Genomic DNA, 64,168 nt, shown 5'->3' with positions numbered 1-64,168 from the left:
TGATATGGTTCCCAATCAGAGGCAGCTGTTTATCGTTGTCTCTGATTGGGGATCATATTTAGGTAGCCATTTTCCCTTTGGTGTTTGTGGGTTCTTGTCTATGTGTAGGTGCCTGTCAGCACTTGTTTTGTATAGCTTCACGTTTTGTTATTTTGTTAGTTTGTTCAGTGTTCATTCAGTTAATTAAGTTAATTGGCTGAGTCATGTTGGAGACCTGAGCCAACTCCTCGTGCTTACCGTGGGGAGCGTGTGACTGGTCAGACACCGTGTTACGCAGTGATGCGCACGGTGTCTCCAGTTCGCATTCATAGCACGGTGCGCTCTATTCCAGCTCCTCGCATTTGCCGGGCTAGAATGGGCATCCTGCCAGGATGGATGGTGCCGGCTCAGCGCTCCTGGTCTCCAGTACACCTCCTTGGACCAGGATATCCTGCGCCAGCTCTGTGTACTGTGTCTCCGGTGCGTCTGCAAAGCCCAGTGCATCTTGTGCTAGCGCCCCGCACTTGCCGTGCACAAGTGAGCATCCAGCCAGGACGCATTGTGCCAGCTCTACGCTCCAGATCTCCAGTGCGCATCCACAGTCCAGTACGTCCTGTGCCTCCTCTCCGCACTCGCCCTGAGATGCATGTCATCAGCCCGGTACCACCAGTTCCGGCACCACGCATCAGGCCTCCAGTGCGCTTCCACAGTCCAGTACGGCCTGTGCCTGTGCCTCTTCCCCGCACTCGCCCTGAGGTGCGTGTCCTCAGCCCAGTACCACCAGTTCCGGCACCACGCATCAGGCTTCCAGTGCGCTTCCACAGTCCAGAGCTTCCGGCGACAGTTCCCAGTCCAGAGCTTGCGGCGCCAGTTCCCAGTCCAGAGCTTCCGGCGCCAGTTCCCAGTCCAGAGCTTCCGGTGCCAGTTCCCAGTCCAGAGCTTCCGGCGACGTTTCACAGTCCGGAACCTCCAACGACGGGCCACGGTCCGGAACCTCCAACGACAGGCCACGGTCCGGAGCCTCCGGCGACGGGCAGGGGTCTCCGGCGACGGGCAGGGGTCTCCGGCGACGGTCCCCGGTCCGGAGTCTCCGGCGACGGTCCCTGGTCCGGAGCTTCCTGCGATGAACCCTCCAGAGCCTCCGGCGATGATCCATGGTCCGCTTCTACAAAGGCGGAGGGATCAGTGTTTAAGAGGGGGAGGCTGCGTCCAGAACCGGCGACGCCACCAAGGGTAGATGCCCACTCGAACCCTCCCCTATAGGTTCAGGTTTGCGGCCGGGAGTCCGCACCTTTGGGGGGGGGGGGGCGGTACTGTCACACCCTGACCTGAGATATGGGGGTACCACATGGTTCAATTCTCAGGCCGATTCTTTTCTCTGTATATATCAATGATGTCGCTCTTGCTGCGGGCAATTCCCTTATCCACCTCTACGCAGACGACACCATTCTGTATACTTCTGGCCCTTCTTTGGACACTGTGCTAACTAACCTCCAAACGAGCTTCAATGCCAAACAACACTCCTTCCGTGGCCTCCAACTGCTCTTTGTAAGAACTGCTAGGAGTACTGGGTGGAGGAGTCAAGCGCAGAGAGCAGGGTTTCAAGAAAGTGGATTTATTTTCCAGTTGACAGGGAAAACGATCATGCCCCAAACACACGGGCGCATGAAAAAGCGAGTCCAAAAACACCGGACTAAACTGTCCAGAAAAAATAATAAATCCACATAACAAATCCAACACCAAATAACAGATAAACAAGCCCGCACAACAGCCAGCGGGCTACCTGCCCTTAAATAGCCTACCCACCAAACTAAACTCAAAACAGGTGCACCCAATCAGCCTAAACTAACAGAAACAAAAAGAAAAGAATCGATGGCAGCTAGTAGGCTGGTGACGACGACCGCCGAGCGCCGCCCGAACAGGAAGAGGCACCATCTTCGGCGGGATTCGTGACAGTACCCCCCCTCTGACGCGCGGCTCCCGCAGCGCGCCGACCCCGGCCTTGAGGACGACCCGGAGGGCGAGGCGCAGGACAATCCGGGTGGCGACGGTGGAAATCAACCAAGAGGGAAGGATCTAAAATGTCTCTCCCCGGTACCCAGCACCTCTCCTCCGGACCGTACCCCTCCCAATCAACGAGGTACTGCAGGCCCCTCACCCGGCGTCTCGAGTCCAGAATAGCTCGTACTGTGTACGCCGGGGACCCCTCGATATCCAGAGGGGGCGGAGGGACCTCCGCTACCTCACCTTCCTGAAGGGGACCAGCTACCACCGGCCTGAGGAGAGACACATGAAACGAGGGGTTAATGCGATAGTAAGAAGGGAGTTGCAATCTATAACACACCTCGTTTATCCTCCTCAGGACTTTAAATGGCCCCACACACTGCGGCCCCAGCTTCCGGCAGGGCAGGCGGAGGGGCAGGTTTCCGGTCGAGAGCCAGACCCTGTCCCCTGGTGCGAACACAGGGGCCTCACTGCGGTGGCGGTCAGCGCTCCTCTTCTGCCGTTCACTGGCCTGCCTGAGAGAGTCCTGGACTGCCCGCCAGGTCTCCCTAGAGCGCTGTACCCACTCCTCCACCGCAGGAGCTTCGGTCTGGCTCTGATGCCACGGAGCCAGGACCGGCTGGTACCCCAGTACGCATTCAAATGGCGACATGTTAGTTGAGGAGTGGCGGAGTGAGTTCTGGGCCAACTCTGCCCACGGGACGTACCTCACCCATTCTCCTGGCCGGTCCTGGCAATACGACCTCAGAAACCTACCCACTTCCTGGTTCACTCTTTCCACCTGTCCATTACTTTCGGGGTGATACCCAGAGGTAAGGCTGACCGAGACCCCCAGACGCTCCATAAACGCCCTCCACACCCGGGACGTGAACTGGGGACCTCGATCAGATACGATGTCCTCCGGCACCCCGTAGTGTCGGAAGACGTGGGTAAATAGAGCCTCCGCAGTCTGTAGGGCCGTAGGGAGACCAGGCAATGGAAGGAGACGACAGGACTTAGAAAACCGATCCACAACGACCAGAACGGTAGTGTTCCCCTGAGACGGGGGGAAGATCAGTCAGGAAATCTCCCGATAGATGAGACCATGGCCGTTGTGGAACCGGGAGGGGTTGTAACTTCCCTCTCGGCAGGTGCCTAGGAGCCTTACTCTGTGCGCATACCGAGCAGGAGGAGACATAGAGTCTCACGTCCTTAGCCAAGGTGGGCCACCAGTATTTCCCCCTAAGACCCCGCACTGTCCTCTCAATCCCCGGATGACCCGAAGTAGGTAGTGTATGAGCCCACCGAATCAATCGATCACGAACACCAAGCGGTACGTACCTAAGGCCAGTCGGACACTGGGACGGCACAGGTTCTACCCTCAACGCCCGCTCGATGTCCGCGTCCACCTCCCATACCACCGGGGCCACCAGACAAGAGGCTGGAAGGATGGGAGTCGGATCGATGGGCCGGTCATCCGTGTCATAGAGACGAGACAGCGCGTCGGCCTTAGTGTTGAGGGAACCTGGTCGGTAAGAGATCGTAAATCTAAAACGAGTAAAGAACATGGCCCACCTTGCTTGACGCGGATTCAGTCTCTTCGCCTCTCGGATATACTCCAGATTGCGGTGGTCAGTCCAGATGAGAAAAGGGTATTTAGCCCCCTCAAGCCAGTGTCTCCACACCTTCAGGGCTTTTACCATAGCTAGTAACTCCCGGTCCCCCACATCATAGTTCCGCTCCGCCGGACCCAGCTTCTTAGAAAAGAAAGCACAGGGACGGAGCTTCGGTGGCGTGCCCGAGCGCTGTGATAGCACGGCTCCAACACCAGCCTCGGACGCATCCACCTCCACTATGAACGCTAACGAAGGGTCCGGATGCGCCAACACGGGAGCCTCAGTAAACCTTGCCTTCAACTGGTTGAAGGCTCCATCTGCCTCGGCCAACCACCGTAGACGCACCGGCCCCCCCTTCAGCAGTGAGGTAATGGGCGCCGCCACTTGGCCAAAACCCCGGATAAACCTCCGGTAGTAATTGGCAAACCCTAAAAACCGCTGCACCTCCTTTACCGTGGTCGGAGTCGGCCAATTACGCACGGCGTTAACGCGGTCACACTCCATCACCACCCCCGAGGTGGAAATGCGATAACCCAGGAAGGAAACGGCTGGTTTGGAGATCACACATTTCTCAGCCTTGACGTATAGGTCATGCTCCAGCAGTCGCCCAAGCACCCTGCGCACCAGGGAGACTTGCGCGGCGCGTGTGGCAGAATAGATCAAGATGTCATCAATATATACTACCACACCCTGCCCCTGCAAGTCCCTGAGAATCTCATCTACAAAGGATTGGAAGACGGCTGGAGCATTCTTCAACCCATACGGCATGACGAGGTACTCATAGTGGCCTGATGTGGTACTAAACGCTGTTTTCCACTCGTCTCCCTCCCGAATACGCACCAGATTATACGCGCTCCTGAGGTCCAGTTTTGTGAAAAAACGCGCTCCGTGGAATGATTCCATCGCCGTAGCGATGAGAGGTAGTGGATAACTAAATCCCACTGTGATTGAATTTAGACCTCGATAATCAATGCACGGACGCAGTCCTCCCTCCTTTTTTCTCACAAAAAAGAAACTCGAGGAGGCGGGTGACATGGAGGGCCGAATGAACCCTTGTCCCAGAGCTTCCGTGACATATGTCTCCATAGCCAACGTCTCCTCCTGTGACAATGGGTACACGTGACTCCTGGGAAGTGCAGCGTTCTCCTGGAGGTTTATCACGCAATCCCACAGTCGATGAGGTGGTAATTTGGTCGCTTCTTTCTTACTAAAAGCGATAGCCAAATCGGCATATTCTGGGGGAATGCGCACAGTGGAAACCTGGTCTGGACTCTCCACCGACGTGGCACCGATGGAAACTCCCACACACCTACCTGAACACTCATCTGACCACCCCTGAAGAGCTCCCTGTCTCCAGGAAATGAGGGGATTGTGAATGGCTAGCCAGGGAACCCCCAACACCACTGGAAACCCAGGTGAATCAATAAGGTAAAAACTGATCTGCTCCCTATGATCCCCCTGGGTTACCATGTCCAGCGGAATCGTGGCCTCCCTGACCAGCCCTGACCCTAACGGTCGGCTATCTAGGGAGTGCACGGGAAAAGGTGGGTCTATCTGCACCAGCGGAATACCCAACTTACGGGCAAGTCTGCGATCCATAAAACTCCCAGCTGCGCCTGAGTGGACTAGCGCCTTATGCTGAAGAGAGGGGAAAAACGCAGGGAAAAAAATAACCAAAAACATGTGACCAACAGGGAGCTCTGGGTGAGTCTTGTGCCTACTCACCTGGGGTGGCCGAGGAGTATTCCGCCTGCCATCCCGACTCCCAGATGGACTCCTCCAGCACCGGTCCGAAGTGTGTCCTCTCCGGCCACAGTAGGTGCAAGAGGTGCCACCTCCTCCGGTCCCCCTAGATGCAGCTCCTCCCAACTCCATCGGAGTTGGAGCGGGAGGGCTGGGAGGTGGAATGGACAGGACCCCCTCTGAACGCCCGCGGGCAGCCAGCAGGTTATCTAGTCGGATCGACATGTCTATCAGTTCATCGAGGGAGAGTGTGGTGTCCCGACAAGCTCGCTCCCGGCGGACGTCCTCCCGGAGGCTGCAACGGTAATGGTCTATTAAGGCCCTGTCATTCCACCCCGCACCAGCAGCCAAGGTCCGGAACTCTAAAGCGAAATCCTGGGCGCTCCTCGTCTCCTGTCTGAGGTGGAACAGACGCTCACCCGCCGCTCGGCCTTCCGGTGGGTGGTCGAACACCGCTCGAAACCGGCGGGTGAACTCCGAGTAGTGGTCCCGAGCCGAGTCTGGGCTGTTCCAGACTGCGTTGGCCCAGTCCAGGGCCCTACCCGACAAACAGGAGACAAGGAGGCTTACACTCTCCTCACCCGAGGGAGTCGGACGCACGGTAGCAAGGTAGAGCTCAAGCTGGAGCAGAAATCCCTGGCAACCAGCCGCTGCTCCATCGTACTCCCTCGGGGGGGTGAGACGCAATGTGCTGGTCCCAGCCGATGACACTGTAGGAGTGGGTTGTGTCGTCTGCAGGGGAGCTGAAGGGGGCGTCGGGAGACCACTCCTCTCCCATCGTTCCATCCTCTCCATCATCTGGTCCATCGCTGACCCGATACGATGAAGGACAGCTGTATGATGATGGACGCGCTCCTCCATAGTTGGGAGAGGGGTGGTCGCTGCTTCTGCTGACTCCATATGTGGTGCGGGCTTCTGTCAGAACTGCTAGGAGTACTGGGTGGAGGAGTCAAGCGCAGAGAGCAGGGTTTCAAGAAAGTGGATTTATTTTCCAGTTGACAGGGAAAACGATCATGCCCCAAACACACGGGCGCATGAAAAGACGAGTCCAAAAACACCGGACTAAACTGTCCAGAAAAAATAATAAATCCACATAACAAATCCAACACCAAATAACAGATAAACAAGCCCGCACAACAGCCAGCGGGCTACCTGCCCTTAAATAGCCTACCCACCAAACTAAACTCAAAACAGGTGCACCCAATCAGCCCACACTAACAGGAACAAAAAGATAAGAATCGATGGCAGCTAGTAGGCCGGTGACGACGACCGCCGAGCGCCGCCCGAACAGGAAGAGGCACCATCTTCGGCGGGATTCGTGACACTCTTAAACGCTAGTAAAATCAAATGCATGCTTTTCAACCATTTGCTGCCCGCACCCGCCCGACTAGCATCACCACCCTAGACGGTTCCGACCTAGAATATATGGACAACTATAAATACCTATGTGTCTGGCTAGACTGTAAAATCTCCTTCCAGACTCATATTAAACATCTCCAATCCAAAATCAAATCTAGAATCGGCTTTCTATTTCCCAACAAAGTATCCTTCACTCACACCGCCAAACTTACCCTAGTTAAACTGATTATCCTACCGATCCTCGACTTTGGCGATGTCATCTACAAAATAGCTTCCAATACTCTTCTCAGCAAACTGGATGCAGTCTCTCACAGTGCCATCCGTTTTGTTACCAAATCACCTTATACCACCCACCACTGCGACCTGTATGCTCTAGTCGGCTGGCCCTCACTACATATTCGTCGCCAGACCCACTGGCTCCAGGTCATCTATAAGTCTATGCTAGGTAAAGCTCCGCCTTATCTCAGTTCACTGGTCACGATAACAACACCCACCCGTAGCACACGTTCCAGCAGGTATATCTCACTGATCATCCCTAAAGCCAACACCTCATTTGGCCGCCTTTCCTTCCAGTTCTCTGCTGCCAGTGACTGGAACGAATTGCAAAAATCGCTGAAGTTGGAGACTTTTATTTCCCTCACCAACTTTAAACATCAGCTAACCGATCGCTGCAGCTGTACATAGTCTATCTGTAAATAGCCCACCCAATCTATCGACCTGATCCCCATACTGTTTTTATTTTATTTTCTGTTCTTTTGCACACCAGTATCTCTACTTCTGCATCTGTGGTGGAAGGTGGCCGAGCTACAACGGTTTTTGTAAGACCATGAAACATCCTGAAAATTGGTCTTGTCACGAAAACGACTGTAGCATTTGGACGGTTTTGCTTGTATGACCACTTTATGGAAAGATAGAGCAAAACAGAGAACACTATGACCCCCACAAGTGTCAGGAGACTCATCTGAAGGTAACCAGTACCATTTTAAAAGATGAATAGAAGTGATTGGTTTCACATAAGAATAAGGAGACCATTGAAAAGACTCTAAGCAGTGAACTGACTCAAGTCAGTAAGTGGTTATCCGACAACAAACTGCCTCTGCATTTAGGCAAGACAGAATGTATCCTGTTTGGTTCCAAACACAAAGTTAGAAACTTCCAACTTCTCAAGTGTAATGGTCTAGCGGTGAAGGAGAAATGCTGCGTTACATACTTGGGATGTAATCTGGACCAACACATGACAGGTGACATGACATGGTTCTGAAGGTCATTGTTCTGAAGGTTCACTACAGGACAAAGTTCCCGGCAAGAGTCACCAAGTTCCTGGATACAGAGACTATGAGGACCCTGACAACATCTCTGATCCAGTGCCACTTGTCGTGGAAAATTACATAATTAGTCATGCTATCCCGTTTTTTTACTGCCTAAATAATAGTCTCATGTTATATGCTAGTGTTTTTTCTAAACTGATACAAACTTGTCTTTCTGTTACTTAGTCATAAGACTGGGCTTACCCCTAAGAACTGTTTGGGTGCGACCACAGCATGTGACATCCCATGGTTTTATTATCTACAAGAAGTCACATGTATGTACATTTGCAGAAAAGAGCACATTATAGTGTTTGCTGTTGTGAATGCAGTTAGACGGTTGAGCCCTCGGGCTATCAACGTCATGCTAGCTTAAATCTGCACAGACAACTAATTGCCTTTTACACACTATGACTATTCTTGTATCTCATGGTTCAGTGGCATAACAACTAATCTGAATGACAAATTAAAAAGGGCCCGAAACAAACTAATTGAAGAGAGTTGGGGAGTAACGGATTCTCCTTGCTTCAATGTTACATAATAATTTTAATGCAATCTGTTATATGTAACGGATTACAAAAAAACAAACTGTAATCTGTTATGTTACCAGCTAAAATATTGTAATCAGATTAGAGATACTTTTGAAAAACTAGATTATTACTTCTAGGATTACTTTTAAATTCAGAAAGGATGTTTGCAAAAACAAATTATATTTGACACCTTTCTGTTTTCTCAATGACATTCAAATCATCATTGAAAAAGGCACAAGTTTAAGTTTGTTCTGCCTCAAGGAAGTCTGACCACAAGTCAGCAGAAGCTGTGGACACCAGTTACATGACTTGACTTGGACTCAAATCTGACTCGTAACAAATTTGATGACTTGATACTCGACTTGATAGATTCAGGCTCCCGATTTGGGCTCCCGAGTGGCACAGCGGTCTAAGGCACTGCATCTCAGTGCTAGAGGCGTCACTACAGACCCTGGTTTGATTCCAGGCTGTATCACAACCGGCCATGATTGGGAATCCCATTGGGCGCCGCACAATTGGCCCAACGTTGTTATGGTTTGGCCGGGGTAGGCCATCATTGTGAATAACAATTGTTCTTAACTGACTTGCCTAGTTAAATAAATAAAACATGTAATAACTTGAGACATGACCTTGACTTTGATTTAAGACTGATGACTTTAAATGATCTGTCCATGTTTTGAAAAGGTTTTGTCACTTATTTTGTGGCACAGAATCCGTGTATTACTCCACACGCAGCCAGAGACAGTAGCCGCAACATCGCCCTTGCAATAAAAAGTGCAACAGATTGGCTAGTGAAACGCACACTCGGCCCTCTGATTGGACCAGCAAACTGCGTATCAACACAGGTCAGGTGAGCTAGCGAACACGTTGCTGATTTTCTGTACAACTATAGGATTGGGTGCAGTGCAAACATCAAATTGTAGGGAGAGAGAATTGCCATAATAAATAAATATGCAACTCCAAAAATGTGGCCATCAACAATATTAAACTTGGGGGGTTGTGGTATATGGCCAATAAACCACAGCTAAGGGCTGTGTCCAGGCACTCCGCGTTGCGTTGTGCTTAAGAACAGCTCGTGGCCGTGGTATATTGGCCATATACCACACTCCCTCGGGCCTTATTGCTTAATGATATGGTGCTTTCATCATTGGATCACCAAGACCAGTAAATAAATCTACACTCTGAGCAAGTCAACCTGCCTTTCCATCTGCTGATTTCATGCCCTTATGTATTCTTACTGTTATGCGTAACTGTACTCTATCGGTAATGTACAGGTGACTTTTCACTGCGATAGGTCTCGTGTTTGACATGCATAACTGTTTTTTTGTTTGTTGTGCAGGTGAGCAAAGATGAGCTGGACTGGAGCACCAATGAGCTGAGGAACTGTCAGAGCCATAGGCTGTCTGGTAGCCTATGCTCAATAAATAGACAAAGATTTTTAGTTGAACAAGTCATTGCATGTATAGATTTTTTTTTTAGGCTACTTGACTTGAGATTTGACTTGACTTGTTCTTAGAATGCATGTACTTGACTGGAGACATGACCCCTTCTAGTACTACTTGGGACTCGACTTGAGACTCAGACCTTATGACTTGAGACTTGCTTGTGGCTCAAATAATAGTGACTGGGGTCACCTCTGCAAGACAGAGACCACTATGATGACACACCAAATGCATTTGATGGTCAATTCGAAATCTGCAGTGACCGTACAGAATTTACTGTGATATAGCCTCAGCAGAAGTCAAGGCACTCATGCTTCTTGCGCTTTGCAGAGTAGAGCAGAAGGAAGTTGTCAAGGAAGTGAGTTTGTGTTTATACATGCTTCAGTAGGCGCCGCAATTGGGTTACACCCTCCATACAGAGCCTAATAGGCTGACCACACCACTCGCGTCGCGTGTGCGAGCGTTGCAAAATAAATTTAGAATTCTATGTTATTCAATTATTCCACCCACACGAGCGTCTGCGTTGCCAAGGGCTAAAATAGAAGTCATTCCTATTCCTGTCGCATATCGCGCTGCAAGTCCTGCCTCTCCCATCTCCTCATTTGGTTTATAGAAGAAGGTACCCACGTGCCATCTCCTCATTGGTTATACCCACGTGGGTGATTGAAAGATGAAATGTTTTGCCGGTTGTCATGGTAATACTATGAAAGTGTAGATGCCAATCACCATATAAATTCAAAGATGAAAAAGCCGGGAAGGAGGAGAGATGACTAGAAACGATTTGGTTGGCCGTTTTATGTGTGGATTAATTGTCAGATTAGAGGACCTTGTGCATTTCAGGTAAATAACAAATCAATGTTTATATCCCAGGACAAATTAGCTAGCAGCAGCAAGCTAGCTAAATAGTAGTCGAGTTTCGCTTCGCTCCACAGGTAGTATTACATTTCATTTCATTTCATTACAATACAACGGTTTGATTTGTTTGATTTGTTTGATCTTAGCAATTTTTTCTTAGCTAGCTACATAGCCGTCTTTGTATCAAAGATAATTGTGTAGTTTAGAGTAATTATCGAGGTTAGCTAGCCAGCTATTTTCGTCCTTCTAACGTAGTCAACACTGCTAGCTAGCCAACTTCTACCGAATAACAGCACTGTTACATTACAACGGAACGACTTGATTAGTGTAGTGTTAGCTAGCTACATAGTTGTCTTTGCTGTCTTTGTATCTAAGATAATTGTGTAGATTAGAGTAATTATCGAGGTTAGCTAGCCAGCTATTTTCGTCCGCCGCGCCGCCGTTCTCCTACCTAGTCAACACTGCTAGCTAGCCAGCTAGCCAACTTCTACCGAATAGCAGCACTGTAGAAACTATTACATTACAACGGAACGACTTGATTAGTGTAGTGTTAGCTAGCTACATAGTTGTCTTTGCTGTCTTTGTATCCAAGATAATTGTGTAGTTTAGAGTAATTATCGAGGTTGTCGAGGTTACCTAGCCAGTTATTGAGGTTACCTAGCCAGCTACACTTTCAAACAAAGTCAACAACGCAGCCACTGCTAGCTAGCCTACTTCACCAGCCAGCAGTACTGTATCATTTTAGTCAATAAGATTTTTTGCAACGTAAGCTTAACTTTCTGAACATTCGAGACGTGTAGTCCACTTGTCATTCCAATCTCCTTTGCATTAGCGTAGCCTCTTCTGTAGCCTGTCAACTATGTGTCTGTCTATCCCTCTTCTCTCCTCTCTGCACAGACCATACAAACGTGTCACACCGCGTGGCCGCTGCCACTCTAACCTGGTGGTCCCAGCGCGCACGACCCACGTGGAGTTCCAGGTCTCCGGCAGCCTCTGGAACTGCCGATCTGCGGCCAACAAGGCAGAGTTCATCTCAGCCTATGCTTCCCTCCAGTCCCTCGACTTCTTGGCACTGACGGAAACATGGATTACTACAGATAACACTGCTACTCCTACTGCTCTCTCCTCGTCTGCCCACGTGTTCTCGCACACCCCGAGAGCTTCTGGTCAGCGGGGTGGTGGCACTGGGATCCTCATCTCTCCCAAGTGGACATTCTCTCTTTCTCCCCTGACCCATCTGTCTATCGCCTCCTTTGAATTCCATGCTGTCACAGTTACCAGCCCTTTCAAGCTTAACATCCTTATCATTTATCGCCCTCCAGGTTCCCTTGGAGAGTTCATCAATGAGCTTGACGCCTTGATAAGTTCCTTTCCTGAGGATGGCTCACCTCTCACAGTTCTGGGTGACTTTAACCTCCCCACGTCTACCTTTGACTCATTCCTCTCTGCCTCCTTCTTTCCACTCCTCTCCTCTTTTGACCTCACCCTCTCACCTTCCCCCCCACTCACAAGGCAGGCAATACGCTTGACCTCATCTTTACTAGATGCTGTTCTTCCACTAATCTCATTGCAACTCCCCTCCAAGTCTCCGACCACTACCTTGTATCCTTTTCCCTCTCGCTCTCATCCAACACTTCCCACACTGCCCCTACTCTGATGGTATCGCGCCGTCCCAACCTTCACTCTCTCTCCCCCGCTACTCTCTCCTCTTCCATCCTATCATCTCTTCCCTCTGCTCAAACCTTCTCCAACCTATCTCCTGATTCTGCCTCCTCAACCCTCCTCTCCTCCCTTTCTGCATCCTTTGACTCTCTATGTCCCCTATCCTCCAGGCCGGCTCGGTCCTCCCCTCCTGCTCCGTGGCTCGACGACTCATTGCGAGCTCACAGAACAGGGCTCCGGGCAGCCGAGCGGAAATGGAGGAAAACTCGCCTCCCTGCGGACCTGGCATCCTTTCACTCCCTCCTCTCTACATTCTCCTCTTCTGTCTCTGCTGCTAAAGCCACTTTCTACCACTCTAAATTCCAAGCATCTGCCTCTAACCCTAGGAAGCTCTTTGCCACCTTCTCCTCCCTCCTGAATCCTCCTCCCCCTCCCCCCCCCCCCCCCTCCTCCCTCTCTGCGGATGACTTCGTCAACCATTTTGAAAAGAAGGTCGACGACATCCGATCCTCGTTTGCTAAGTCAAACGACACCGCTGGTTCTGCTCACACTGCCCTACCCTGTGCTTTGACCTCTTTCTCCCCTCTCTCTCCAGATGAAATCTCGCGTCTTGTGACGGCCGGCCGCCCAACAACCTGCCCGCTTGACCCTATCCCCTCCTCTCTTCTCCAGACCATTTCCGGAGACCTTCTCCCTTACCTCACCTCGCTCATCAAGTCATCCTTGACCGCTGGCTACGTCCCTTCCGTCTTCAAGAGAGCGAGAGTTGCACCCCTTCTGAAAAAACCTACACTCGATCCCTCCGATGTCAACAACTACAGACCAGTATCCCTTCTTTCTTTTCTCTCCAAAACTCTTGAACGTGCCGTCCTTGGCCAGCTCTCCTGCTATCTCTCTCAGAATGACCTTCTTGATCCAAATCAGTCAGGTTTCAAGACTAGTCATTCAACTGAGACTGCTCTTCTCTGTGTCACGGAGGCGCTCCGCACTGCTAAAGCTAACTCTCTCTCCTCTGCTCTCATCCTTCTAGACCTATCGGCTGCCTTTGATACTGTGAACCATCAGATCCTCCTCTCCACCCTCTCCGAGTTGGGCATCTCCGGCGCGGCCCACGCTTGGATCGCGTCCTACCTGACAGGTCGCTCCTACCAGGTGGCGTGGCGAGAATCTGTCTCCGCACCACGTGCTCTCACCACTGGTGTCCCCCAGGGCTCTGTTCTATGCCCTCTCCTATTCTCGCTATACACCAAGTCACTTGGCTCTGTCATATCCTCACATGGTCTCTCCTATCATTGCTATGCAGACGACAATTAATCTTCTCCTTTCCCCCTTCTGATAACCAGGTGGCGAATCGCATCTCTGCATGTCTGGCAGACATATCAGTGTGGATGACGGATCACCACCTCAAGCTGAACCTCGGCAAGACGGAGCTGCTCTTCCTCCCGGGGAAGGACTGCCCGTTCCATGATCTCGCCATCACGGTTGACAACTCCATTGTGTCCTCCTCCCAGAGTGCTAAGAACCTTGGCGTGATCCTGGACAACACCCTGTCGTTCTCAACTAACATCAAGGCGGTGACCCGTTCCTGTAGGTTCATGCTCTACAACATTCGCAGAGTACGACCCTGCCTCACACAGGAAGCGGCGCAGGTCCTAATCCAGGCACTTGTCATCTCCCGTCTGGATTACTGCAACTCGCTGTTGGCTGGGCTCCCTGCCTGTGCCATTAAACCCCTACAACTCATCCAGAACGCCGCAGCCCGTCTGGTGTTCAACCTTCCCAAGTTCTCTCACGTCACCCCGCTCCTCCGCTCTCTCCACTGGCTTCCAGTTGAAGCTCGCATCCGCTACAAGACCATGGTGCTTGCCTACGGAGCTGTGAGGGGAACGGCACCTCCGTACCTTCAGGCTCTGATCAGGCCCTACACCCAAACAAGGGCACTGCGTTCATCCACCTCTGGCCTGCTCGCCTCCCTACCTCTGAGGAAGTACAGTTCCCGCTCAGCCCAGTCAAAACTGTTCGCTGCTCTGGCACCCCAATGGTGGAACAAACTCCCTCACGACGCCAGGTCAGCGGAGTCAATCACCACCTTCCGGAGACACCTGAAACCCCACCTCTTTAAGGAATACCTAGGATAGGATAAAGTAATCCTTCTAACCCCCCCCCCCCCCCTTAAAAGAGTTAGATGCACTATTGTAAAGTGGTTGTTCCACTGGATATCATAAGGTGAATGCACCAATTTGTAAGTCGCTCTGGATAAGAGCGTCTGCTAAATGACTTAAATGTCAAATGTAAATGTAGGACAAATTAGCTAGCAAGTGCAAGCTAACTAGCTAAATTGCCATACATGTTTAATGCTTTTCGACCTGTCCCCAAATTAATGTCATTGGTTCAGAGTCTGTTTTGATATTTTAACCTGCTTGTCGTGATCGCGTTTGGTGTATGGGGACAAAATACATTTATGCACGATAGTGCACGATGGCGCATTGCGCGCGTGCGTCACTGCCAAAAAAGTCACTGCCAAATCTAACGGTAGAGCTTGAAAATTCGAGCCCCTTGGGTGCTGTCATAAGTGCCCATCCAAGAAGGCTCAAGGTCATTTGCCACAGATAAAATGATGCCAAATCACGTTATATGTACAGTAGCTTTGATTGGACTGATCATGTCAATATCATACTTTCAAAATTTTAGCTAGCAGTCATCATCATGAATCAAGTCGACAATCTACTGGCAAATCCTTTTTATTCGTTGTCATATGAAGAGAAATAATGAAGAGAAATTATAGATAAAACGTATCGGTGCTCATCGGCCATTGGACATAAGCATTACAAAAATTGAACATCGCAAATTCAACAATGAGTGGTTTGGAAAGAATCAGTGGCTAACTGCAAGCAATGCAAAGCAATCCCTAGCCTGCTATTCAGTGGAGTGTGTGTGGTCAATTCTCTGTTTAAGGGTCTCTTTTCCAAGCTTAAAATGATTAACATTCAACATTGTGTCACGTTCCTGACCTGATTTCCTTTATTTTGTCTTTGTTTAGTATGGTCAGGGCGTGAGTTGGGGTGGGAATTCTATGTTATGTGTTTCTATGTTTAGGTTCATTGTTAATTAGCCTGATATGGTTCTCAATCAGGGGCAGGTGTTTTACATTTCCTCTGATTGAGAACCATATTAAGGTAGGCTGTTCACACCATTTGTTTGTGGGTGATTGTTCCTGTGTTAGTGTTTATGCCACACGGGACTGTTTCGTTTGTGAGTTTGTTCCTGTTCGTGCGTTCTTCGTTGTCTGTAAGTTCTCATGTTCAGGTCTGTTTACGTCGTTTATTGTTTTGTAATTCATCAAGAGTTTTTTCGTGTTCGTCTTTCTTTAAATAAATCATTATGTCTTCATACCTCGCTGCATATTGGTCCGATCCTTGCTCCTCCTCAGACGAGGAGGAGAACGAACGTTACACATGGGCCATGCTGTCAATCCAGCACGATTTCTGCCGAGCTCAAAACAACTGTTCACTCAGAACTGGGAAATCTGACTGAAGTGAGTTCAAGACAACTGGTAACTCAGGAATAAACGAGCTCTGACTGGGAAAATACGTTTTGAACGGTCATCCAACTCGGAATTGTAAGTTGGGAACTCTAGAGCTATGACCTGAAGATCACTGACTTCATCATGATTCTACCTTGTTTTTTTCAGAGTTCCCAGTTGTCTTGAAAGCACCATAAATCCAAAGAATGCCAGACTTTGACAAAATTTGCCCACAAAGGACCTCCACGCCACCTTCCTGTACAAGTGAGCACAGTACAACAAGGTGGGTCCAAAAATGTCTTGTATGCTGCTGCATAAATTATGTAATATGCCAGGGATATACAGTACCAGTCAAAAGGTGAACTACTCATTCAAGGGTTTTTCCATTTAAAAAAAAATATTTTCTACATTGTAGAATAATAGTGAAGATATCAAAACTATGAAATAACACATATGGAATCATGTAGTAAAAAAGTGTTAAACAAATCAAAATATATTTGAGATTGCTCAAAATAGCCACCCTTTGCCTTGATGACAGCTTTGGAAACTCTTGGCATTCTCTCAACCAGCTTCGAGAGTCACCTGGAATGCATTTGATTTACAGTTTTTTACAATCGCTTACACACTAAAAGTGGTACTTGAGGCACACTCAGTGAAACAATTAATTACACAGTTCTCTACATTAGACACATCATTCAAAACTAACAGGTCTTGTGTTTTGTTTGGAAAACACTGCCATTCCAAATGCCACACTCATTTACCGATTACCTACACCCAGTGCTAACGTGTGAAAATACGTATAGCTAATTTCTTCACTTAGAAATCAGAGCTTGAGCACTATAAATGGGCTTCAGGTTGGCTTTCTTGGTTTGGACAACAATGGAGGCCAATTCTGGAGAGAGTTAGAGGAACAGGAGTGAGAGTAAGAGGGGGACGAGGAAGAGGACAAGGAGGAGGATGAGAAGGACAAGCCTATTTGTTTTGTCTGTTACTGTTCATCCCGAAATCTGGATGAAAATTACACATTTTGAGAAAGAAATACATTTTATTTTCCCCCCCTTGCATTTCTGTTGATAGTGTAAATATATAGCTGCTATCCGTGTGACTATTGGCTTACGTCGATCCCGGAGCAAACATCAATTATTCCGGAGCTAGCCAGCTGAAGAGTTCCATCAGCCACTCCTGGGCTACAATCACCTATCCGGACCCGTTTTACTGCCGATGCGGAGCCCCACCGGGCCTTCACGACTGGACTACCGACGTTATCTTCCCGAGGGAGTTATCCAACTGGCCCCTCCGTCGCGACGTTACCTGAACGCCCATCTGCGGCCCGCTAATCGTTAGCTGTCTTATCGTCTGCTATCTGAATAGGTCTATCGTACAATTTTTCTTGGGTCACTATATCTATTTTGCCAATTGGATTGATCCCCTCTACCACACGGAACCCCACTAATCTACCGTCGGAAACGCACGAGGTGGCCTAAAACAGACCTCCATCCTATGCTAGCTTGCTACCGATGGCCCGGCTAGCTGTCTGAATCGCCGTTACCCCAGCCAACCTCACTACTCACTGGACCCGTATGATCACTGGACTAAGCATGCCTCTCCTTAATGTCAATATGCCTTGTCCATTGCTGTTCTGGTTAGTGTTTATTGGCTTATTTCACTGTAGAGCCTCTAGCCCTGCTCATTATACCTTATCCAACCTTTCAGTTCCACCACCCATACATGCAATGACATCACCTGGTTTCAATTATGTTTCTAGACACAATATCTCTCTCCTCATCACTCAATACCTAGGTTTACCTCCACTGTATTCACATCTTACCATACCTTTGTCTGGACATTATACCTTGAAGCTATTTTTTCGCCCCCAGAAACCTCCTTTTACTCTCTGTTCCGGACGTTCTAGACAACCAATTCTCATAGCTTTTAGCCGTACCCTTATCCTACTCTGTTCCTCTGGTGATGTAGAGGTGAATCCAGGACCTGCAGTGCCTAGCTCCACTCCTATTCCCCAGGCGCTCTCTTTTGATGACTTCTGTAACCGTAATAGCCTTGGTTTCATGCATGTTAATATCAGAAGCCTCCTCCCTAAGTTTGTTTTATTCACTGCTTTAGCACACTCTGCCAACCCGGATGTTCTAGCCGTGTCTGAATCCTGGCTTAGGAAGACCACCAAAAATTCTCAAATCTCCATTCCTAACTACAACATTTTCAGACAAGATAGAACGGCCAAAGGGGGCGGTGTTGCAAAGATAGCCTGCAGAGTTCTGTCCTACTATCCAGGTCTGTACCCAAGTAATTTGAACTTCTATTTTTAAAAATCCACCTCTCTAAAAACAAGTCTCTCACCGTTGCCGATAGCAGATAGACCACCCTCTGCCCCCAGCTGTGCTCTGGATACCAGATGTGAACTGATTGCCCCCCATCTATCTTTAGAGCTTGTGCTGCTAGGCAACCTAAACTGGAACATGCTTAACACCCCAGCCATCCTACAATCTAAGCTTGATGCCCTCAATCTCACACAAATTATCAATGAACCTACCAGGTACCACCCCAAAGCTGTAAACACGGGCACTCTCATAAATATCATCTTAACCAATTTGCCCTCTAAATACACCTCTGCTGTTTTCAACCAAGATCTCAGCGATCACTGCCTCATTGCCTGCATCCGTAATGGGTCAGCGGTCAAACGACCTCCACTCATCACTGTCAAACGCTCCCTGAAACACTTCAGCGAGCAGGCCTTTCTAATCGACCTGGCTGGGGTATCCTGGAAGGATATTGATCTCATCCCGTCAGTAGAGGATGTCTGGAATTTCTTTCCTCCTTAATGCGTTTGAGCCAATCAGTTGTGTTGTGACAAGGTAGGAGTGGTATACAGAAGATAGCCCTATTTGGTAAAAGACCAAGTCCATATTATGGCAAGAACAGATCAAACAAGCAAAGAGAAATGACAGACCATCAGTACTTTAAGACATGAAGGTCAGTCAATCTGGAACATTTCAAGCACTTTGAAAGTTTCTTCAAGTGCAGTCGCAAAACCATCAAGCGCTATGATGAAACTGGCTCTCATGAGGACCGCCACAGGAAAGGAAGACCCAGAGTTACTTCTGCTGCACAGGTTAAGTTCATTAGAGTTACCAGCCTCAGAAATTGCAGCTCAAATAAATGCTTCACAGAGTTCAAGTAACAGACACATTTCAACATCAACTTTTCAGAGGAGACTGCGTGAATCAGGGCTTCATGGTCTAATTGGTGCAAAGAAACAACTACTAAAGGACACCAATAAGAAGAGACTTGCTTGGGCCAAGAAACATGAGCAATGAACATTAGACCGGTGGAAATCTGTCCTTTGGTCCGATTTTTTTCAAATTAAAGACCGCCGTGTCTTTGTGAGACGCAGACTTGGTGAACAGATCTCCACATGTGTGGTTCCCACCGTGAAACATGGAGGAGGAGGTGTGATTCGTGGGGGTGCTTTGCTGGTGACACTGTCTGTGATTTATTTAGAATTCAAGGCATGCTTAACCAGCATGGCTGTGCCTTCACATCTGCCACGCCGATCCTCCTACCACAGCATTCTGCAGCGATACGCCATCCCATCTGGTTTGCGCTTAGTGGGACTATCATTTGTTTTCAACAGGCCTAAATGATTACCGCCCCGTAGCACTCACATCGGTAGCTGTGAAGTGCTTTGAAAGGCTGGTCATGGCTCACATCAACAGCATCCTCCCTGATACCCTAGAACCACTCCAATTCGCATACCGCCCAAACAGATCCACAGATGACGCAATCTCAATCGCACTCCACACTGTCCTTTCCCACCTGGACAAAAGGAAAAGCTATGTGAGAATGCTGTTAATTGACTACAGCTCAGCGTTCAACACCATAGTGCCCACGAAGCTCATTACTAAGCTAAGGACCCTGGGACTAAACACCTCCCTCTGCAACTGGATCCTGGACATCCTGACGGGCCGCCCCCAGGTGGTAAAGGTAGGCAACAACACATCGTCCACGCTGATCCTCAACACGGGGGCCCCTCAGGGGTGTGTACTTAGTCCCCTCCTGTATTCCCTGTTCACCCACGACTGCGTGGCCAAACACAACTCCAACATTATCATTAAGTTTGCTGACGACACAACAGTGGTAGGCCTGATCACCGACAACAATGAGACAGCCTATAGGGAGGAGGTCAGAAAACTGGCAGTGTGGTGTCAGGACAACAACATCTCCCTCAATGTGAGCAAGTCAAAGGAGCTAATCGTGGACTACAGGAAAAGGTGGGCCGAACAGGCTCCCATTAACATCGACGGGGCTGTAGTGGAATGGGTTGAGAGTTTCAAGTTCCTTGGTGTCCACATCACCAACGAACTATCATGGTCCAACCACATCAAGGCAGTCGTGAAGATGACACTACAAAACATTTTCCCCCTCAGGAGACTGAAAAGATTTGGCATGGGTCCCCAGATCCTCCAAAAGTTCTACAGCTGCACCATCGAGAGCATCCTGACTGGTTGCATCACCACCTGGTATGGCAACTGCTCGGCATCTGACCGTAAGGCGCTACAGAGGGTAGTGGGTACGGCCCAGTCCATCACTGGGGCCAAGCTTCCTGCCATCCAGAACCTATATAATAGGCGGTGTCAGAGGAAAGCCCATAAAATTGTCAGAGACTCCTGTCGCCCAAGTCATAGACTGTTTTCTCTGCTGCCGCATGGCAAGCGGTACCGGAGCGCAAAGTCTAGGACCAAAAGGCTTCTTAACAGCTACCAACAAGCCATAAGACTGCTGAACAATTAATCAAATGGCCACCAGACTATTTACATTGACCCCCCCCCCCCCCCCCCCATTGGTTTTGTACACTGCTACTACTCGATGTTTGTCAATGCATAGTCCCTTCACCCCTACCTACATGTACAAATTACCTCAACCAATCTGCGTGTGCATGTGACCAATCTGCGGCTCATGTGACAAATACAGTTTGATTTGACAATGACCCAAAACACACCTCCAGGCTGTGTAAGGGCTATTTGACCAAGAAGGAGAGTGATGGAGTGCTGCATCAGATGACCTGTCCTCCACAATCCCCCGACCTCAACCAAATTGAGATGGTTTGGGATGAGTCGGACGGCAGAATGAAGGAAAAGCAGCCAACAAGTTATCAGCATGTGTGGGAAATCCTTCAAGAGTGTTGGAAAAGCATTCCAGTTGAAGCTGGTTGAGAGAATGCCAAGAGTGTGAAAAGCTGTCATCAAGGCAAAGTGTGGCTATATGAAGAATCTCAAATATAAAATACATTTTGATTTGTTTAACACTTTTTTGGTTACTACATGATTCCATATGCGTTATTTCATAGTTTTGATGTCTTCCCTATTATTCTATAATGTAGAAAATAGTAAGACATAATGAAAAACCCTTGAATGAGTAGGTGTTCTAAAACTTTTGACCAGTAGTGTCCATGTTTGTATTATTCTAATGGCTCTTAAGGGGAAAGTAATGAGATTACGTTACTGAGTTTGGGTAATCCAAAAGTTACGTTGCTGATTACAATTTAGGACAGGTAACTAGTAACTAACTGATTACATTTAGAAAGTAACCTACCCAAACCTGCAGATGAATTATACTTAATCTCAGCCCTAGGATAACATTGGTCCTAATCATTTCAGGGAACTGAACGGGGTTCCAGTTGATTTCCGGGAGGTGCAGATTAAACTGTTTATGTTTTTTAAAGTTATTCATGGCCTTGCCCCCAGTTACCTGTGGTTATCTTAATTTCATTGGAGACTCTGTCATCACACCAGAGCCATTGTTGCCAAAAAAAAGTTATTTCCTTAACACTTGTGCAGAGGAACTGAATGGTGTACCAAACTACACTACCGTTCAACAGTTTGGGGTCACTTAGAAATGTCCTTGTTTTTGATAGAAAAGCAATATTTTTGTCCATTAAAATAACATCAAATTGATCTGAAATACAGTGTCGACATTGTTAAATCTGTAAATGACTATTGTAGCTGGAAACTGGTCATTTTTTTATGGAATATCGACATAGGCGTACAGAGGCCCATTATCAGCAGCCATCACTCCTTTGTTCCAATGGCACGTTGTGTTAGCTAATCCAAGTTTATCATTTTAAAAGGCTAATTGATCATTAGAAAACCCGTTTGCAATTATGTTAGCACAGCTGAAAACTGTTGTTCTGATTAAAGAAGCAATAAAACTGGCCTTCTTTAGTCTAGTTGAGTATCTGGAGCATCAGCATTTGTGAGTTAGATTACAGGCTCAAAATGGCCAGAAACAAATAACTTTCTTCCGAAACTCGTCAGTCTATTCTTATTCTGAGAAATGGATGCTATTCCATGTGAGAAGTTGCCAAGAAACTGAAGATCTCGTACAACGAAAACAAGGACATTTCTAAGCGGCCCCAAACTTTTGAACGGTAGTGTATATAAAATCCATCCTACGCTAGTTTTAAGATAAACCTTAAGTTTATGGGCAACATGCTTTAAAACTGCACATGCTAAAAGAAAGTATAATTGTATCAATGAATGCTACTTGATCATCTATTTTATTCCTTTTACTGTTTCCTCCTTACTGATGAGATGTATTTTATATATGCTATAATCTTGTGTATATTTTGTTTTCGTGTATTTCCAAGAGAACCACAGTGGTTAAATTGTTGAAAATTGTCAAATAAAATCAACAAAAAATCAATGCCAATAAGAATGTAATTTACAGTCAGAGTCATTTTATGCAAATCAATGAATATCAGTACTTCATAGTTTGTGTTGATTTATTTTACCCATCCACCCTCACTAGGCACCACCCTTTCCTTGTTCAAAGGATAACTTCATGTGATACAGAAATACAACTAAATTGACAGACACTCATTTGACAAGGAGACAAGACACTGAACACATAAATATTGACAAACAAATAGACAGCAGATGTACTTTTCTGAGGAGAATTAGCTCCACAAAAATACATCCAAGGACTAATGGGAAGAGTGAATGTTGTGGGGTAATATATACACTGAGTGTACAAAACATTAGGGACACATTCCTAATACTGAGTTCCCCCCTTTTTCCTTCAGAACACCGTCAATTCATCGGGGCATGGACTCTACAAGGCGTCGAAAGCATTCCACAGAGATGCTAGCCCATGTTGACTCCAATGCTTCCAACAGTTGTGTGGCTGAATGTCGTTTGGGGCGGTGGACCATTCTTGATACACAAGGGACATTTTTTTGCATAGCAGCGTTGAAGTTCTTGATACAAACAGCTGTTCTTAATGTTTTGTACACTCAGTGTATATATTACCCCACAACATTCACTCTTCCCATTAGTCCTTGGATGTATTTTTGTGTAGATAATTCTCCTCAGAAAAGTACATCTACCCTTACCTCTTTGGCTACACCTATACCACTCACCAGAATATTAAAGAGGCCAACAAATGACAGATGAGTGAGAAAATAAATAGATACTCAACATATTTACATGTAAATCTAGATTGTATAAGGATATATCCTACTGTACAGTATTTACAAAACCCTAAGAGGGTACCAATGCCATATTTAGGCTACAGTGGCCTAGTTCACACTGAGGTGATACAACTGTTCTTTACACAACTATTGCCAATTTGTTTGTGTGGAGACAAACCCATTAAAAGGATCTTTAAATTGTATCACAGCTGGTGTGTGAGATGCGTTGTACAACAGGAGTGTGAACTAGGCCAATGTTTTAATGACCAAGCCACCCAACAGATGGGTAGCTAATGAATATTTTAAAGGCTGTCTTCATCTTTTCTTTCTCTCCAGATGCAGAAGCTGGGATTTCTTGAGGTGATCTGTAAAGACACCCAGATGACAGTGTTTGCACCATATGTTTGCTCAAATATTTGAAGAAGTGAGTGATTGTCCCCAAAGCTGTTAGTGCGAGTACTACAAATGTGCAGACACGTGATGTACAGTATAAATCCCTTTAGCTCTGACATTTTTGACATAGGAGGACCAGTGACATACCCAGTCCATTTCCACATTGTGCTCGTCCTCCTGGCAACAGGTCACTCCCACTTCCTGATCAGCCTGTTTAGACAGACAAGACAACAACGGCTTGTCACATAGTTTCCATAACCACACCCTTTGGCGCGCGTGTGTGTGTGGCATGTGTACACTAATGAAGAATAATCAGCCACGTACCCAGTCCATCTTTTCATCTCCATACATGTTCAGATGGTGGAAGTTTTTGATGAGATCTGTAAAATCCTGGAAGATGAGAAAATATCCAAAATCTGAAAATCTTCATAAAATATTATGTTTGGTGGATTGGAGTACACCCTATCTGCTTCACTTGAACGTGGTATTACTTTTAATATGACAGATTTATCTGGTCCGACATAGCCTACTCAAAGGTAAAGAATATTACTGTTCATTTTGAACTAGTGTTGAGTGTAGTTCTTGTTGGCTTTAAACTGTAAATGTTCAGATGGAGAAAGCATCCTGACGTGGACAGAGCCATGGTGAAAATATGTGTATGACATATTATTGTATACAACTTACTCCATCCACATTGTCCTTTGCTGCAGGGGAAACACCATCTGTCACTTCATAATTCTGGGGAAATTATTCATAATAGTTAGTAATTGACTTTAGCCCTCAAATTTTTCCATACATAACTTATATAAAGGAAACATTTGATGTCTTATCAATTAAATTAAATTGTAGAATGTTACTTGATTTTACAAATACAAGGTAATAGCCTACTTTATGAATAGATATACAATTTCTTGCAATAAGTGCACAAAACGTATGTAATTTATATGAGAAGACGGAAGAGAAGAGAAAGCTGACTGTTCTGGACATGGGCCGCGTCACTGAACCCACGACTGGTATACTGGTGTTGACTGTAATTGCACCATGGGCCTCGTCACTGACCCACGGATTAGGTTGGTTTTGGTTTGTATGTTAAGGCAGCATACAGCCTGTTCGCTCCCTTTCGGCCAGAGGTGAGTGAGAGACACTCAAAAAGGAGAGGAGAAGAGTCATATAAACATTAAAGTGTAACTCAATACATCATCAACTATATCATTTTCACTTGAAGAGTTGTTGTTTTTTACATTAGTTTAAGCACATTCAGAAAATCGAAATAACTCCCTGAAAATTCATGAATATTGAATTGATCTTTCTCCAACGGTGAACTGCCACAGATTACCATCGTGATTTAGCTGCAAATGGTGTTATTTTCTTCAAGGTGTTGTAGGAGCTTCTTGATGTTGTCCACTGAAGCTGCAATGTAGAGAAAATGCCATTCTCATCGAGGCCTAACCTAGTGTATTATTTTGTTATCCCCTTGTTTTCAAACAACTCAACGACGCAGACATTAAAGTAACTGGCCAGTGAAAATCTCACTTTTAAAAGTTAATATTCTGTTAAATTATACCCAAATAATGTTGTTGACTCATCCTATCCTCCTATTTGTGGCCAAAGCATAAATTGGAGAGGAAAAAAAGCACTTCAAAAACCCCACCTCAAACTTACGCCTCAAACAGACGTTTTAAAAAGTATTGCTTTCATCATAGAGGATGATGTCATCCTCCTGAGGAGAATGAGCTGGCCAATCAGTGGTCTACTGCTTTTCAATATATATATATTTTTTTTTGTTAATTGGAAGGAAGAATGTTTCACTCATATTGTAATTAATATAGGTCATATTTCATAGAAGCCTGGATTTGAATGGTCATGGCTGCGGTGCCATCATGGCGCCACTCCCTTTCTGGTTACACAGTAATGTTGTCTGTGTCAGTTGTCTAACCAAATACATATTTTGTTTGTGTATATCCTCCTTTCTAACACCACTCTGTAGAGCATATAACATTTTACATTTAAAATGTTAGTCATTTAGCAGACTCTCTTATCCAGACACTCTTTGAAGTTATAAACAATTTTATTGAGCCATATCCGTTTAATTGTCTAGAATCCATAAGCAATGTAAGCAACTGTAAGCAACATAACTTTACAGATCACATTTGTATAATTTGGCATAATGCAAGAAACAAGCTAAGCCAGTAAAAAATGTTACTTACCAGTGACAATAAGGAGATCACCTGCTCAAACTTGTAGTGCACAGGTATTTATGCTCCAGCCAGCACAGGCTTTACACAAGCCAGCCACGTCATATGAGGGAAATACTGCCTACTTACAAGAACTAAAAGTGAAACTTAATTCCCATGGTTATGTACAAATAATCATATTAAATGCAGACCCTCCTCTCTTCGAAGGGGACAAGAAGACAAAGCTTCCAAAGCCGTGTTTTTCCTTTGAAATGTTATACAATCAGAACACATTTTTCTAGCGCTTGGGTTGAGGAGAGTGCCTTGCTCGTCACATCAGCAGGCCCCAGAGAAACAGGCACAAGGCAGGGCAGACTTTTTCATTACAGCAATCATGAGGATAATGCATTTTCAGTGGTGTGTACTCATGATTACCAAGAAAAAAACATTCTAACAAAAAATATACAAAATTCACCTAAAAATACACACACATATATATATATATATATATATATATATATATATATATATATATATATATATACACTGCTCAAAAAAATAAAGGGAACACTTAAACAACACAATGTAACTCCAAGTCAATCACACTTCTGTGAAATCAAACTGTCCACTTAGGAAGCAACACTGATTGACAATAAATTTCACATGCTGTTGTGCAAATGGAATAGACAAAAGGTGGAAATTATAGGCAATTAGCAAGACACCCCCAATAAAGGAGTGGTTCTGCAGGTGGTGACCACAGACCACTTCTCAGTTCCTATGCTTCCTGGCTGATGTTTTGGTCACTTTTGAATGCTGGCGGTGCTTTCACTCTAGTGGTAGCATGAGACGGAGTCTACAACCCACACAAGTGGCTCAGGTAGTGCAGCTCATCCAGGATGGCACATCAATGCGAGCTGTGGCAAGAAGGTTTGCTGTGTCTGTCAGCGTAGTGTCCAGAGCATGGAGGCGCTACCAGGAGACAGGCCAGTACATCAGGAGATGTGGAGGAGGCCGTAGGAGGGCAACAACCCAGCAGCAGGACCGCTACCTCCGCCTTTGTGCAAGGAGGAGCACTGCCAGAGCCCTGCAAAATGACCTCCAGCAGGCCACAAATGTGCATGTGTCAGCATATGGTCTCACAAGGGGTCTGAGGATCTCATCTTGGTACCTAATGGCAGTCAGGCTACCTTTGGCGAGCACATGGAGGGCTGTGCGGCCCCACAAAGAAATGCCACCCCACACCATGACTGACCCACCGCCAAACCGGTCATGCTGGAGGATGTTGCAGGCAGCAGAACGTTCTCCACGGCGTCTCCAGACTCTGTCACGTCTGTCACATGTGCTCATGTGCTCAGTGTGAACCTGCTTTCATCTGTGAAGAGCACAGGGCGCCAGTGGCGAATTTGCCAATCTTGGTGTTCTCTGGCAAATGCCAAACGTCCTGCACGGTGTTGGGCTGTAAGCACAACCCCCACCTGTGGACGTCGGGCCCTCATACCACCCTCATGGAGTCTGTTTCTGACCGTTTGAGCAGACACATGCACATTTGTGGCCTGCTGGAGGTCATTTTGCAGGGCTCTGGCAGTGCTCCTCCTTGCACAAAGGCGGAGGTAGCGGTCCTTCTGCTGGGTTGTTGCCCTCCTACGGCCTCCTCCACGTCTCCTGATGTACTGGCCTGTCTCCTGGTAGCGCCTCCATGCTCTGGACACTACGCTGACAGACACAGCAAACCTTCTTGCCACAGCTCGCATTGATGTGCCATCCTGGATGAGCTGCACTACCTGAGCCACTTGTGTGGGTTGTAGACTCCGTCTCATGCTACCACTAGAGTGAAAGCACCGCCAGCATTCAAAAGTGACCAAAACATCAGCCAGGAAGCATAGGAACTGAGAAGTGGTCTGTGGTCACCACCTGCAGAACCACTCCTTTATTGGGGGTGTCTTGCTAATTGCCTATAATTTCCACCTTTTGTCTATTCCATTTGCACAACAGCATGTGAAATTTATTGTCAATCAGTGTTGCTTCCTAAGTGGACAGTTTGATTTCACAGAAGTGTGATTGACTTGGAGTTACATTGTGTTGTTTAAGTGTTCCCTTTATTTTTTTGAGCAGTGTATATTACCAGTCATTCCAGTATCAGTCATTCCAGGGTTTTTCTTTATTTTTACTATTTTCTACATTGTAGAATATATGGAATCATGTAGTAAGCAAAAAAAAGTTGCCAACCTTTGCCTTGATGACAGCTTTGCACACTCTTGGCATTCTCTCAACCAGCTTTACAAGGTAGTCACCTGGAAGGTATGCCTGTTAACAGGTGTTCCTGTTAATTTGTGGAATTTCTTTCCTTCTTAATGCGTTTGAGCAAATCAGTTGTGTTGTGACAAGGTAGGGGTGGTATACAGAAGATAGCCCTATTTGGTTAAAGGCCAAGTTCATATTATGTCAAGAACAGTCCATCATTACTTTAAGACATGAAGGTCAGTCAGTCTCTCTGTATTGCATAATTTTCCTTCAATTCACAAGGGGCTGAATGTATCTCACAGGAGAAAGCAGAAAGAGTTTAACATTGTTGCCGCCCGTATCATTTAATGCTAGGGACCCAGAAAGCATTGTGTCCCTTGATAAAAAAACAAATAAAATAATAACCAATCAGCGCTGAGCTAAACTCAGTGAGCTCAACGGTGATTGGTCCTGGCGCACCAAAAAAAGTGTTAAAGGAAGCTAGTTTGGATTTGGCTTCACACCAATCACATCAAAAGCAGAACATAATTTACAGGGGAAAAAAATTGAATTGTTGCATCTTGTTGTGTCGTTGTCCTCCGGTGACTAGATGGCTAAAATCCTCCCTTTACTAAATTAGCCATGGATGGTGATGAGGATTTGGACTTGAGGTTTACTCAATTATCCATACTGGCCAATGATTCTAATGGTAAGTCTGATCCAACCATAAATTCATACATTGTGCCCCTGACCCAAGTGGATTGATGTTCAATATGTGGCTAGATGTAGTAGGCTAATGTTAACTGGCCTGGCGCAGGCCTGGCGCATAGTTGCCCATGAAAGGAAGTTAGGCTAGCGAGCAAGTGTTGAAGCCAGGTAGACTAAGACAACAAAAACTAAAAGCTTGTAGTGTATGACATAGTCAAGAGAGGAGGATGTCATTGGCATTTCTCTACACACACACACACGCACACACCAGTACCATGGACAGCCACAAACTATTTTCTACAATGTAGAAAATAGTAAAAAATAAAGAAAAACCCTGGAATGAGTAGGTGTGTCCAAACGTTTGACTGGTACTGTATATATTTACACAAAATATATACTGAACAAAAATATGGCTGCGCCCCTGCCCAGTCGTGAAATCCATAGATTATGGCCTAATGAATGTATTTCAATTTACTGATTTCATTCTATTAACTTTAACTCAGTAAAATCTTTGAAATGGTTGCATTTATATGAGTTCAGTATATATGGGGGATTGGAAATGATGCAGACAAATGTGTCATCATCATACCCAGTCCATTTCCTCATTGTGTTCCTCTTCCTGGCAGCAGGTCACTCCCATTTCTTGATCAATCTGTTATAACAGAAAAAGCCATTTCATGTCCTGTCCATTCCACCCTGTGTGTGTGTGTACACTTCTGGTGACTGACCATACCCAGTCCATCTCCTCTCCCTCACCACAGGTGTAGATGTTGGAATTGTGAGATGAGATCGATAAGGTTCAGCATGATAAAGATAGTCAAGACCAAGACCTTTTATACTAGCTGATTTACAAATATGTCTGTACTGTCTCTTTCATGTTGTATCGAATGCTAGGGTGTCAACCAGGGACCATGCTATTTTGAATGACTAGTCTGGGTGATTTTAATATAGGCCCTAGTTGTTGAATAGGCTAGGGCCAGTTAATATGGTGACGAGGTGTATCATGACCTAGTCTAACTTACCCTGTTCCTTTTCTCCAATGTCCCTGGGAAAGTGTTGGCTCTCTTTTCATAATCCTGGGGACATGGTTTCTCAAATTAATTGGTTGTAGACTTCTGGCCCAAATGCTTTGATGCATGAAGTTATATCCTGTCATTAACATTAAATTACTGATTATGACTGTCTGACAAATGCTCAAAATATGCTATCTTCTTTGTGTGAAAATTAAAGAAAGTATACTTGACAGAAGATTACATCTGACAGTGGCACTCGAGCCGGTCGTATGTGGCATTTCAGCCGGTCATCCGTGGCTTTTCAGCCGATAGTGTCATTTCAATCCCCATCGCGTAAATTCAGTGTTACGTCAAATTTAAAAGCATTGTTCCCGCGTTGGCGTAGACTGCATTCATGGTAAATGCTGCAGATGTCGTCACAATAGGAAATTACTCTATTTGTAACACTTTAGCGATACAGATTGAATAGCGCCTTCAGTATCAATCACATAACACTTCCTGTACTTAAGTTTTGAACCGTTCATTTTACAACTGCTAGCCGTCTCAGATTACCATAGCACGCTTTACTCTAGGTCTAGTCAATTGGAGATTCTTGGTGTTTCTGTAATGAAGCTGGCTGCAATAGAGGAGAAAAATGACATTTTTTTCTATCAAAAAAGCTGTCATTTTTTTTCTATCAGTTTAAGGATTAAATGCAGCTGTCCCTTTATGGTCCTGCATGTCATGCCACTCCTGGTGGTTAGGAACCAGGAAAGCACCACCTTTAGGTAGACTGAGCCCAAAATATCTCCCTGTTTGCAAATGTATCATCCTATTTAGCACCTCACCATAGTTAAATACAAACCACTTTTGACATTTATGGAGCCAAAATCAACTTTGAGTTTCTGAAGTCAAAAGCAGATTGAAGCAATGTTTAAAATTGACAGATTTTCTTGCCATCACGAACTTCACATAAATGTACAGTTCTATATGCCAAAATGTATGGTTACGTCATAGTTTGTTCCTTTAAATTACAAAATGTCAGAAAAAGCAACAAATAGCTAACTAAATCTAATTTACCAACAAGCAACGTGTCTTGAAAGAACTCTGGTTATAATGCCAGATAATCTCTTCCTAAATGGAACTGATTTCCTGAAACCCTCCCGTCTTTTATGCCCTAGCCACCCACTTCATATCAGGGAAATGGTACACGTTAACCATAATCAAACTGAAACTTGTTTCATAGTTACATGCTGACCACACCGCATTGCAAAATAAATTGAAAAGTCAGGAAATTGACCGTTGCTTTTTATTTTCACTTTATTAACAAAAATCCTGATTTGCCACAGTTACTTTGATTGGAAAATAATTGGAAAGGCAACAGGCTTTTGAACCTTGAGGGAGAAGTCTACCACGGGGCAGCCCTGGGTTATGCAGCCCAGAGAGATGATGTCCACATGGGGGGAGAGATACTGGGGCAGGGAGTCTGGGGTCACCCCTCCACTGGCCTCGATTAGCACAGAAGGGAACTCCTCCTTCAGAAGCTGGGCTGCCGCATGGAGTTCCTGAGAGAGGAAGGGACAGAGGAGGAATAGAGGCCGGAAGAGACGGTGTAGGAAAGAAGAGATTGAACAAAATGCACAGCACTGACATACAGGAGGAAGAAGAATATTACATTGATAGTCCAATGTACATGAATGTCCAACGGAAATTTGTCATCTGCTTTATCACAAGCCCTCCAGTACGTCTACCTCTTCTACATTACTTCCCTGATGCCTTTGGGAAGTCCTTCGTCAGTCTCACCTGTGGCTTAAAGTTGTCCAGCATGACGATGTCGGCTCCTGCCGTGGCCGCCTCACTGCCCTCCTCCCGGCTGCCGCACTCCACCTCAATCTTACTGCTGAAGCCACACACCGAGCGGGCGTCCCTCACCGCCTGGAAGACCCACAGGTAGGTATTACATCAAATCAGTTCTCGATCAGAATGCAAAATGTATTTATATTCAAAATGCACAGAGGGAAAACTTCAGCTCTCATATTAGAAAAAGGCCAGATCTAATGGTACATCTTGGAATATGAAAGACTTACATGTATTCTTGCACTCTGATTTTCATGCACTTGTGAAAGCATTTCAGAGGAATCGACAACCACAACATAGTATAGGTTGCTGTCAAATGTTGTACAGTTTGAGACATCCACCCTTGCCTACCTGTGTGATACTCCCTGATGCCCATATATGATTGTCTTTCAGCATCACCATCCCACTCAGGTCCTGTCTGTGCATGGACACGCCGCCCACCAGCATGGCATACTTCTCCACCAGCCGGAACCCAGGGGTGGTTTTACGCGTGCCAGCCACATGGCCATGCCAGCCTGCCTCCCTGACGATGCTCTGTAGCTGGGAGCAGCGGGTGGCTATCCCCGAGGCCCGGGCCAGGCAGTTGAGGGCCGGTCTCTCCCCGAGGAGGATACATCTTGCTGGGCCTCTGACCACAGCAGTCTGGGCCACCGCATCTGGACCTGGTGGAGGTGAGGTCAAAGTAGAGTTTACCTAAAAATTACAAACATCATGTGAGTGAACTGTATCTAATGGTTAGATTGTAATCAGTTGGAATTTTGTGAATGCCAAACTCAAAGCTCGTTTCCACCATACCTTCTCCAAATGAATTTGGCAGTGTGATCAGAGTTGGTGTATTGTTGTCACATTTGTGAGGCATCTGTGTACTCAAACCTCTAGCATGCTTTTGACCAGGTTCATAGTTGGTCTCTTACCCAGCTGTGCTCCCTCTTTGTGTGCCCATTCCACAGTGCAGCTGAGCTCAGTGAAGACAGCAGTGAAGAAAGGCCTGCCTGCCAGCATGCTGCACGGCGTTTTACACAACAACCTGGCCTCGACCTCATGTGACCCCACACACAGCCCTGCAGGGTCAAAGTTCGGTGTGTCCTCTGCCAGCCACTCCCGTGCCAGCCGGGACAGCGTGTGGGGAGGGAGGGTGTGTGACAAGTCATAATGTAGAGTCGTCATCTTGAGAGGGGAGGTAAAACGTGACGCCGGAAAGTTGTTCTGTTAAGAATGGAGAAAGGGGTTAGTTCCAGTGCTTTAAAATCTGGCTATCCACTGATGATAGTTAAGTTTGTAGTTTAAACTGTACCCTACAAAATGTCCTGAGTTCTGGTATGAATGAATCCCTGCTCTCAATGTGCTTTTCGACCTGTTGCTTTGTAACAGTGTCCGTCTTCAGGTTAAGATTCACCACAAACAAAGAACGCTGGTGTGGTGGCCTCAAGGGGGCCGATGTGTTAGAAATACCACAGCCGATTTCTGATCCCAGTCTGCTCCTGCGGGTGTGGTAATATAACTGGAGTACAGGTAACGAGTGCAGATTGCAAAGAGCGCTCTGTAAGCCACACCCTAGTGGGCGGAGCTAGGCATGTTGTTCGTGCACTTAGACACATTGTAGTAAGGAGATAGAATCTCATTTTGCAATGGGTCTGCGGTGGTTCTGTGTAGTTAAGCTAATATATGAGTCAAGTACATTGCAGTCAATTTGATCTATGACCTAATAAGTAAGATCTTAGGGATGCGCTCACTAACCCCTCTTTTCTATTTCTCTGCATCTCCCAGGACAACGGCTGAGGGCACCCTGGCTGACACATGGACGTGCCTGCCGTCCCCCCCCCCCCCCCCCTCTATCTGCCTGTTGCTGCCTCCACTGCTTCAGTTTCCCCCTCAAGTCACTGACCCCCCCCCCCACACACAAATGTGGATTTCTTTACTTATCATGGCATCTTTATGAAAAGCCATCTGACCATAGGGTCTTGAAGTGTTTGTACCCTCTATAGCCTAGCTATGGGTACCGTCTGAGCCTGCTGGTCACATATGATCGTGATTTAATACTGGATGGAAAACAGGCTGTTGCGATTCCTTATTGAAATGCATGGTGTATAATGAGGTCAATGTGTCAAGTGTATGAAATGCAAATGACAACGAATTAACAACAGCGGTCTTGATTGTATGTTTTGTACAGTCCGATTTGGCAATTCTGCTCATTGACAAGACAGCCCTGGTTTAAAAAATATATATAATTAACCAGGTAGGCTAGTTGAGAACAAGTTCTCATTTACAACTGCAACCTAGCCAAGATAAAGCAAAGCAGTTCGACACAAACAACAGAGTTACACATGGAGTAAACAAACATACAGTCAATAATACAGTAGGGGGGGAAAGGCTATATACAGTGTGTGCAAATGAGGTAAGATAAGAGTTAAGGCAATAAATAGGCCAAGGTGGCGAAGTAATTACAATATAGCAATTAAACACTGGAATGGTAGATGTGCAGAAGATGAATGTGCAAGTAGAGATACTGGGGTGCAAAGGAGCAAGATAAATAAATAAATACAGTATGGTTGTCTTCATTGTTGTCAATAAGACCATTGTGAACCTTGTCCTGTCTCTGTACATTACATACACAATCATCCAAGTTAGGATCAATAAATTATTACTACTAGGGTTGAGGTCAAATCCATGGGAAAGCAATGCAGAATCATTGAACCTTGCCTATCATAACCCAAGAGCTAAATCTGTATTAGACCATCTATAAATCTGTTTCATGAATTTGAATGGTTATATTTTTCCAGCCTATCCCCCAGTTTACAAAAACGTGACAGGGCCAGGCTGTTGCAATAGCGGAATAAACATCCTTTATTCTGTTGGTGTGTGTACCTTTGTGCGCTTGTGTGATGGGTCAATGTTTATAATAAATTGCTAATAATTAAATGACAATTCAGCCCAGTGGATCTTTATATTCTACAGATTCTGAACAGTCATGTAACAATTGGAAGTGTTTTTGTTGCCATGTAGGCCTAGTATTTAGCCTTTGTTGGGGTTAACCAAAGGGACTGTAATTCCTTAGGTGCTGGTAGCTGAAGATGTGTTAGCTCCCAGGTGATTAGGCAGTGAGTGAGAGACTCTGGACACACATGTACACTGTGTTCAACACAACTTGTCAATAAAATAAATACTTGTAATATTGATGAATTTTGATACTTCAAGTCAACTGTGATTGCACGGTCTAGCATCTGTGCAGTCTTGTGTGGCTCACTTGCAGGGTTGTGGGTCTGATTCTCATGGGGGACCAGTATGAAAATGTATGCACTCACTACTAACTGTAAGTCGTTCCCTTCGCTCCCCCCAACAGACTGGGTAAAGGCGTCAGCATGCTCCAGTTCGGCTGGCTCCTAGCTGAACCGAACGAGTGTGCTTGCATACTCCCTTAAGTTTGAAAAACAAGAAAAAAACCTGCAAGAGTAGAGTTTGTCCATTTTGAGATGCCGTAGCCAGTACACACTTCATCAGAGTTAATCTAAAATAACTCAAAATCGGTCATAAATTCAGTCAAAGTCACGCAATTTTACATCTAAGATGTTTGGTGCAGTATTTCTCAATGCAAAAATGTGCATGAAAACTAGTAATCTCTTGTTGAATGACAAAGACATTGAATAATCCTTATTGTTGACCTATCACCGATAAAGGGGCGTAGACTTCGGTGAGGGTTTTTTCAGCTGTTCGGGAACACACAAAACCGATGTCCAAAACAAACATCACAAAATGCCATCATAATATTACGCACAAACTCTTCCGAACTGTTTCGGCTGGGAAGCATGTGGACGCCGTAAGGCACATCTCTGATATCAAGAGAACTCAACCTTTAGTAAACTATTAGTCACAATTCCAGTTGAGTCTTTATTTTACTTGCTCTACAACAGAGAACAAAATGTCCAAATCAGACTGTACAAAACATAATGAATTCACAATGGCTGTCTTTTTTGTTGTGAAAAGTACAAAGTGTCTATAACAATGTAAATTATGTCAACCAGGTCTCTTGTGAAAAAGCTATTTATACCGAGCACTGGTGGTCACTAGATAATCCAAAGAATTCTGTTAAACAGCGCCCCCCTTTGGCAGAACACTTTCTATTGAGAAGTGTCTAGGACTTGTTTCCCTGTTTGTTACTCAAATATATTTTACTTAAGTCATAGACAAAATTAACTGCAATACACATGTTCTGAAATATTAGATTAACTAAACAGAACCACCGCAGACCCATTGTAAAACGACAGGCCTATCTCGGTAATAAAATGTGTCCCAGTGAACAAAGCAACATGCCTAGCTCTGCCCACTGGGGCGTGGCTTACAGAACACTCTTTGCAATGGCAGTGTTCGATTAAGGATTAAGCAGAACCGAGGTGCACCGGTCTATGGCCTGCGTGGGGAACGGGCAAAAGTGGTGAGGGAGGAGCGCTCTTCTCAAATCGAACCGTAATCTGCGCTGCTCCGGTCATGTTATAAACAAGGCAGCATGGTCTATCGTTCAGAAATATACATCTCTTTTCCATAAAAGGCAGATAAAAACACTATCAAAAGCACTCACCTTTGCACGTGAAAACAGAATCCTACCCATTACAGGGCTGCCAACATTTGAAGAAAGTTTTGAGTAAGATTTGCTATTTGAATTTCATTGCCACAACCTGCATTGCCTACTGGTTGTAGATCCTTCATCATCTGACTCTATATAGACAAAATATGACGCATTTAGGAGTTGAGTCCCCTTATCATCTCTGCCTAACGCAATACTAAAATCTCAAATCATATTGGATTCCTGGAGTATTTAATATCAAATGCTTATTTGGATGACTCATGAAGGGCAGCAATAATGTATAGCCTAATAAAATTAATTTTCAAAGACAAGTAGGCATATCATATTTCAAATATGGGATTTATTTATTTTTGGTATTTTTTTAAATTTCACCTTTATTTAACCAGGTAGGCCAGTTGAGAACAAGTTCTCATTTACAACTGTGACCTGGCCAAGATAAAGCAAAGCAGTGCGACAAAAACAACAGTTACATGGGATAAACAAACATGCAGTCAATAACACAATAGAAAAATCTATGTACAGCGTGTGTAAATGTAGTAAGGTTAGGAGGTAAGGCAATAAATAGGCCAATAGTGGCAAAATAATTACAATTTAGCATTAACATTGGAGTGATAGATGTGCAGATGATGATGTGCAAGTAGAGATACTGGGGTGCAAAAGAGCAACAAAATAAATAACAATATGGGGATGAGGTAGTTGGGTGTGCTATTTACAGATAGGCTGTGTACAGGTACTCTGACAGCTGATGCTTAAAGTTAGTCAGGGAGATAAGACTCCAACTTCAGTGATTTTTGCAATCCGTTCCAGTCATTGGCAGCAGAGAACTGGAAGGAAAGGCGGCCAAAGAAGGTGTTGGCTTTGGGGGTGACCAGTGAAATATACCTGCTGGAGCGCGTGCTACGGGTGGGTGTTGCTATGGTGACCGGTGAGCTGAGATAAGGTTGGGCTTTACCTAGCAAAGACTTAGATGACCTGGAGTCAGTGGGTTTGCCAACAAATATGTAGCGAGGGCCAGCCAACGAGAGCATACAGGTCGCAGTGTTGGGTAGTATATGGGGGTTTGGTGACAAAACGGATGGCACTGTGATAAACTACATCCAGTTTGCTGAGTAGAGTGTTGGAGGTTATTTTGTAAATGACATCGCCGAAGTCGAGGATCGGTAGGATGGTCAGTTTTACGAGGGTATGTTTGGCAGCATAAGTGAAGGAGGCTTTGTTGGGAAATAGGAAGCCGATTCTAGATTTAATTTTGGATTGGAGATGCTTAATGTGAGTCTGGCAGGAGAGTTTACAGTCTAACCAGACACCTAGGTATTTGTAGTCCACATATTCTAAGTCAGAACCGTCCAGAGTAGTGATGCTAGGCAGCAAGCGGTTGAAAAGCATGCATTTAGTTTTACTAGCATTTAAGATCAGTTGGAGGCCACGGGAGGAGTGTTTTATGGCATTGAAGCTCGTTTGGAGGTTTGTTAGCACAGTGTCCAAGGAAGGGCCAGATGTATAAAGAACGGTGTCGTCGGCGTAGAGGTGGATCAGAGAATCACCAGCAGCAAGAGGCGGCCCGAGAATTGAACCCTGTGGCACCCCCATAGAGACTGCCAGAGGTCCGGACAACAGGCTCTCCGATTTGACACACAGAACTCTGTCTGAGAAGTGGTTGGTGAACAAGGCGAGGCAGTCATTTGAGAAACCAAGGCTGTTGAGTCTGCCGATAAGAATGCGGTGATTGACAGAGGCGACAGCCTTGACCAGGTCGATGAAAACGGCTGCACAGTACTGTCTTTTATCTATGGCGGTTATGATATCGTTTAAGACCTTGAGCATGGCTGAGGTGCACCCATGACCAGCTCGGAAAACAGATCGCATAGTGGAGAAGGTACGGTGGGATTCGAAATGGTCGGTGATCTGATTTGTTAACTTGGCTTTCGAAGACGTTAAAAAGGCAGGGCAGGATGGATATAGGTCTATAACAGTTTGGGTCTAGAGTGTCTCCCCCTTTGAAGAGGGGGATGACCGCGTCAGTTCCCCAATCTTTAGGGATCTCAGACGATACGAAAGAGGTTGAACAGGCTAATAACAGGGGTTGCAACAATTTCGGCAGATAAATTTAGAAAGAGAGGGTACAGATTGTCTAGCCCAGCTGATTTGTAGGGTTCCAGATTTTGCAGCTCTTTCAGAACATCAGCCATCTGGATTTGGGTGAAGGAGTAGTGGTGGGGGGAGGGGGGCAGAGCTGTTGGCCGGGGTAGGGGTAGCCAGGTGGAAAGCATGGCCAGCCGTAGAAAAATGCTTAATGAAATTCGATTATCGCAGGTTTATCGGTGGTGACAGCATTTCCTAGCCTCAGTGCAGTGGGGAGGAGGTTCTCTTATTCTCCATGGACTTTACGGTGTGACAAAACTTTTTGGAATTAGTGCTACAGGATGCAGATTTCTGTAACACTGTGTATATTGGTTCCTGACTTCCCTGAAAAGTTGCATATCCCAGGGGCTATTCGATGCTAATGCAGTACGCCACAGGCTGCTTTTGAGCTGGTCAAGGGCAGTCAAGTCTGGAGTAAACCAAGGGCTATATCTGTTCTTAGCATGCTTATTTAAGATGGTGAGGAAAGCACTTTTAAATAACAACCAGGCATCCTCTACTGACGGGATGAGGTCAATATCCTTCCAGGATACCCGGGCCAGGTCAATTAGAAAGTCCTGCTCGCTGAAGTGTTTTAGGGAATGTTTGACAGTGATGAGGGGCGGTCGTGTGACCGCGGGCCCATTACGGATGCAGCCAATGAGGCAGTGATCGCTGAGATCCTGGTTAAAGACAGCAGAGGTGTATTTAGAGGGCAAGTTGGTCAGGATGATATCTATGAGTGTGCCCGTGTTAACAGATTTAGGGCTGTACTTGGTAGGTTCCTTGATCATTTGTGTGAGATTGAGGGCATCTAGCTTAGATTGTAGGATGGCCGGGGTGCTAAACATATCCCAGTTTAGGTCACCTAACAGTACGAACTCTGAAGATAGTTGGGTGGCAATCAATTCACATATGGTGTCCAGGGCACAGCTGGGGGCTGAGCACATAAAGGCTTCACAATTCATAAAGGTCATGCTAACGGACTGATAGTCGCAAAACAAAAAGTAGAAGAACTCCTAGACCTTATTTTCGGCGTTTATCCCGAAACCCCATTCACTTCCCCCATATGAATGGCTGAACGAAACAGAGGTAACTCCTTTCCGTTTCTTAGGACAACTAGCTGGCGAGCTATATGGACGCGTTCCTCTGCCCAGGCGTTGCTTACGCATGCCATATCTTACAACGGCCGGACAGGTATTTTAAGTATCTGCTAACCACATATGTTGTTGCAATCTGTCAGTCGATGTGGTACGCAACCATTGGTTGACAAATGCAACGTCTGGGGGGGGGGGGGGGGGGGAAACAAGCCCCGACTGGTAAAAAAAAATATTTTTCACGGTAATTCCAACTCGGAAACTCGGGCATCGACTTTATGACCTGAAGATAACTGACATGATTTGATCTTGTTTTTTTTCGAGTTCCCATTTCATTGGTCGAAATGTAGTGATCAAGCATGCTATATTTATGCAATAATGCTCGAGGGGGTGTGGTATATAGCCAATTCTTATTCACGACGCATCGGGGAGTGCCTGGACATATACCACACCCCTCGTGCCTGGACATATGGCCATATACCACAACCTCACCGAGGTGCCTTATTGCTATTATGAACTGGTTATCAACTTAACTAGAGCAGTAAAAATAAGTGTTTTGTCATACCCGTGATATATGGTCTGATATACCACGGCTGTCAGCCAATCAGTATTCAGGGCTCTAACCACCCAGTTAATAATTATCTTCTCTCATCTTCTTCCGAAATCCTCACCTGCCTCCTCAGAGCCGACTGAACTGTCATCGGGTATTCGTTGGTACTCTTGATGTGGTTCTCTCTGCACTCAATGTGCTTTTTCGACGCGTTGTGTTTTTTAACAGTGTCCTTCTTCAGGTGAGGATTCCCCACCACAAATGAAGAAAGCTTGCCTGCAAGTTGTGGTTCGGCCTTGCAATATTTGCAAAACATAACATTTCCTTCAAAATGCAACCACGGGAAAGCTTTCTCCCACTGTGCGTTGTATTTGTATTGTTTCCCACCGGCAGTGGTTGGCGAAACCGGGGCAAAGCCGGTGGCCGTGTTAAGGCTACTGCTAGCCGAATCTTCATCTTGTGTTGCTGGTGGCTCGGCAAAATCAATATCGACAAGATCACTGGCCTCCTCGGGATCCTGTTGACATTGTCGCCTAAAATGCAATTGGATGCTCTTCATTCTCCTTTAGTCGCGAGCCAAAACGGGCGCACGGTAGCTACTCGTCTCAAAGGCTCGCGGTTCCAGCCTCTGACTAGGCTATGATTGGCGCGTTCAGCTACGCAAAATTGAACTCGGCTACTATTGGCTCGTTGAGCTGCGCGTTGTCCTGCTTACTTTCTTGTTCAAGGTCCGTACTGTTTTTTTAACGGACTTATATCATAGAACAATGAGACAGACATCTTACCGGATGTATCAATATGAAGCATCCGCTTTGCGTTTCCACTCAGAGGAAGCGGCCCAGTGGCCGGCAGTGGGAGAAGATGGAACGAGATGGATTTTTACCGACATTCTGCAAACTTTCATCGATGAAACATTTGATCTCAATATAGTTCGGTTCACAAAACTAAAAATCTGTTACGAACAGAGTTTTTTTTAATTGCGTCGTTTAGGAGTGCAAAGGCAAATTTAATTGCACAGCGTTCTTCAGAGTAGGCGTTCCCTAACGGAAATATGCAAAAATATATGCTAGAACGCATCAATAGGAACTCACTAGCTCGCCACACGTCATTGCTTTTCTGCCCACAATAACTCAATTGTTCCCATTTGAAAAGAGGCTGTGGTCTCTTGGTTTAGTTCAAAAATATATTTGACTATCAAATTCATGAAAACGTTGTCCTTTAAGATATGTACAATTATATTTACTTCTATCTGAGCGTTTTTTCCCCTTCATATTCGAAAACCTTCATAAAAGGCATTGGTTAAAGGTAAATTAATCCATGAACACGAATATTATTTAACATTTCTTAAATGACCCAATTTTCAATAATGTGATTATATAAACTGAAAGCCCATTCATAAACAGTACTGGGCTTGGACCAGGAAGTAGGCGGGTACGTGCTCATGACCTTTCTGTTCGCGAGTAAAATGGTCGCCCTGTAGAGCCCTGCAAGTGCCAAAATATGAAATGTTAAGCATTTGCATAATGGATCATCAGGGGCAATAAGAACATGGAAAAGTCTAATGGTGCATTCACGTGCTAGTGGGAACTAGGAAACGCCAAAATGTCCGACTTGCTAACTGGTTGCACATACCTGCTGTTTGTTTTGTCCCGCCCACTTCCTGGTCCAAGTCCTGTACTGTTTAATTAACTACCCCCAGTTATTATTATTTTTAATTATTTTTATTAACAAATCAATACAGAAAGTACATGAGGGAACACAAGTATATATAGATTATATACAATGGGCAATCGAGCTAGGGGGTACAATATCACATTACAATTACATAAGGACCATACATACACTTACAATTCTAACAGCTTTTTTGTTAGTAGAGTATTAAACTGTCTGAAAATACAGTTCAATTTCTTTTTGTAGGGTAAGAATTTGTTTTTTTGTTTGTAAATTTACATGTGTATATGAAATTGGCCAAAAGAATAATGAAATTAATTACATAAAATTGTTTCAGCTTATTTCTATCTTATGTAAAGAATCCAAGCAGTACATCTCTTCACAATAGTGTAAAATCTTCATAAATGTGTTCAATTATAAATCTACTGATGTCTTGTCACAGTTTTCTTACATGAATACAATGCCAAAAGATGCAACACTGTTTCTGGGTGGTCATTACAAAAGGAGCAATTTGAGTTGATGTTTTCCTTAAATGTCTTCATATAGTGGTTGGCAGGATAATATTTATGAATAATTTCAAAGGAAACTTCCTTAATTTTGTTAACAAGTAGGTATGTGTGTGGCAACTTCCAAACTTTTCCCCAACAGATATTGTCAATAAATCCATTCCAATAAGGCATGACATAAGGTATAGATACAACATCCTGCTGAAACAAGGTTTGTATCGCTCTGTTGAATGGACCAAAAGGGAAACAAATCTTTCCTACTGATGAGTCAACAGGGTCAATAGAAGGTAGGCTCTGAGGGTCAGGTCTTGACACGTTCCTGAATAACAGAGCAACACCTGAGGGAATGGCGTCTAAAACAATTGCAAAATCTTTAGGTGTTACAGGGACCTTGTAAAGTGATAAGAATTCCTTATAACTGAGTAAAAGACCCTCTGCATTTACCAGTTGGCTCACCAATAGGATATTATTTCGGAACCAATATTCTAAAAACAAAAGTATTTTTATACAATATATCCCGATTATTCCATATATAATATCTGTGTGGAGAAAAATTGTGTTTATAAATTAAGGACCATGACAAGAAAACCTGCCGATGAAAAGCAGAAAGTTTGACTTGAATTTTGTCAATATTATAATTGAAAAACAACATGAAGTTAAGGCCACCAAAAGTAGAGAAGACATGAGGAATACAATTCCAGATAGAAGTGGGTCTTAGGAATTGTTTTATCCAATTGATCTTAAAAGTATTATTTAAAGTAGTAAAGTCCAGAAAATTCAGTCCACCATTTTCATAAGTGTTCATTACAACATTTTTCCTAATGTAATGGGTACGGTTTCTCCACAGAAAGTTGAAAAGCATCTGGTCTATCTCCTTGCTTATTTTACTGTCAAGATATAAAGATAGAGCGCCATATGTTAGTCTAGAGATACCTTCGGCCTTGGTTATTAGGACTCTTCCTTTTAAAGATAAGTCCCTCTGTAGCCATTGATTTAGCTTCTTCTGGGTATTTTTAATAAGAGGGTTCAAATTTAGTAAGCCTCTAGACTTCTGATCCTTTGTAATGGTTATGCCTAAATATGTAAGTTATTATTTTACTGGAATACCATAATAGGAAGGTGTCACACAATCTTTGACAGCTATGAGTTCACATTTATTAATGTTAAGATAGACCAGACACTTTGGAAAAGGATTGTATCACATTGATCGATATGGGAATTTGGTTAGCGTCTTTCAGAAAAAGTGTAGTATCAGCCAGCTGGCTTATAATAATTTCTTTACCAGCTATGGAAATACCTTGTACAGGACTATTATTTAAAGAATTTGCAAGAAGTTGGGTGATTAATAAAAACAGGTACGGGGAGATATGACAACCTTGCCTAATTCCTCTCTTTAACTCAAATCTAGGTGAGGTGCCATATTTCAATTTGATAGAGCTGTTACCATTTGCAGAGAGTCTTAATAGCCTTACAGAAAAAATCCCCAAAGCCAAGTCTCAAGGGAGTGGAAGAGAAACTGATGTTCTGTGTTAAATGCTTTATAAAAATCTAAAAATAATATGAAGCTATCCTCAGTTATTAGGTCTTAGTAGTCAAGTATGTCTAATACTAGTCTGACATATGTCTGTTCCTCATGAAGCCAGACTGTGTTTCAATGATTGCATCCAGGACTTCTTTAATTATTTTTGCAAGTAGTAAGGCTAATATCTTATAGTCATTATTAAGAAGACAAATTGGACGCCAGTTATCGATGAGCAGCACTTTTTTTTTAGGCTTATGTATCAGTGTTATTAACCCCTGACTCATTGTAGGAGGGAGAACATTGTTTTTAATACTCTCTAAAAAGACTTCAAATAGGAAGGGAGCTACTTGTTCAGAAAACAATTTGTAAAATTCTGATGTAATTCCATCAACACCTGGTGATTTAGTGTTCTTTAGATGTTTGATAGACTCTATAATCTCTTCAACTTTGATGGGTTCATCACACTGTTTAGATTCTATATCACTGATAGAGTGAACATTATTCAGTGAGTTAAAAAAACATTTGCGGATTCCTGACAGTACGTAGAGCTATACAATTTTCTGTAAAAATTGCTACAGTGTTTAGCGATTAATTTTTGGTCATCTGTAATAACACCATCAACTACCCCCAGTTAGTAAGTCGGAAATGTCAGTTTCCAAGTTCAGACTAATACTTGTAGGTTAAAGGTTAGGTTACTCTTAGCTCTCAAACGCTAGGCAGCCTTTCTGCCATTCTAGGCAGCCATTCTGCCCATGGCTGCCTCGTGAACTACAATCCTGACTCTGTGCTTTAACCTTTAGAAATGTCAATAATCATCGCTTGCGATACGGATTTTGAAACATATGACCCTTATCTTTTATCAGCGAGAAAGAATCGTTCAAATAAAGAAAGATATTTACTGTAGCAGTTCTGCACAGATCAATACAGCCAAGGGTACTTCCATCCAACGAAATTACACTTCCCGAGTTACGCTTACACAGGTGTTCGCAGTTGTGTAAAGTACTTAAGTAATAATACTTTAAATTGCTACTTCAGTAGTTTAAGTATCTGTACTTTACTATTTATATTTTTGACAACTTTTAGAAAATGTACTTTTACATTTTCCCAGACACCCAAAAGTTAATTTTGAATGCTTAGCAGGACAGGAAAATGGTCCAATTCACACTTATCAAGAGAACCTCCCTGGTCATCCCGACTGTCTCTGATCTGACGGATTCACTAAACACAAATGCTTCGTTTGTAAATTATATCTGAGCGTTGGCTATCCATAAATAAATATATTTAAAAATGGGTGCTGTCTGGTTTGCTTAATATAAGGAATTTTCAATGATTTATACTTTTGATACTTAAGTATATTTAAAAACCAAATACTTTTACTGAAGTAGTATTTTACTGGGTGACTCACTTGAATAATTTTCTATTAAAAAAGGTATCTTTACTTTTACTCAAGTACAAGAAGTACTTGAGTACTTTTTCCACAACTGGGTGTTCGGAGCATGCTAGATAGCCAATTAGCACAGGTGGTCGCCTAGTCTTCGGCCTGTTTTCGTAAACAAGCGCTGTAACATTGAGATAGGGTTAGTGTTCCCACATGGCCATATCAAGGTGTGTATCAATTTAACCTTTTGTTTTTTGAAAATTATTTCTCACTGATATGAAAGATAAGGTCCTTATGCTTCCAAAACAGTACCAAACGCGTTGCATATTAAGGTTCAGACCGAGCATCTGGGATCTTAACAAATCCCCCCCCCCCCCCCCCCCATGATCAAGGGCTAGGTTATTCTGAACCACAGCTGTTTGCATCCTATTGCACCTGTTGCATCAAACACCTGTTTGCATCCTCAAATGGCAGCTATGATGTGCTTATCAACTGAAGACAATTTTAGAGACTTGCAAAAATTATTTTGATACAAAAAGTCTATTGTACAGTATAAAGTAATTTTGTCTGCAGAGATTATCCATTGTAATCACATTTGGTCCACAGCAATGGTTGTGTATAACAGTGGTTCTCAAACCTTTGAGTTATTGTATCTCCAATCACATTTTGCTCTGATCCAAAATACCCCCTTATGTGCAAGTTCTTACGTATCTCAGGACCTACCGCAACAAATGTTATAGTAATGTTTACAATTTTTGTGTATTTAAACACTATTCAACAATACAAATACAATAAATCCAATATCCAAATGAAATTATTCATATGGATACACAATGGGCTACAGAGGAATGTTTACTCACCACAAAAGTAACAATGTTCCTCAACTTTGATTCAGTGATTGTTTAGGACATTCAAAGAGGACAACACCAGAAAAGTGGAATTTGCTCCTTTGCTCATGTTGTAATGTTTACAAGCTAAGCGAAGAATGTGAAAATCAGTCACATTGAGTTACAGCTTTGAAAAAACTATTAGTCTTGTTTTTCTGTTGAACCCGACAATCTGAGTAACAACAGTTCTGAGACATTTCAAGTTTGGGATGTCAAAGTCCAACAAAAAAAAATACAAAAAGTAATGTTAATTTTTTATATATATATATATATATCAGTAAATTATGTTGGAATACTTTTCATTCAGACAAAGATCTTCACCGACATGTCAATTTAATTTCAGAGTCCCCCTTATTGGTCCCAAAGCCTTAAAAGTTGCAATCTAAATTCATTATGATAGTCTTACTTCTGGAACTATAAGTTATTCTAAAGCACAAAAGATGTCACTTTCCTAAATGCAAAGTGGTGGTTTGGTTTTGGACATATTCACCTGAGTGTAGTGCAATATGCAGTTCTGACAAGTGAAAGGCATGCAGGGCTGCCTTAAACCTACAACTCATAACACTGCACAATATAAACAGAGATCATTTATGATGATGTCAGACAACTCTTGCGCAGCACTGCGCGCAGACGGGATGCTCTCGACCACATCCCGTAGCTTCACTAGAGATGGAAGAGCAAGCAAAACATCTCACTCGCGCCATTTTTTCTGTTTCATATGATGTATAGTCAATTAACTAGCTGAGCAGACCAGACCATCTTGCCACTCCCCCACCATTGTAAAAAATATTTTGGAAGCTATAGAAATTCATTCAGGTCTACATTTGTTTTGCCACGTTTATTCTATTACAGACACCTTAATGCACTTTAAAATTATATTATCTAAAGCTACATAAATGGAATTTTGTCCTTGAACCATTTAATTCAAACCTGCTTCTTCTGAGGAGTGCCATTATTGCTGACCGGTGCTTTCAAAGCCTCTCATTGGCCAATACATAGCATCAGCCCTTGATCATGACTCAGTTCCATACATTACCAACAACTGGGAACTCAGAAATCTCAGACTTACAACTTGTGTGTTCAAGACAACTGGGAACTTGAGAAAAAAAAATAGCTCTGCCTGGGAAAAATCATTTTGAACAGTCATCCAACTCGGAATTCCAACTCGAGAACTCTGGCCTCTTTCTAGAGCTCGGGCTTTCTGACCTGAAGATCACTGACGTCATGATTTCACCTTGTATTTTTCAGAGTTCCCAGTTGTCTTGAACGCACCATAATGCATTGGTCTAGCATAGTATGAGTCATAATACCCATAAAACCTAGCGGTCAAACACGGAAATGGTTACAATCGTTTTTACACCATTCAGTCATAAATAAGGTTACATAACCTTGCCCATACTAATGATCTGCTGTCCAGAGGGTAACAGCAAACAATGTTTTCCCGCAGTAAACACACTTGACTCGAGAGGATGAATCTGTCCATCTCTGAAACCTCAAAGCCAGACTAAAATAATTCAGCTAGCTAGGGTAGCTACAAGTCAAGTAGGCTACCCACCCCTCACCCACAGACAAAAACATTACTAGTTACTAGTCAAGGATCATATCACCTCCACCTTACCGGCCACCCTAGACCCACTTCAGTTTGCATACCGTCCCAACAGGTCCACAGACGACGCAATCGCCTGCACACTGCCCTATCCCATCTGGACAAAAGGAATACCTATGTAAGAATGCTGTTCATTGACTACAGCTCAGCTTTCAACACCATAGTACCCTCCAAGCTCATCATCAAGCTTGAGGCCCTGGGTCTCAACCCCACCCTGTGCAATTGGATCCTGGACTTTGACGGTCCGCCCCCAGGTGGTGTAGGTAGGAAACAACATCTCCACTTCGCTGACCCTCAACACTGGGGCCCCACAAGGGTGGGTGCTCAGCCCCCTCCTGTACTCCCTGTTCACCCACGACTGTGTGGCCACGCACGCCCCCAACTCAATCATCAAGTTTGCAGACGACACAACAGTAGTGGGCTTGATTACCAACAACGACGAGACAGCCTACAGGGAGGAGGTGAGGGCACTCGGAGTGTGGTGTCAGGAAAACAACGTCTCACACATCAACAAAACAAAGGAGATGATCGTGGACTTCAGGAAACAGCAGAGGGAGCAGCCCCCTATCTGCATCAAAGGGACAGCAGTGGAGAAGATGGAAAGTTAAGTTCCTCGGTATACACATCACAGACAAACTGAAATGGTCCACCCACACAGACAGTGTGGTGAAGAAGGCGCAAGTGCCTCTTCAACCTCAGGAGGCTGAAGAAATTTGGCTTGTCACCCAAAACCCTGACAAACGTTTACAGATGCACAATCGAGAGCAGTCTGTCGGGCTGTATCACAGCCTGGTACGGCAACTGCAAGGCTCTCCAGAGGGTGGTGCAGTCTGCACAACGCATCACCGGGGCAAACTACCTACCCATGACACCTACAGCACCCGATGTCACAGGAAGGCCAAAAAGATAATTAAGGACATCAACCACCCGAGCCACTGCCTGTTCACACCGCTACCATCCAGAAGGCGAGGTCAGTACAGGTGCATCAAAGCTGGGACCGAGAGACTGAAGAACAGCTTCTATCTCAAGGCCATCAGACTGCTAAACAGCAATCACTAACTCAGAGAGGCTGCTGCCTACATTGAGACCCAATCACTGGCCACTTTAATAAATGGATCACTAGTCACTTTATACAATGCACTCTAAATAATGCCACTTTAATAATGTTTACATATCTTACATTACTCATATCACATGTATATACTATATTTTATACCATCTATTGCACCTTGCCTATGCCACTCGGCCATCACTCATCCATATACATATTCTTATTCTCCCCTGTAGATTTGTGTATTAGGTAGTTGTTGGGGAATTGTTAGATATTACTGCACTGTCGGAACTAGAAGCACAAGCATTTCGCTACACTCGCATTAACATCTGCTAAACACGTGTATGTGACAAATACATTTGTATTTGATTGTCAAGAACACCTAGCCATAGCTTCCCCAAGTTAGCTACCATGCTAGACTGTTGGTTTATAAAAGCCAAAGAAAGAAACTTGTTTTTAGGAATTTCTCATGCATTTAAATGGCTAGGCAAATAGCCTGGCTAGATGGCGAATAGCAGTCTAATGTTGCTAACTAATTAACCAACCAACCATGAGCTACCTAGCTAGATAACAGGCAATTTTTTTATGAAAAACTTTCCCAAGAAGACAGTTCACAGAATTGTCCATTTAAATAACTTGAACCAATTTATGATTTACTAAATTTAGCAGTTAATCCAGAGATTCAGATCATCATGGCCCTGGTGAGATGTGAAGCTTGAGACAGACATTTGTAGTTCTGTATGATTACAGATTAGCATTTCATTTTTGGCGGGAAAATACATGTGTATATATTGATAAAAGTCACCTTGTCCAAGAGAGATTTGCACCATTTTCAAAACATCACGCCAGTGTAAGTCTACACGAAACACAGCCATTTTTTGAAGTGTTTCTCAAATCCACAATGGTTTTATGGGTACAATGACAGGTCCACTGTGGGACACAGTGGAGTTGTCATAATACCCATAAAACCTAGTGGTCAAACAGGGAAATGGTTCCAATAGTTTTTTCACCATTAAATTTGATCCATTGTGGATGTTCATGAGTAAAGTTTGATTTGATTGATGACATTACAGCTGTAGAATATTTAACTGTCATTTTAACATGACAAGTGCAGTTTTTCATTAAACATTTAATTGATAACACTTGACACATCAATCAAATAGTGGGAAGGATCCCATAAATCAAGACAATGCATGTACCACTCCGAATAAGTAAAGCCTTTCAAGATTGGTTATGAAACTACAATACACGCTGGATGTCTAAACAATTCAATTCTGGATGTCAATAGATATTTAGATTCAGTCTCATGACAACATTCTAGAACGGAGTTATCACTCATCCAAGTCTTTTATCCGGGGTAATCTGATGAATGATTATACAGTGCATTCGGAACGGATTCAGAGCCCTTGATTTCCCCCCACATTTTGTTACATTATAGCCTTACTATAAAATTGATTCAACTGTTTCTTCAGTCTGAGGTCCTGAGCAGGTTTTCATCAACAATCTCTGTACTTTGCTCCGTTCATCTTTCCCTCGATCCTGACTAGTCTCACAGTCCCTGCCGCTGAAAACCATCCCCACAGCATGATCCTGCCACCACCATGCTTCACCCTAGGGATGCTGCCAGGTTTCCTCCAGACGTGACGCTTGGCATTCAGGCTAAAGAGTCCAATCTTGGTTTCATCAGACTAGAGAATCTTGTGGTCAGAGTCTTTAGGTTCCTTTTGGCAAACTCCAAGCGGGCTGTCATATGCCTTTTACTGAGGAGTGGCTTCAGTCTGGCCACTACCATAAAGGCCTGATTGGTGGAGTGCTGCAGAGATGATTGTCCTTCTGGAAGGTTCTCCCATCACCACAGAGGTACTCTGGAGCTGTCAGTGACCATTGGGTTCTTGCTGACCTCCCTGACCAAGGCCCTTCTCCCCCGATTGCTCAGTTTGGCCGGGGCGGCCAGCTCTAGGACATGCACTGGCAACTGTGGGACCTTATATAGACAGGCGTGTACCTTTCCAAATCATGTACAATCAATTGAATTTACCACAGGTGAACTCTAATCAAGTTGTAGAAACATATCAAGGATGATCAATGGAACAGGATGCACCCGAGATACATTTCTAGTCTCTTAGCAAAGGGTCTGAATACTTATGTAAATAAGGTTTCTGTTTTATAAATGTGCCAAAATGTCTAAAAATCTGTTTTCACTTGGTCATTATGGGGTAGTGTGTAGATTGATGATGAAAAACATTGATTAAATTCATTTTAGAATATGGCTGTAATGTTACAAAATGTGGGAAAAGTCTAGAGGTCTGAATACTTTCCGAATGCACTGTATAATTGATAAAGTAGCTCTTCCCTGTAGAATGTTGACAGCAGTATAAAACATTGTATTTTTTAACTCACTGACACAGGATAAACTATCCCTCATGGCCCTGACCAAACCGGTAAATTGCCCGTCACTCTGGCTGTACTTCTCCTCATGGCCAAGCTTATAGTGGTCTTCTGCCTTTTTAATGCTCTTATGCTTATCCTTTAAAAATGCCATAAGGTCTGAAATAGACACCACAGTCGACATACTGTACAAACAATTATCTAGGCTAAGTAATACAACATTATTTTATGATCTACTGCTCTGCTAGCTGAACAATTATCTAGGCAAAGTAATACAAACATATCTTCTAATCTACTGCTTTGCTAACTAACTAGCTAAAGTGTAGTCAGTCGCTAACTAAGACAGAGAAAGGGGACAGAATAATTTCTACACTTTATTCAATTAATTTAAATACAGCACATGGAATCATCTTGGATTGGATACAGGTCTCTGATTGCGCTTGCTGAGGTCTTCTATGTTGGTAATTAGCGTTTCGAATGTGAGAGTAAATTGAGGCAAATATATTGATAAAACTCACCTTGTCTGAGAGAGATTTAAACGGCTGTCAAAACGTCACAGCAAGGTAAGCCTACACCAAACACACACTTAATTTAAAGTGTTTGTAAAATTCCCAACGTGAAAAGTGTATGGAGTTATTTCCATGTTTTACCGCTAGGTTTTATAGGTATTATGACCCGCCCACTGTAGCGGACTATTGGGCAAAACAGACAGGGTTGGCTTAGATTGTTGACAACATGTAAACTATATTTTGTCTCCAATGTTTATTGAAAACATAAATACATTTGCACAATGAGCACTTGTCTCTCAAATACATAGTTACATTGTTCGTTAATTAGCTAGTCAATTTTTGTCACATTAGCATAGACATTGCATCAGTCTAAACACCCCAACACAATACATGGTATCAATAACAAGATTAAACTAGCTGAAATGAGCCACCTACGATTCCCCAACATGGCAGCTTCTTGTCATTGTTGCTATCTGGCCATCCAGAATCACAACAACACACAGACTTCTGCCTCGATTGAAGCGTGCGCATCGTTTTCGTTGTCAGCTAACCCATCTATGGGAGAGCCGCTCCTTAAGCAGACCGGAACTGTAACATTTTTTTTCAATGGTTAACGGCCGGAGTGGGACATCTTCATTTATGCACCATCTTTGGCTTCACACCCAGTGTTTTGAATAAGGAAGTGAAACTATACACATGGAGGGTGTGTTTTTTCTATCGAATATATATTTTATTGAATAAAGTCCTCGTCGGATAATAATGGGGGACACAGCAAAGGATAAACGGCAGGAACAATTGAAGCGCTGGTCCGGTTCAAGCACCGACAGAGAACCGGCTGTGCCCAGGCGAAGGTGGCGGGGCAATGTCGAGGATGCAGGCGGCTCGGAGGCCGTGAACAACGCCGTTTCAAATGACCATTCTCAGGATGTGGAGGGAAGCGGATTGACCACCGGGGAAGCCCATAGTATTCTACCCAAACGAAGGTACTGTATTGTCAGAATGATGTATTACTAGCTAACCAGCTAGCAATATTCTCGCTAGCTAGGTAGTACTATACCGGATGCTATTCAGGAATGCTGTGCGTGGGCTAGGCACTTGCTAGCTAGCTTTGCTGAGACTTGAATGTTTATCTCGCAAACTAGTTATGTCTGTAATCACAACAATGGCACATTCGTATGTGCTTGTCTACTGTCTAGTAGTAGATTTAGAACAGTTCTCTACAGTATTCGACAGGATATGTAGCTAACACACCCACATTGTCTGGCTAGTCATTTTGGAAAGCTAGCAGGCAGTTAACTAGTCAGCCAGCAACATAGTTAAGTTAGCTAACTACATATCTAGTTAGTTACAGACCACCACTGTTGTTGACAACCACTGGGTATAACATGGACTATTTGGAGGAGGGGAATATGATCTGCCTTTCATGTATGCAAATAATGAGGTTTGAGTAGCTGCCATGGAGTGCTGGTAAAATATTAACTTTAATATCCTGAATAATGTCACTAAATGATGACCTCAACTATAGGAGGCGAGTGCGGTTTGATACTGCTGCAGAGTTCCTGGCAGCTTGTGCCAGTGGTGACACAGATGAGGCCCAGGAGATGCTGAAAGAGGAAAGAGAGACGGAAGGCAAAAATGGAGACTATCAGGGAGAGGTTGTGAATTGTGCCAATGCTGACGGAATCACAGCTCTTCACCAGGTAAGGACTTGTGGTAAATGAGTAGAATCTAGTGTCTGTGTATTGACTCTACAACCTATAGTCATACTGGAGCTATGAATATCATCATCCTCTCTCCTCATTCACTGTAGGCTTGTATAGATGGGAGCATGGAGGTGATGGTCTTTCTCCTGGCTCAGGGCGCCAACATAAACCAGGTGGACAGTGAGGGCTGGACTCCGCTGCATGTGGCAGCCACCTGTGGGAACCTGGAGATCACTGAGTATGTACAGTACAGTATATCACTTCAACATCAGGCAATAGAATAGGGACTACCTATGAAAGCTTTCTACATTCCTCTGTTATAGTGTTGGGCAGTCGTTGCAATTGAGTTAACCTGATTTTGTAGCCTCCCTGTGCCAATGTTTCTCCTTTCAACAATGCTGTATTGTTGTCTGGTACAGCAGGGCCTGTGAAGCTGGCCAACTGCTTTTTGTTTACTCTTGATTATGTGGCCTGTTTCTCTCTTGTGGATGGTTTCAAACTCTCTTTCTATATCAGTTTCCTTTTGCAGCAGGGTGCGTCTCTCACTGCTGTGAACTGCGATGGCGACGTCCCCCTAGATATAGCTGAAGACGAGGCCACTGAGTCGCTCCTGCACCAATACACAGTGAGACAAGGCAAGTACTGTACTACCAACACAGGGAGGAAACAAAGGAGAGATTCAGGGTGATAAGTGTTGTGGTGTCTGATTTATAAAGACTTACTTAGGTACTGAGAAGGAAGGGAAGCCAGGGCACACTCTTAGCCAATTTTTGGCTTGTGATGCTGTCACGTTCCATATCGAGCTAAACAAGAATAAGGCTCCCCCTTTTTCAATGGAGTTGAGAGAGGAAAGAGCTTCATGACTACCACATTTTCAACATTCTTGTTCGGTTGTTGATTATACATTTCATTCCCGTCTCTTGTCTCAGGTGTGGATGTAGAGGCAGCTAAGCGGGTGGAGGAGGAGCAGATCATGAAAGATGCCAGAGCCTGGCTGACAGAGGGGCCTCCCTCAGAACTACGGCACCCCAAAACTGGGGCTACTCCCCTGCATGTCGCTGCAGCCAAGGGCTACCTGGAAGCCATCAAGTGAGTGTCCATGACCGTGCCCCAATTCTCTCAAAAACCCAATTTTTCTTGTGTCTCCCTCACAGCCACTCTGACAAGCTCAATAACTCTTGAGTTTATGGGAAAGCAGTGCATTGTTAAAAAACAAAGAGACAAAATGAATTGAATAGGCTTTCTGCTTTGCTCTCTGTGCTAAGCCACTCTGTGTTGTTGTGGTTCAGACTGCTATGCCAGTGTGGTCTGGACGTGTCAGAGATGGACTGTGATGGCTGGACACCTCTCCACGCAGCGTCACACTGGGGGCAGGGAGATGCCTGCAGGATACTGGCTGAACAGCTCTGCGACATGGAGGCCTGCAGCAATGGGGTGAGACCGACAGACAGACTAGAGCCATACACATGTATACCAGTGGAGGCTGGTGGGAGGAGCTATAGGAGGACGAGCTCATTGTAATGACTGGAATGGAATTAATGGAACAGAGACGAACGTGATTTCAGTATGTTTGATTACTGTTCCATTTATTCTATTCCAGCTAATTACAGTGAGCCCGTCCTCCTCAAGACACTCAATGTACTGGGAAATATTGTCGACTGCTTGTATACCAGGTCTCTGTAATATTTGTTACTACTTTTTGAAATGCTAGGCTAATATAGCTTCGTCATTTGGTAGGAAGTGTGATGCCACATAATGTCTTGCTGCTTCCTTTGTGCTCTATTTTCATTTTGTAACGTCAACCCTGCAGGGTCAGACTCCGTTTGATGTCGCTGACGAGAGTGTTGTGTCACTGCTGGAGGAGCTGTCACAGAAACAAGCCAACGTGAGACTTCCCTTTTTTTGTCACTGTTCATGTGTGCAAAATATTTCTCTAGATGGCCAATACAAAACTGCCTGATTGGGAAATATTCATTGTAGATTTCACACATTTTCCGAATAGTATAATTTGACTTGTTGCCATATTTGCCATGTAATATTGGGCTGTTCTGCAAAAGGCAGTCTTCCTATGTTTCTCTTACTGATGAGTGACGCTGTCATGACTCTTGCTACTATATTTGCCTTGCAATATTATTATTATATGCATTATCTAATGACAGTGGTCATATTTTTGTCACTGATGACCGAGTGTCCCTTCACAGTGGCGTAATGAGCAGTCCATCATGGACAGACAGAACCCTGCAGGCTCTACTGCTGCAAAAGCTGATAACAAACGACGGAGGTCAGTATATGCCTTATTATTACTGCATCTGATAACAAACAACGGAGGTCAGGATATGCCTTATTATTACTGCATCTGATAACAAACAACGGAGGTCAGGATATGCCTTATTATTACTGCATCTGATAACAAACAACGGAGGTCAGGATATGCCTTATTATTACTGCATCTGATAACAAACAACGGAGGTCAGGATATGCCTTATTATTACTGCATCTGATAACAAACAACGGAGGTCAGTATATGCCTTATTATTACTGCATCTGATAACAAACAACGGAGGTCAGGATATGCCTTATTATTACTGCATCTGATAACAAACAACGGACGTTAGGATATGCCTTATTATTACTGCATCTGATAACAAACAACGGACGTCAGGATATGCCTTATTATTACTGCATCTGATAACAAACAACGGAGGTCAGGATATGCCTTATTATTACTGCATCTGATAACAAACAACGGAGGTCAGGATATGCCTTATTATTACTACATCTTATTTTCTCCTGTTTCTTTTCCTCTTCTGATCTGTAGTATTTATTTTGCAGTTAGACTGTAGTTGGAGTAAATTTGCAGTTAGGCTTTAGTTGGAGTAAATGTGGTGGGCTTGGCCTCAAGTATCAAATATATATATATTATTTTCATGCAGAATGATGGTTTTGTCTTCATTAGAAATGTAGATGAGATTCAGTTAGATAGTTCTTCATTGACTGTTATTTTACAAAGATGGCTGACTATGAAAAAGGCATCTTCCTTATAAATAATAGCAGGGATTCTGTTGGACAGTGTCAGAACTGGATGCGTTCCTGCAATGAATTTCATGGCTACTTTTCGATCATTATCTCCCATGTATGCACCAATCCAAAGCTTTTCAATGCACGGAGGGGAGTGAACGAGAGCACACTTTGGGAGAAGGGTAAAGAATCTGAATGCCGCCTATTTCTGTGAAATGCTGATAGTAATCATCTCTGTGTGTGTTTCAGGACCTCCGTGTGCAGGATGAGCAGTAGGGAGAAGATGAACGTGCAGGATCAGTCTAAAGAGAGGAGGTCTGAAGGCCTGGAGCTCAGCGAGGAGAGAGAGAGCAGCCCTGGTATAAAATATGTCTGATCTCACACACACACACAGACATTTTGAATACCCATTCATGATTACCCACTGACCAGAGTACTCCTCCTGTCTGTCTTTCCTAGAAGGCTCCACTCTATCCAGTCCAGACACAGAGAGTGCCACCTCCACCGTCAGCCCTGCTGAAAAGGTAAGACATGTCTCGATGCATCTTAAGCTGTACTGTAGATGTTGCGTAGTCTACCTGGGCCTGTCGTGCTTTACACACGTAGTTATTCCTTATTTCCTATCTTAGCTGTTGATGTTCACAAAATCTCCTTTCCATTTGAACGTCAAAGAAAAATGTGAATCATCAGCCTAGCAACAGTGACTCGATTACTGTCAAGAGAAATGTTATTATTTCCTCTGTATCAACGTGGTCCTGTCTTGCCTGTGGTCCTGTCTTGCCCGTGGTTCAGCAGACTCCAGAGGAGAAGGATGTGGAGGAGCGGGACCAGGACAGAGCCAGTCGTACAGCCCGGGTCCAGCCCACCCCCCAGAGGAAAGACCCCCTGGCTGATAGTCCCAACAACACCAACCCAGACAGACGGAAGTAAGAGCCACACGACACACAGTAAACACACATTAAAGCTTCGTGGCCTGGCACAACTATAGGAAAGATACGTGAATAGTTGGTGTAGCAGGAGGCAGGGTGTGGCACATAAGAAGGAAGTGATGATGAGAGCTAATGAATGAAAGACTCAACACACCGGCAGTTGTTCAAGCACTATCAATGTGTTTTAGTAGAGGAGGGTGTGTCTTCTGCTGTAAATTCAGTGGATGTGCTTTTATGGAGCTGTGTGGATGTGTTCTTTTGGAGCATTCTGAATCCAAGGGTTCTAATGGAGCTGTGTGGATCTGTTCTTCGAACCAGCGACATTTCGGTTACTGACCCAACGCTCTTGTTAGTCTTGATCTGGAGTTTATAGTTTCTGGAGTTTATAGTTTACCCATTACCCACCTTTTTTTACCACTACATCACTGATGCTAATACAGAATCGTAAGTTAATATGCTAATCATTCATGTGAATGTGATAAAACGATCATCTGTGTGCTCCATTGATGTCTGTTTGTGCGGAGCTTGATTAGTAATGCCTTGGAAAATAAATGTGAACGCTACATCATTTGAGAAAATGGATATCTATGTATAGAGTTGATTATTTTATGCAATTCATCATTACAACTAACTGAACATTTTCTGATGCTACTTGTTAGTGTGGATCATTTCTGATAATTCCCCCTCTTTCAGGGGTATAACATTACAGTTGTGTATAGCTAATAGGCTTTGTGTTTGTAGAGCGACTGAGGTGAATGAACCTACAGCAGCCAAGGTGATAATGGCTGGGGTCGTTTTTACTGTTCTCCAAATAGCATTTTAAAGTTTATTTAATTGTATATAAATGCGAGAAAAAAATCCTCACTAAAACTCCAACCCTGGTTACGGCTTTGAATCTAAGGGTTCTAATAGAGCTGATTGGATGTGTTCTTTTGGAGCATTGTGAATCTAAGGGTTCTAATGGAGCTGTGTGGATGTGTTCTTTTGGAGCATTGTGAATCTACGGGTTCTAATGGAGCTGTGTGGATGTTTGCCCCTCAGGTTCCAGGCCCCTGTAAGAGACGAGGAGTCTGAGTCTCAGAGGAAAGCACGATCACGCCTCATGCGCCAGTCTCGCCGCTCCACACAGGTACTGGCCACAATAAACCATCTCTTTACGTCTCTTACAGAGGACTTCAAATGGATCTTGTCACCTTAACTGACCACCTTTCAGCATAAATAATAAACATGATTTTTTTGCTTGTTTCCTGTGACAGGGTGTGACGCTCACTGACTTGAAGGAGGCAGAGAAGAGCGTAGCCAAACCGGCTGATCCACCGCCTAGCAACATCCTGCATGTCAGCCCTATAGTCACCATAACACCTGCTGAGAGAGGTGAGTGGGACTGTGGTGGGAAAAAAATTTGCCGTTTTCATTTATTAATAGTAATGTCATTCAGGAAGACGGGATTATGAATCCTAGTTTAAAAGTATTTTAGTGTCATGAAAACATCAAGTTGGCAATATCAAATGCATCCTCTAGCCTTAGTGTCTGTTAAGGGCTCAAAATTGCAACCAAAACTCGTATTTGCGACCGTTTGACTTGGCAGTGCAACACACAGTTTTAATTGGACGCTAGGGTGCCAGTGTTTTTATTTTATTTTTTCACGTTACTTTTTGGTTCACAATTTTCGGCTTTTAAAAAATTGTTATAAAGGTATGCAACAATGGGTATGCAGACCAGGTATTCATAAAGTTTGGTCCGAAGTCATGGTTTAATCTTTGCAAAGCAAAATTGAGTCATGCGCTGTTTGAATGAACATTCCTAAAGGCTTTCCCAAAAAACCTTTCCAATTAAATACCTGGCCAAATTATATCTTGATGATTTGTAACAATTGCAAGGCATTTGTTTATCAAACTGTGCCATCACATGTAGCCTACATTGTACAGTACAGAAACACCGCTAGCCGAACACAATGGCCTCTTGCTAGGCGCACACTTGAATTGAAGGGCAACTACACCCTCTAATTTAGTTTTTTATTGTTCCCAGATCTCAAAAGTGTTCTCCCGATGTGGTTTAAGCATTGTTGTGGACACAGAACATCAAATCTGAGGAGTTTTTCAACCCCAAAAATGTGCTTTTTGCGAGTGAAATCCTGAGAGAAAACTAAAACATATATTTTAATGGGCCCTATAATCGCTAGCAATAACACCATTTTTAAGATTGCTCAAAGATTTATTTTTATTTTTATGGAGGGTAGGTCATTATAGGCCAGGGCTTTCCAACCTTGTTCCTGGAGGTTTTCATTTCAACCCCAGTTGTAACTTTCCTGATTCAACTTATCAACCAGCTAATTATTAGAATCAGTTGCGCTAGATTAGTGTTGGAGCGAAAACCTACAGGGCGGTATCTCACTAGGAACAGGGTTGGAGAGCCCTGCTATAGGCTACTTACGCAGCCTGCAAATTAAACATTTTAATTGATGCGCGCATCATCTGCTTTCCTTGGCCAGCATTCTTTTCATTCGGGCCAGTAACTTTTAGTTGGCATTGGCCCAGTGTGCCACTGGTAAATTCATCTGAATGTCAAACCATGCAAGGGCATGCTAATGTAAAAGACGGCTAGTCATTATTAGCCTGGTTCTGTATGGAATGCAGGCACATTATGAGATACCGGTCAGGTCATTATCAGCACGCAGCGGCAAAAAATTGGTGCGACCATATCATGTGCTGGTGCTGTCAACAGGAAAAATTGTGCCACCGGTGGAAAAAGTTAGTTTAGAGCCGTGCTGTTGAATGCCTTTGATCTATCAATGTCATTCTGTTCCTATTGTATTGTAGACACTGACCCAGTGAAGGAGGTTGGGTCCGAAGGAGAGACGCGGCTAGGAGTGAGGGACCGACGGAAGGGAAGGAGAGAGAGACGCTCCACCGGGGTGGTTCAACTAGGGGTAGGCAGAGGAACCCCTTCATACATATTCATAGTATTCGTGCTAGAGCTATTGATGTCTTTGACCATTTCTTCTTTGTATAAACTGATTGAACTTTAATTTGACTATCAACCAATATCACTCTTTCTTGTCCACTTCCAACATGCCACAGGTACAAAATAAATGTTATGTCCTACAAAGACAATGAGGAAATGCAACAGTATGTTGTAACCTCATACTCAGAACAGGAACACCCCACCTGAAATGTTCTTTTTCCCCTTTTTCAGTTGTGTAATTGCTACATTTCTGTATTTTGACTGCATTTTTTCCTGAAATATAGGACCCCCCCCCCCCCCCCCACACACACACACAAAATGTTGGAATCTGATGGTTTGTCACAAAAGTGGTCTTGTATTACAATGCCTGGTAAAATATTAGTGGTCAATGTCAAACATACCATTGTCAATGTGGTATTTGTTACAATGTTCATTATACACTGTATCTATTTTTTTTTTTTTTTTTACAAGAATGAACATTTGGATGCAATGGATGAAGCCCAACAGGATGAAAACCACCGTCATAGTTCACCCAGGTAAGTGGTTTTTCATTTCTATACTACAGTATACTGAATTACTAAACTTATTTTGTATTGCGTACATCATGTACTCTATGTCTATCTTTGCAGTGAGCCTCAGTTGGGAGATTCTTCACCAGAGTACAAAATGGTATTGTTGACAACTCCCAGTGATTTTTAAATACACACATTCTTCAGGCACTTGAAAGATGGAACCTAAGGTTTTAATAAGTGAGAGAATAACATGCTCTGAGGGGAATGAATGGATGCAGCTGACTAGCTGGGAAATAGGAGTTTAAACCGCTTCAACTGAATGTATTTAGAACTGCAGAGGCTAGGCTATGACCGAATCCGTATTTGTGTCGCCCCCTAGCTGTACAGGTCGGTGCTGCAGGAGAACGGCCTGCTCAGAGACAAGCTGCAGGAGACGGCGCTGCTGCTCAGCCAGAGCAAAGTGGAGCTGGAGAGACTCCGACAGGTGAGGATATAATCCTGTCTGGATGTTGATGACCATGGATCAAGATCCATGGTGTATAGCAAAACCATGTGCCATGACTCTTTTCCTTGTCTTCTCTCGCTCATAACTACAGATAGGGAACTACAGATAAGTCTGGATATGATTATCAGGTATCCCATTTCAATATATTAGATTCACATAGCAGTGGGAAGGAGGGAGACGAAGAGTATTGGGACTCTGTCAGGGAGGCAGATCCTAGAAGTGCTGTCGCTGGTCATGTGGCGGGACCTGGCGGTGTTCTGTGTCCGCCTCTGACAATGTGGAGAGAAGTTACGTTGTGTAAGACAAATAATACACAGTATTGTAGGAACACAAAGATGGATTCCAGATTATAGCACACAGAATGTGTTGGAATTTATACTGCTCAGCTTCTGTGTTGAGCTGTGCATGTCAATCACTGGCCCTGTTGTAACTGTCTGTGTCGCTATTGCAGTGTCAAGAGAGCAACACAGAGAGGCCGGCCCTGCTGGAACTGGAGAGATTTGTGAGTCCCCTCTTAACCTGTCTGTATTCATGTTTTAGGGTCCATTTCACTTTTAGCTTCCCAATTCAGGAAATTATTTATTTATTGGATCAATTGAGGTCAAATGGAATATAACCTAATGTCATTAGCTGTAAAGGCTGCATACCTATGTGGGAGTGAGTTATAACATCAGTGTCTGTTTTACTCGCAGGAGAAGAGAGCACTCCAGAGAAAAGCAGTGGAACTGGAGGATGAGCTGAAGGTATAAGGGAATTGTTCCGTCACCGGGGCTAGCCTATTTAACTCATATTTTGTCTGTTCAGACTTTAATTAACCTGCATAATTGTTAGCATTGATTATGTGCTTTGGGATCCTACTAACTACCCAAAACAACCTCAAACAACCCAACATACTGACCGCATACTGCCCCCCCCCCCCCAAAAAGTAAACTACTGAAAACATTAACCACATAAAAGTACTCAAACCAACTCCAAATTACACAAACATTAATTACAATCTTCCCCAAACACTATGTAAAACAACCCAAAAAATGTGTTCTGAGAATATGGTTTTATTCTGTACTGTTCTACATTGCATTATCTGTAACACACAATACAATAACCAATAGATTTCCATCAACTGATCACGATGATAAAAAAAAAAAAAATCTATTTGTCCCTGATGTTGTCTATCCTCCTTGGTTATCGTGTATTTCCAGGTGCTGGTGGATCTCCGAGCAGACAACCAGAGGCTAAAGGACGAGAATGCCGCTCTCATCCGTGTCATCAGCAAACTTTCCAAATGAGCCTCATCTCCCAAACATCTAGACGGAGAAAAGTGTTCAAAGTTCCTGTCTCTTGCCCAACTCACAAGGCACATACCGGGAACAAAACCCAGCATAAAACAAACTGCGTTCTGCTCTGATAGAAGACCAACGATGCATTTGTTCAATGACGTTTTTGGATTTATAACTGGAAAGAATAGTTTTTGCAGGGTTATTATTCGCCTTTGGTTTGGCTTCACTCATTACTCGATCTACTGTATAACAAGCTGAACTGCACCACCTATGGATTCACAGGGTACTGTACTGTGTTCCTGTTCAAATTCTTAAAAAGTAGATTTTTTTGACCTAAATATTTTGTGCTTTGCTTCTGCATTACCTTGTTTAAGGATACATGTGTTTTTAAGATCTATTTTAATAACCATGCAAAGTGCGTGCTTACGATAACAACATGATCTTACTTCAGAGTACATACCATTAGACACCTAAACAGGACTGGGGGGGGCGATGCAAACGGAAGGTGCTTCAGTTTTGAGGAGAGGCGGAGAAGGTTGTTATTAGGTTTTGACATGCATATTCCACAAAAATGTGCCAAAAACACACACCCCCATTTACGGCTTGTTTGGCATGTTGTTTGGGGAAAGGTGAAGTGATTGGTTTGTCTCTCTCAGGACGAGTCTGGGTAAATACTGTACTTGAGCTGACTACTGTTAAAGTTGGACCAAACTGTATGTGCATGTTAAGTTTTTTTGAATGTATATTTATGTGTATATTTATGTACAGGGGCCCTCTCCTCTTCCAGTGATGTAGTAGTAATGGTCTCTTTTTATTTAGGAAAGGACGGAGATGCTGGGTGCTCATACTGTGATGGAGACCTGTTAGTTAGTAGACAGGCAAGATGGGTCAAGTCTTTTGAATGTTTACTGTGTTGTTTTTTTTTTTAAATGCATGCCAAATTGTATTTTGACAATGTGCCTTTCTATATATATATATATATTTGTAATTAATATTTACACAATGTCAAAAATAAAATACAGTATGGTAAATTAAGCTCGCCCTCCCTCTCACAGTTCTTGTGTGGTGAAGAGAATAAAACTCATGATCAACACCTTACCTAATGGAGATGTTTAGGGAAGCACTGCATGTGGAAGTCTATGCTCATTTTATTTATATTGTGCTTTTCATTAAAGGTCCAATGCAGCTGTTTTTTTTTATCTCAATATCAAATCATTTTTGGGTAACAATTAAGTACCTTACTGTGATTGTTTTCAATTAAAATGGTAAAGAAACAGCTTCTTAGCAAAGAGCAATACTCAAGCAAAAGTTTTGTTAGGACTGTCTGGGAGTGTGGAGGGGGCAACTGAAAACGAAATGTTTAGATCTCTCTTTCTTATTGGTCTATTAACTAATTTAACCACCTGGTGATGTCACCAGGCAGACCAAAACTCCATCCCACCAAAACAGGCTGAAATTTTAGGCTGTCTTTTCAAACAGCTCTTACACTAAAAGGGCATTATCATTTTTGCAATTTCATGGTATTATTCCAACCTCATAGTGTGGAAATATAACACAGGAAAATCAAGTTTT

General features: G+C 44.0%; 2 protein-coding genes across 4 annotated transcripts; one reads left to right on the top strand and one right to left on the bottom strand.

The window, feature by feature from the left end:
* Positions 1-31,256: 31,256 nt before the first annotated feature.
* LOC120066084 (nicotinate-nucleotide pyrophosphorylase [carboxylating]-like) lies at positions 31,257-51,828 on the bottom strand. Of its 2 annotated transcripts, none has more exons than XM_039017194.1 (5): positions 51,698-51,828; positions 32,738-33,029; positions 32,175-32,485; positions 31,770-31,901; positions 31,257-31,531 (listed from the first exon to the last, which is right to left on the bottom strand). In XM_039017194.1, the coding sequence occupies exons 2-5, from the start codon at positions 32,988-32,990 to the stop codon at positions 31,316-31,318; spliced, it is 912 nt and encodes a 303-aa protein (XP_038873122.1). In that variant the 5' UTR covers positions 32,991-33,029; positions 51,698-51,828; the 3' UTR covers positions 31,257-31,315. The 2 variants fall into 2 exon arrangements, with proteins under 2 accessions (XP_038873122.1, XP_038873113.1); XM_039017185.1 differs by lacking the exon at positions 51,698-51,828 and adding an exon at positions 46,108-46,239.
* Positions 51,829-52,322: 494 nt separating this feature from the next.
* On the top strand, positions 52,323-63,625 carry LOC120066068 (protein phosphatase 1 regulatory subunit 12C-like). Of its 2 annotated transcripts, none has more exons than XM_039017175.1 (20): positions 52,323-52,671; positions 53,214-53,388; positions 53,499-53,629; positions 53,908-54,026; positions 54,321-54,480; positions 54,681-54,825; positions 55,202-55,276; positions 55,593-55,672; positions 56,659-56,768; positions 56,869-56,933; positions 57,205-57,335; positions 58,380-58,467; positions 58,595-58,712; positions 60,158-60,267; positions 60,774-60,838; positions 60,932-60,971; positions 61,194-61,298; positions 61,771-61,821; positions 62,012-62,062; positions 62,519-63,625. In XM_039017175.1, exons 1-20 carry the CDS (start codon positions 52,448-52,450, stop codon positions 62,603-62,605), a joined length of 2,130 nt encoding a protein of 709 aa, XP_038873103.1. In that variant the 5' UTR covers positions 52,323-52,447; the 3' UTR covers positions 62,606-63,625. The 2 variants fall into 2 exon arrangements, with proteins under 2 accessions (XP_038873103.1, XP_038873095.1); XM_039017167.1 differs by having other exon boundaries at positions 57,202-57,335.
* The last annotated feature ends 543 nt before the right edge of the window (positions 63,626-64,168 follow it).

The sequence above is a fragment of the Salvelinus namaycush genome, chromosome 2 (assembly GCF_016432855.1).
Source record: "Salvelinus namaycush isolate Seneca chromosome 2, SaNama_1.0, whole genome shotgun sequence".
Lineage (NCBI taxonomy): Eukaryota > Metazoa > Chordata > Actinopteri > Salmoniformes > Salmonidae > Salvelinus > Salvelinus namaycush.
This window is presented reverse-complemented; position numbering and strand designations above follow the sequence as displayed.

Bases quoted from the DNA above. Each gene is read 5' to 3' on its own strand.
- LOC120066084 (XM_039017194.1), bottom strand. From the start codon at position 32,990: ATGACGACTCTACATTATGACTTGTCACACACCCTCCCTCCCCACACG. The intron at 31,902-32,174 runs GTAGGCAAGGGT...TGGGTCTTCCAG, and splicing joins CATCAGGGAGTATCACACAG to GCGGTGAGGGACGCCCGCTC. The intron at 31,532-31,769 runs GTGAGACTGACG...TTCCTCTCTCAG, and splicing joins TGGACAACTTTAAGCCACAG to GAACTCCATGCGGCAGCCCA.
- LOC120066068 (XM_039017167.1), top strand. From the start codon at position 52,448: ATGGGGGACACAGCAAAGGATAAACGGCAGGAACAATTGAAGCGCTGG. The intron at 61,822-62,011 runs GTGAGTCCCCTC...TTTTACTCGCAG, and splicing joins TGCTGGAACTGGAGAGATTT to GAGAAGAGAGCACTCCAGAG. The intron at 62,063-62,518 runs GTATAAGGGAAT...GTGTATTTCCAG, and splicing joins AACTGGAGGATGAGCTGAAG to GTGCTGGTGGATCTCCGAGC.